This window comes from Prionailurus viverrinus, chromosome B1 (genome assembly GCF_022837055.1).
Source record: "Prionailurus viverrinus isolate Anna chromosome B1, UM_Priviv_1.0, whole genome shotgun sequence".
Lineage (NCBI taxonomy): Eukaryota > Metazoa > Chordata > Mammalia > Carnivora > Felidae > Prionailurus > Prionailurus viverrinus.
Window position 1 is genome coordinate 8,816,725 of NC_062564.1, and position 71,556 is coordinate 8,888,280.

The following is a 71,556-nucleotide window of genomic DNA, read 5'->3' on the forward strand; positions in this document are numbered from 1 at the left end:
GACTGTTTAATAACTATTGAGTTATTAATTTCCTCCAAATCAAGTTCATGCATAGAAACTACCTCTGCTTACTTATGCTTAAATTACAAAATAAATGAGAAAAAAATCCCTTCCATGGAGAATTTTGCAAAACGCCACAATCCTGGATTTCCCAACACTGTGAATAGACTAGGTAATGTCAGGGTGGTTTCGTGTATCACCTAGGAGGCCATGGTCGATTCTGCAATTTAGATTGTGACTTTGCTGGCAGAAAACAGCCGCCTGGCACCTCCAGCCCTCACAGTGGAACAAAATCCACCGCTCTGCAAAGTCTCAACATTTGGTATGTGCTTCCAACAATAAAACTGTCAAAATGGTTTCTGTTGCTGTGCCTTTTATTATTCTTCTGGTAGTCTAATGTTAAAAGTTTCTCTTAATGGCTGGAAACTGGAGACTCTTTAGTAAATACCACCAAAACACCTGCACGTAATGTTCACTAATGACTGTTTCCTCTATTCAGAGCTTAGATTAAGAGGATGTTGAGAGAGGATTGATGTTATCTTTCTATCTGTTAAATATATTCAGGTAATTTATGTAAAACACAGAAATCAAAGAAATCTCCCCCTTGCTACATTTTTATCATTCCACCTAAACATCTGCCCACAGGCTTTGTCAAGAGAGGGCTAAAAACAAATTTTCACTATCCAAAATATGTCAAAACTTAATATGCTAAAGGAAGGTTTTTTAAAATTGTCTTTAATGCCTATGTAAGGCTAACTAAAAGGTTGCTTTTCCCCTAAAACACCATTTCTCAAGTCATTGCTAAAAATATTTGGTTGAAGACCAGTGTAATATAATTGATGTTGCTGAAAATATTTGGCTAAGACCATGGCTTGCCTGGTTGAATCCCAACTCTGTGGCCTTGAACAAATTACCTAACCTCTCTGTGCCAGTTCCTTCATCAAGATAAGAATAGTGCTCATCTCAGAGGATTATTGTGAGGATCAAAAGAGTCTGCAGAACACTTTGAGCATTGCCTGGCACATAGAAGCCCTAAATAAATATCTGCGATTATTTTTAGTGAAAACAGAGGGATTCTGAACTAAGGACTCTTCAAGGCATTATGAACTCAGCAGTATGTAAGCATCTGCCCACCTACTGTGAGCAATTGTGACCCATCTATTTCTCAAGGAGGAATAAATAAGCAAATAAGGGCTCCAAACTGCAGAGCCTGGTCTTCTCCATGGTCGGAATGGAGTTCTGAATTTCAGTTTTAAGAAATAAGTATGGTGAATTTGTGGGCTTGGGGTCCCTACACCGGCTCAAAGGTGTCATGGCTGCCCATATCCCAAAAAAATGAATTCTGCTTTTCAATTGTCCTGGGTTCTCCACGTGGCTGAGGAGAGGAATCTTTCCAGTGTTATCTGCCACTACTCCCCTCCCTGACAATTTCTGCTTTAATCATTGTGTCTGAAATACATCACCTGTTTTTCTGTATTCCTGTTACTTAAAATTCTCTTAATTGACCTTTCTACTTGCCTAGGGCTCTCCTTCTTGAAGGATGGGCTCAGACCCCATCTCTTCTCTGAACATGTTCCACAGTATCTTACTTCTTTTTTTTTTTAATGTTCATTTATTTTTGAGAGAGAGAGAGAGAAAGAGAGAGAAAGAGACAGAGTATGAGCAGGGGAGGGGCAGAGAGAGAGGGAGACACAGAATCTGAAGCAGGCTCCAGGCTTCGAGCTGTCAGCACAGAGCCCCACGTGGGGCTCGAACTCACAGACCATGAGATCCTGACCTGAGCTGAAGTCGGACGCTCAACCGACTGAGCCACCCAGCCGTCCCCAGAGTATCTTACTTCTGAGTGATGTGTCCCTTCAATGAATTTCCTTAGCATCTAAGTCCTTTGTTGTACATGAGATCTCTTTTCCTTTTATGGTTTTTAAATGTCAGTATCTCTAACCACATTGTAATTTTTTGTGTGCAAAGGCTTCTCTACATCCCTTCTTACCGCACAGCCTGACTCAGTGTCTCCTACGGAGCAAGGATTCAGTACGTTTTTATTAGTGAAAGTCTTTGCAAGTAAAATTCATGTTTTTTTTTTCAGCCCCTCTCCATCTCCTTTTGGTGATTCCTTACCCTTTTCGACACATTCTCCACTCATGCCGTGGACCCATGTCGTATGTAGTAGCCACTTGAGGTCCCGGAGAAAGCTATCTTTTCCAACGTTTTAGACATTTTTACTTCATTTACGCTCACCTGCGGTGTTAGTGAAAAGAATATTGGTATCGGAGTCAGAAAACATTTCATTTCTGTATCTTTTTTGGTCCCTAATGTCACCGTGCAAAATAACCACTGGTTTAAAACTCAACTTCTTTATCTATAAACTACTAATATTATCTATCCTGACTATCATACAGGGCTATTGTGAAGCTAAATACACACAAATGAATGAACACCAGTGACTGCACATGTGGTTGGTCTGATTTCCTCAAGGATGCATCAAGATTCTTGGCTTGTTGATCTAATAAAGAAAATATGCCGGGGTGCCTGGGTGGCTTAGTCGGTTGGGCGTCCGACTTTGGCTCAGGTCACGATCTCATGGTCCGTGAGTTTGAGCCCCGCGTCGGGCTCTGTGCTGACGGCTCAGAGCCTGGAGCCTGTTTCAGATTCTCTGTCTCCCTCTTCCTCTGACCCTCCCCTGTTCATGCTCTCTCTGTCTGTCTCAAAAATAAATAAATGTTAAAAAAAAATTAAAAAAAAAGAAAATATGCCATAGGGTAATGATGTATTACCTAGTTTTGTCAACGTTGATTTCTAACAAGGACTTCTGAAAACATAAAACCTCAATTCATGAGAATGACACTAAAGATATAAGGAAAGGTATTTGGGGGCAGAGAAGTCCAGTATTTTCATTTATAAGTTAATAATGCTAATCCAATTCAACAAATATTTGTTGAATGTCTATTCTGTGCAAAAGAGCATCCTGGGTGTTATACGAAGTATCAACAGGACACCCACTCTACTGTCTTCAAGGACAAAGCTAGTAGGAGACTTGTAGGTACCCAATTAACTTTAACACAAGGGAAGTTTGGTACAATCTGTGGAAGAACCAACTTCAAAAGACAAGAGATTAGTTCTGACCATACCTGGAAGATTTTTTAGAGGAGATGCATTCAACTAGGACTTCAAAGTTGGGCGGATTTCAGTGAGCTGGGTTGAAGAGTTCAAAGGGGAATAAAAGGTATGGGGTGCCTGGGTAGCTCAGTAGGTTGAGTGTCTGTTTTTTTTTTTTTTTAAGTTTATTTATTCATTTATGAGAGAGAAAGAGTGCGCATGAATGGAGGAGGGGCAGAGAGAGAGAGAGAGAGAGAGAGAGAGAGAGATTGAGAGAGGGAATACCAAGCACAGAACCTGATGCGGGGCTCAAACTCATGAACCGTCAGATCATGACCTGAGCAGAAACCAAGAGTCAGATGCTTAACCGACTGAACCACCCAGGTGTCCCGAGTATCTGGTTTTTTATTTGGCTTAGATCATGATCCCAGGGTCGTGGCATCAATCCTTTCTGTGGGCTCTGTGCTGTGCTTGGAGCCTGCTTGAGATTCTCTCTCTGTCTCTGCCTCTCTTCCCTGCTCACTCACTCTTTCTAAAATACAAAAAAAAAAAAAAAAAATGTAAGAATAACAGCACAGGCCAAGAAACAAAAAGTACAGAAAATACTCTAAGAGTAGCAAGTCGAATTTATCTTAATTCCTTCAATTTGTAGAGTGTCTTCTATTTCTCAAAGTGCTTTCGTATGTGATGTTTGAGAATTAGAACAATCATGTGGATGCTTATAGTAAAGTTGTATCTGATTTTACCTATGAAGAAAGTGAGGTTTAAAGAAAACAAATGATTTTTATGAAGTCATCAGTGAATAGATCCTGCTTAAGAAGATTACTCTGATAAGAATGTGACAGGGTAAGTGCAGGAAGGATGGCACTTAGGAGGTTTCTGACGGTTTTGAGAGAAACACTGAGACTGTAAACCAAGGTTGGTTTGTTTGCAGTGGTGAAGCAGCTCTTTATAGCTACTGCAGATGCACTACCATGTGATTTTACTGTTCTTTTTAATTTTTTAAATGTTTATTTATTCTTGAGATAGAGAGACAGAGACAGAGTGAGCAGGGGAGGAACAGAGAGAGAGGGAGCCACAGAATCCAAAGCAGGCTCCAGGCTCCGAGCTGTCAGCACAGAGCCTGGTGTGGGGCTTGAACCCACGAACCGTGAGATCATGACCTAAGCCCAAGTCGGACGCTTTACCTACTGAGCCACCCAGGTGCCCCTTCCCCACCCCCCACCCCCGATTTGGAAGGATAAGAAAGAAGCATCAAAAGACTCAGAGGCTAGTCACGTATAAACAAAATCTGGTTTGGCTGTTTGGGGCACATCAGTGACGTCTCTTAGTATTTTCAGTGTTCCTGCCCAACTCTTACTGAGCTCTGTGGGGAATGGTAAACTTAATTCTAACTAAAGATTATATTTGATCTAAATGTGCACCCAGCACAACCTAAAGAGAAATGAGAAGTCCATGATGGAGCATTCAGATTAATGATCATTGCGATGGTTTTTAAATATGTTCACAAATTATTTAATACTCCTCCCTTCAAGAGATAAAGCTTCATTCCCCACCTCTAAACCCTTATGGGCCATACTGACTGACTGGATTCTAAGGAATAGAAATCGTGAAGGTGTGGTTGTGTCACCTCGGAGACTAGGTAATAAAGATCCTTGCAAGCTCTCTCCTTGGCTTTTCTTGTAGATCACACCTCCGGGGGAACCCGGCTGCCACGTCAGGAGGACAGCCAGGCAACCTTCAGAAGATGAGAAACCAAGGCCTCCTGTCAATAGCTTCGCAAGTGAGCCACCTCAGAAGTGGATTTTCCAGCTAAAGTCAAGCCTTTGACGATGGCAGCTTTGGCCAACGTCTTCACTGCAAATGCTTGAGAAACTCGGAGGCGGAACCAACCAGCCAGACTACTGCCCAATTCCAGACCTGCAGAAACTTTGACATAACAAATGGGATAATTTACAAGGTAGCAATAAATAGTTAATGAAAAGGGAGAAGCAGATAAGCAAATAGCACTTTCCTGCACCAAAGGGGCAGAGATGATGACTGAATTTGGCCTGTAATGAACAGGATCTAGAAGAGTAAACACAATTAAACAAGGAACTAACGTACAAAGAATCTTGAAGGTGATCACGCTACCTTGACCACTAATCTCTCCCCACAAAGAAAAAGGTTGAATTCTTCTCAAATGTTTGAATTCAAGTCTCTAATATATATTCTTCTGGTTTAAGTGCAGCACAGTGATAGGCTTATTGAATCACACACAAAGTAACATTTTGTTTTAGTGCGCTGTATTTTAATTTTCAAAAAAGATTTAAGATTTTTCATTATTTACAAAATTGTATGGAGCCATTAGCTTCATGTATTTACATGGAAGATCTTCGTATAAATTTGAAATGCTATTCATTGCCCTCATATTTGTATAGACCCCTGGCTTTTACAAAGTGATTTCATATGGCATTCATGCAGCAACCCATAACAGGGTTGATGAATTTGGGTACAACTTAGCTTAGCCATCTAAAAAATGAAAGGGTTTTTCATATGAGACACTGAAATATATTTGGTATATAAAGCCACATTTTCGAAAGCATGCTAACTCTATCCGAGAAAAAATACAAGCTGCTTGTTCTAAAAACCCTCCTCCTTACCCACATCTGAAGAGGGCATACAAAAGCTAAAGCCTGCAAGGCTGTGACGACCTTGAATTTTAGAGCAGACTAAGAGGACAAGGTCACAAAACATGTGTGTATGGAGTAGTTCAAGGACAAGAGCAAAAACCTCAAAACAAAAAGTTGGAGTTTCTGACGTCCCAGTTGCCTGGGCTCTTAGAGTTTAGCGGCGTTGGGTGGGCTTGGTGCACCCTGGACGGGGAGGGGCCTGGCAGAGCTGAGCGCCGCGGGGCCGGGGCGGAGCAAGGAGGATCTCAGGGGGCGTGACGGGGGCGGGCACGGGGCGGGGCCTGGCGGATCTCGGCGGGCGTGACAGGGGCGGGGCCAAGCGGGCTTGGGCGGGGCCGGATGCGCGGGAGATTTGAACTTCCTCTCTGCGCCAGCGAGGGCCCGCGCAGAGCTTGAGGTGCACAGTGGCTTTCTCCGCAGGGCCCTGCAGCTAGTGAGCCACAGTGCCGACCGGGAGATGGTGGAAGGACCAGGCTGTACTCTAAATGGAGAGAAAATTCGGGCGCGAGTGCGCCCGGGCCAGGCGGTGACGGACTTGCGGGGAAGCGCCCTGCAGAGCCTGGGTGTGGGCTCTTCCCAGGTGAGCCGTTAGTGTAATTTGCTATGGGGCCAGCAGGGGGAAATGGCATAAAGACCCCATTAGGTTTCCAGGGCCCAAAGTGTCATCTCTTTGCTCTGGAACAGACTCGCTGGGGCTCCGCGTTTCCCAGACTTTAACTTGATTTTGCTGGTGGAAGGCCGTGCTCGCGCGCCTGCGTAGTAGGGACTACTGGCCCGCTGCGCGAAGGCCACCAGAGAGAGATGCCCAGGCAAGAAGTGATGGAGATGTTTCATTAAGAATCACCTTGGTTAACTTTTTACAACCCTCCAAAAGATGGTCTCCGTATAGCTATAGGTGCGTTTTCTGCTGTTAGTATTATCAGATCTCTACATTTTTTTCGCGTGGTTAAAACAATAAGCTTCTAGCACGAAACTCTCGCTTCTCGCTTGCCTGCTCTTCTGCAGTTGAGAAGTGTATCACAACTAACATATAATTCTAAAATTGCGTATAGAAAATTTAGCCCTGACCCTCCCACTCAACTTAATATTGCCATCTAATGAAGGGGCTGTGAAACCCAATTCTGGTTCCCTTAAGTGAATTTCTTTCTTTTTCAAATAAATTGTAGCACAGCTTCTGGCCACTCAAGGCATTCATTGCAGATGGTGTGATATTCATTTGGTAAGAATTTATAACTTGTACTGAAAATATTCTGATTAAGCCGTCATGCTTTAAAAGCCCTTTAGATGTGTGGATGATTGTATTTCACGGATGTATGCAATATTATAGTGCACTTCAATTTCTCCTGCAAAGCTTCCTCCTAGCCTTTGGTCCAGGAAGAAAAGTTGCTTGCTATGAAATTAGCATACGCTTAGAACTTGAAAGAAATGAGGCTCTCGGTCTGGGGAAATACATTTTCAAACTTGGAAAAAGAATAAGTTTTGTATGTTCTTCCATGTGTCCTTGTATTTTATTCCTTTTAACTTTATACGTCCTTAAGTGCTCCGCATTAAGCATTAAGTGCTCTTATTGTTTTTAGTGTAGTGTTTCTCAAAATCATGTCAGGGTAACTCGGGTTCATCTTGGGTGAACTCTCAGTAATATCAAGGTTTATAAAAATCACGCATTCCACAAAATTCCGAATATGAAAGTCACCTGGGGAACAAAAACAAACGCTTCCCCTTGTGGAGCCTACACTTTAGTTGGGAAGATACACGGGCAGTCGTTAAGGAAGAACGTAAATATAAATTGGTAAATTCCCTGAGGGCTTTCTTGCATGGTTCTGTAAGAGCTCAGGAAAGTCAGGAAAGGCTTGGGTGGGGAAGTACAATTACACTCAGGTGTGGAAGTTTGGCGGCAGAACAACTTCAGGCAGAGCGTTCGCAAAGGAAGAGAGCTTCAGACATTGGAGAGATTGGAAGAAAGCCATTGTGACTGGAGAAGGGAGAAAGAGCTAGAAGGAAGGCCATTTGAAATAAAACAGTTGGAGTTGCTGGGCAGGACCAGACCATGGAGATGTTCGTAGACTTGGTTAGGGACTTTGTATTTATCTTAGGAGTAATGGGGGTCTTCAGAGTGTGGTGAGATCCACTCACACTTTGGAAAGATCACTCAGCCTTGAAAAGGAAAAACGAAAGACTGGAGGAAAGCCCAAGTAGATCCTGCAGCCTCCCTTAGGAGAGGGCCACAGGAATCCAGGGGCGCGGGGGGCGGGGGGGGGGGGCTGGTGGTAGAGGTGAAGAGGAAGGGACAGAGTCGCTATTTCACAAGTAAAGGCGGTAACATGAATTGTGTATGGGTATCATGATTTACATATTCAACAGTAATGTATTTCATGTTAGGTTTTATGCTAGCTCCTGGGGATGCAAAGACGAGTAAGATAAAGTCCCTGCTGTGAGAATCCAGCTTAATGTTTTAAATAGATATCACCTCTTTGGTATTTAGGCCAAAATAGCATGAACATTTCCTTTAAGTTTGTTGTGATTATCTCTAGTGGCAAGGCATAAAGTGCCTTTGAAGAACGTTTACGTTTCATGTAGCTGAGAGAAATAATAACCCTATGATTCTACAGTTGAGGGATGTGAGATTCAGAGTGAGTTTAATGAAATGGCACAAGATCACATGACTGGTAAGGGTTGAACCTCAGGGTTTGATCTCCCTCTTTCCCTCCACAGCTGATTCTCTTAGCTCTAGCTTTTCTCCGTTGTAAAAGATTCAGTAGGGAAAGTGGCCAATTCAGCGGCAGGAACACCGTATTTCTTAAAATGTAGTACTGACTAATTAGGAAAGTGAGACCTTGGGTTTTTGGTGGCATCTCCCCACAATTTTTAGTTTTGTTTACCTATGCTGTTTTGTTTAGCTAGTTTTGTTTACCTTCGATTTACCTACACTGATAATTCTCTTCTGAGGGCTTCCTGTCCTACATCTAGATCGAACAAGAGAGTGCAGCCCTCATACTATAACACGAATGCTCCATGAATTGTTGGGCGTTTGTTAACATCAGTTGGCAGCAATATGAAATAAGCGATACCTCTTAAAAAGCTGTGCACGTAAAGCTGTTAAACATATCTTGACATAAGGAGGTGTTAAAAATTGGAATACATCATTATGATTGGGATCAAAAATCTGGTTTGATGGGAGCTGGATTTGAAAATTAATATGGAATTAATGATAATCTCTTTGTGGTTATTGGGAGAGTTGTAAATATTTTGCCATCGTTTCACTTGCTGGGCCTTTGATCATATATTTAATAATAGCAACGATAATAATCTTTATAAACATCAAAAGTCTCTTGCATTTTAGAGGGTTGTTGGATCCATGGTAAATTTAATCAAAACGTGGTAGGTTGTCCCCAGACTTCCAGAATGCTCATTACCATTAGAGATGATCCCACGTTTCCCAGGCATTGATGACATGGAATTAAAGGTATTAAAGGTATTCAGATGCTACTAGTTTTCGCAAGGCAGAGTTTAAAAATAAATTAACAACGGCCTTGTGTATTCTTTACATTGTACTAAACATGCGAAAATACAAAGGAGAGTTAAATATTAACCGGGCATTTAAAATAATGGGCATTTAAAAGAATTCAGATAATCGTTGTACTGAAAAACCACCCCCAACCCCCCACCTATGTAGCTACTGCCTTTTTGAACCAGTTAAGCCTGTCGTATGATGTTCCCTCCTCCTTGCTTCAGTTTGGAGTTCACAGAGAACACACTTTAATGTGTGTCTCCTTGTGACAGCCCATCCTCATTTTGAAGAAGAAAGCCTAGCCATACAAGATCTCAGCATCTGTAATTCGTGTACGCATTAGATTATTTTTCCGAATTTTGATCCACTGTCTTGTCAGCATAAAATTAGGCGACTGTATAAGCACGTTGCATAAAAACTGTGCTGGAGCTCCTGGAACCGTATGGTAAGAAACCGTGTTGGAATATCAATGACCATTTCTGCTTGAGGAGCTGTGAAGAGTCAATCCTCCGATTTTAATTGTTGGGTGGGTACAATATTTTAGTGAAGTCGGTATGTAATCTGCATATGTTTTTAATCTCCTTTCCCGAAACTGGATCTGAAACCCAGTTTATTTGCAAACATTCCTTTCATTTGAAACGTGATCCTCTGGCTGTTCTGTCACTCCTTATGATTTGATACATGTATTCAGTTTGCTGGTGAATGTTGTTCATCTTTTTTTGTGTCCTTCACAGTGTTGTGAAGAGAGTAGGCATTTAGTAAACATTTACATGGATGGAGAAGAGCAAAGTTTTGAATAGTCCAAAATGCATAAGGATTTAAAACTAAATTTAGTTCGGAATCTGGGGCGCCTGGGTGGCGCAATCGGTTAAGCATCCGACTTCAGCCAGGTCACGATCTCGCGGTCCGTGAGTTCGAGCCCCGCGTCAGGCTCTGGGCTGATGGCTCAGAGCCTGGAGCCTGTTTCCGATTCTGTGTCTCCCTCTCTCTCTGCCCCTCCCCTGTTCATGCTCTGTCTCTCTCTGTCCCGAAAATAAATAAACGTTGAAAAAAAAAAATAAAACTAAATTTAGTTTGGAATCTTGTTATGAGTATGTGTATCTTGTTATGTTTGTCACTTGGAAATTCCTACCACAAGAAAATACTGGAGACGTTGACTAAAAGATTTCCTTCTTCCTTTTGTTCATAGTGGGGAGAAAAGAAATCATAGCTCGTTTTATTGTCATTGTATGAAGGGATGAGCTAATCCACAGAGATTCATTTCCTAGCTAGACGAGCTTATTCCTTTAAGTCCAAAAGGGTTTTAAAATTTTATAGAACATGCGACGTAGTACTTAGCTGGCCGGGGAGATACCATGATCGGGAACATGCATGATATGATTCCTTACCTTAAGTGCATACTAATGGTTGCTTAATGACTGAGGATCATTATTATCAGCATATTCAGCATTATGTGGAGTCATGGAATCAAAGATAATGGAGAACAGGTAACAATCTTACAGGTGAGCAGGCTAAGGAAGGTGATTGTCCGTGACCATTGTGGCTTAATCAGTGCAATCCGACACAAGTATTTGGTTTGAGGTAGAGAAAAGAACATCTGACCATCTTGATTTTGAATTCTAGCTCTTGTGTTACTTCCTCCTATAGAAATGCTTATACTGAACCTTTGCTTATTTGGTCAGGATTAGATGAGAGGATGCATGAAACTCTTAGCTTAGTGTCTAACAAAGTAATCTTAGATGCCCTGGTAAATATCCTGGTAAATGTTTGCTCCTTTTTTTTTTTTTTTTTTTTTTTTTTTAATGTTTAGTTTTGAGAGAGACAGAGTGTGAGTGGGGAGGGGGCAGAGAGAGAGACACACAGAAGCTGAAGCAGTCTCCAGGGTCTGAGCTGTCAGCACAGAGCCTGATGTGGGGCTCGAACTCAGGAATGGTGAGATCATGACCTAGGCTGAAGTTGGACACTTAACTGACTGAGGCACCAGGCGCCCCAATGTTTACTCCTTTTCCCCCCCCCCAGATCAGGGCTTTCTCACTAGACCCATATATTGGAGGAACGCCCTATTCCCTAATGCAGGGTTTGTAATCATTTGGGGCCTTCACATTGTGCACAAAGCATTTAGCCTTTAGGTAAATGCTTGAAAGCTCTGCTTTTAAAAAAACTGTAGAATGTGTTTTGATATATGAACCTAAAGACCTGTCTTTTGGAATTTAGAGACCATTTTAAAGTTAGGTTCTTAGATGGTTTAAATTGGTAGGTAAGTGACCTCTGATTAAGAAAAATGTTGTTGTATTAGGTGGAAAAAAGTCATGTGGGGAAAAAAAAGGAGAGACTATGAAAGTAAATATGGTATTTTCTTTTCTCTGTGGGGAAAATATATAGTTGCAAGGTGTTGAAACATTTATCTATGGAAAAGTCTTGCTCTGTTCTGAAAAGTTCATCTTCCTTGTTCACCCATGGATAGGCAGGATAAATGGTAATCAGCACAATAAATCATGTGCTGTCTCTGAAGATGTATGTTGTTTTGATGATTTCATATTATTAAGCCACTTGAAAATGAGAAGGTGAACCCTTCTCAATCATACTTAAAATTGTGGCAAAGGAGAATTTCGTCTCTATTTCAGGGGGAGGAAAAGGATGAAATGTTCAAATAACGCAGTAACAGGATTGTAAGGGTCAATGTGAGAAAGTCAAACATATATTGGGCAATTGTGTATGGTTATAGCAGAGATAATAGGCTTGTGGACATTAATTTTTGAATTTGTCTGGCCAGCTGGAGCTTGTACAAAGAGGTGATAACCCCACATTCTACAGTAGGATGAGTGGATATCTTGCAAATCTTAGATTTATTGCAAAAGCCTTGGCCAGTTCATACACAATAGATTTCAGAATAAGTGGCACAAACTATCACTGGTATACCAGAATTACCTCTTAAAATGGAATTAGAAAAAAAGAAAAAACAGTTAAAAACATATGCAGGTGCTTGAGATGGTCAGTCACAAGTGGAAAATTTTATTATGTCCCAAGTATATTATCCAAAGCTGATTATTTTATAAATGATAGTGTACCAGGAAACAGTTAACTTGGGTCCAACGCCCACATGATGGACAACTGAACTAAAAGATCTTTATCATTTCCCTCAAAACCCAAATGAAGTATTAGAATGGGTGTTTTTAAAGCAACCATTGAAATGCTGAGTAAACATCTCCAATAAAAGCTAGGGTGTGCTAGGACTGGTTGCTGAAAATACATCAGTCCCTTCCTAAATCCCTCCCCATAAAGAATTACTAAACAGAATTCCTAAACCTTCCCATAAAGTTTTTCTTACTTTATGGCCAGTTCTGGTAAGCATTAGTACTTTACTCCCATCTAGTTTTTGGTCCTTACAAGAATTTGGTTCTCTAATATTTAAACCTCACTCCATTGCAGAAAATTAGAAAACAAGAGACTGGAGTGTTCATCATGTTCAATGGTAGAGTGGAAGTTTTTGCCAAGAAATCTTGGGAAAGGTTAAGCAAGGATGGCGATGGTAGGTGGAGAGACAGTGAGCCTGTATTTTTTTTTTTTTTAATCATTGAAGTGTAGTTGATGCACAATGTTACATTAGTTTTAGGTGTACCACACGGTGATTGGGGCAAGCCTGTAGTTTAAAGCCACGCTTAATTTTAGGAGGAGGGATCTGATGGATCCCCCAGATGTTTACTTAACTCCAGGCAGCGTGTGATGGGCTCACGAATATTAGTTAAACGCTGTAGTCTCTGTCCCCAAGGAGCCTAGAGACAAACAATGGAGAAATGCAAATCACAGACAAATAATCCTTGTGCATCGTAAGTACCATGATAGTGGTTGCCGGGTTTGGCAGGTAGAAGCCTCAAGATTATTCTGCTTCCCAGGTGGGAAAATTCTAGCACCAGAGAGAAATACAGTCTGTGTATGTGAGCAAGGAAGAAGTTACGCTCACATTTCATTTTAACTCCCAAGCACCTCATCAAGTATTAAAAAACGGATTCTGGAATGTATTCAAGCCAAGGTCACACTGCATCTCTAGCTGGAAGAGTTTGTGCTGAACCGAAGTCATTTGACAGTTGCAGATCTGTTTCCACGGCGACTGTTTCCCTACCTGCCATCATTCCTCCGCTTGCCCTTCTGCTGACATCTGTGTTGTGATGCTCCCCGTCGTCAGCCCGTAACCGTCTTTTTTCAGTGTTTGTAGAGACCTTAGTATCATAACTGTTAGAACATTTCTTTTTTCGATGTCATGTTGTGTGTTATTTTTAATCATGGGGAATAGGACAAAACATCAGTAAAGTGAGCCCTGGGTTACACCTTGAAGGATTTGGTTTGCGGTTCTCTTTGAGGCTCTTTCAGCCAGAACGACATACTTCGCTTTTCACTGACAGCTGTGCAAAGAGATTTAATGGCCTCGTGCATTTTAAGTATATTGGCCTTTATATTTTTGGATTCATCCTCCTATGCACAACAGAATTTATTTACAAGGGCATGTACTCCCCTTTGTCTATTAAATAGGTGGTCTAGTATCTGTAAAATTTTGGAGGGCCATCCGCTGAGACTTTATTTTGCTAAATAACCAATTTTCCCATGGTTGGATCTATTAGGTGTTCTAAAATCTCTGATAGTTGACAGTAATTTGAAGAGCATATAGATGTCTGCACCAGGACATTCTCTGGTGCCTTGAGGAATTAATCCTGGCAGTAAAAACTTTTTTTTAACCTACCCTTTAACACTGGTTATAAAGGATGTTTCAGCTCTGCTCTCCCTAAGCTGTATATGGAACTCAGTTTCCCACAGTGCAGGCAGGCTCTGTGCAGTCCAGAGACAGGACCTTACAGACCCCATTAGCACATAGTTAGATGTTCCCTGGCAGGGCGGCGGGTGGGGAATTGGGATAGAAATCAGGATAAACTGGGCTTGAATTTCTTCTTAATAGACATTATTAGGAGCTCTGGGGCATTTGACTATTTGGATGAAAAAGGTAGAGGTTTTTTATTAGAAACCCTTATTTATTATTATTTTTTAATCAGATTTTTATTGTTTCTTTCAGTTGGTCTCTGCCGAAATATATGTTATGGAGTGGTTGAAGAAGAATGAGTGGCACAAATTTCGTAAGAATTGTGCTTAAGTGTTTAACCAGCTACAACAGAGCCCAGTGATGTATTACTGCTGAATTAGATGTCGATGTTTTGATAATGGGGCAGCTGTGGATGGTCCAGTCTAGTCATTGAACAGTGAGCAGCAGTCCTTGGGGAGTGGGAAGCTTCCTAGAGAATAATCTAGGTTTTCAGAATGCATAGAGTAAAATAAAAATCGGGGGAAGTTATGATCCTGGTAAGTGCAAGATTATGTAGACAAATACAAACAGGTACGTACTTTTAATAGCAACACCGTCAACTGATGAGCTTTAGGTTGGTGTCAGTAATTAAGGATACCTACTGTGGTCCTGACAGTGAGGTGTGAATGACATTTTTTCATGGCTGTCTCCAGGGGCAGTGAGCGGCACATTTGTGTGAAGCCATTGGCTTCTCCCCGCGAGTGATGACGCTGGAGACATGATGTCAGAATCGGGCAAAATTGAGTCTTACCATTAGGTGCTACGTGTGACTGTAGAGGAACAAGGGCCTTGGGGCCTGCCTGCCTCTTAGCTGGTACCTTGGTTCCCATTTTACTGAGAAAATTCATCACCACGAGAGAATGTGTGCAACCACAGGCCCCTGCCAGCCCCCGGACCTGTGTAATATGCCTTCCTTCCTGATGCTGTGGATGGGCTGTCCTTGTTCCTGTCAAGACCAACAGGTGCCATGCGTCCTGTGTGACCCTCCTTCCCGGTGGAGACATTGCTCCAGCCATCCTGTCCCCCGTGTCACTGCGTTCCGCTCCGCTGAGATGGCCCGTCTGCAAGCAAACAGACCCTCTCGCCTCTGCTTGCCCTCAGCCGTCACCGCGTTTCTCTTTGCCCTTTACGGCGTCCTGTGTTCACGCTCCCTCGCCGCCTCTGATGCCTCTGCGCGTAGCCTCTTAAACCCGCTTCAGCCAGGCGTTTGCTTCCTGTCACTTCTCCAAAACCCTTGTCACGGATCACTTCCGTATTGCTAAATCCGGTGGTCGGGTCGCAGTCTCCATCCTGCTTGATGTGTTGGCCGTCCCGGGCACGTGTCTTCTCGGCGGTGTTTCATCCGTGGCTTCTGGGACACCTCCCTGGCTTGCTTTTGTTCCTGCCTTGCTGGCCATCTTCTCTCCTGTGCCGTTCTTGGCCCGCTTTCCTCTGACGGTTTGCTGGCCCCTCCTCCTCTCCCCACCACCGTGCCATTGGCGTGCCCTAGCCCTCAGCTCTTGGGCCCCTTCTCTTCTTGAGCCGGACTCCTTCTCTTGCTGATTTCATCCAGTCTCAAAGCTTGAGAAGCCGCTGCAGTGCTGACGACTGAACATATTTACATCTGTAGCCTCGACCTCTTCCCTGACCTCCAGACTCATACCCGACTGCCTGCTCGACATCTCACCTTAACTTACCAAAAGCCTAACCCTCACCTTCCTCTGCCATCCCCTTCTGCCCAAATCTTCATCTCAGTTGATAGCTCTGCTGTCTTTCCAATAATCCAGGCCCAAACTCTCCCCTGTTCAATGTACCAGCAAATCGTCTCCCCTCCACCTTCAAAATACATCCAAAAATACATCCAAAACTCTGGCCACTTTGCAGCACCTCTGCTGCTATGACATTGCCCAGATTTCCTTCATCTCTTGTCTGGATCATTGCAACTGTTCTTCTGAGATCTTTTCCAGCTTCTACCCTGATCCCCTTAGCCAGAGATCCCGCCCAGCACCCAGAGAGAACTTTTTTTTTTTAGTATTTATTTATTTATTTTGAGATTGAGGGAGTGAGTAGGGGAGGGGTAGGGAGAGAGAATCCCAAGCAGGCTCCGTGCTGTCAGCATAGAGCCTGACACGGGGCTTGATCTCCGAACCGTGAGATCGTGACTCGAGCCAAAATCAAGAGGCAGACCCTTAACTGCCTAAGCCACCCAGGTGCCCCCAGAGGGAGCATTTTAAAAAGTAACATTAGATCATATTTTTCTTCTCTCTCATTTTTGTCAGAGAAACCGCCAGACCGTAGAATGGACCCTGTGGGCCACATGTTCTGATTCTCACAGTGTCAGGCTTTGTCTGTCTACACCTTCCCCTGTTCTCTGTGCGCCAGCCATCCTGACCTGCTCACTGTCCCTCATACATCAGAAACACCTTGCCGCAGGACCTTTGCATCACCGTTCCCTATGTCCAGATCATGACTCACTCGAAACCCCTTTCAGACCTGTTCAGATGTCATTTTCTTCATGAGATTATGACTGCCTCATCTAGAATTATAACCTGTGACACGTTCCCCTAGTCTTGATCTCTCTTTCCCATCTCAATTTCTTTTCCAAATGTTCGAATGCACTGTCATTATATTCATTGCTCACTCTTCCCTGCCCAGAAGACTATAAACTCCGTGAAGGCAGGAGGTTTTTAATTTTTGGGTTTGTTTGTTTGTTTTTTTGTTTTTGTTTTTCACCGATGCTTCCTCAGGATCTAGAACAAGGTGTAATACATAGTGGAGGGTCAGTTAGCTTTTCTACAACGAATGAATCCCATGAGCAGCCACGAGGGGCGCATTTTTGGTGGCGGGGGACGTGTTTCCAATGTCACGTGCCACCTTTGTTGTTGCCAGAGGGTGTCAAATTGAAGACACAGCCAAGTGAATAGCTGACCTGTGGTAGCAGTTATCTGTGAGCGCGTTAACCTGAATGGAGTAAGTTCTCGTCAAAGCCGTTCATTTAGCGACGTGAGCAGACTTCACACGAGACAGTTGGGACTCATTTACTGTTTTATTAGGTGTTGTGACAACCTGTCTGTTTCAAGGTTACCGTGTCTGTCCCTTTGCCAGGAGCCATCATAAAACCTGGTAAAGTTGGGATTAAGTAGAGGAAAGGAGGTCTGGGCAGGGCACGGGGAAGTGGTGGACGAGCTCAGTCATGGGGTTTCCCGTTGCGGGTGGGGCAGCAAAACGGGGCACAATTAGCTTCCGGGCAGCACAGTGTGAAACAGTGATGTGCAAGTGAGCAGGAAAATCTTGCGCTGGCCAGTGAGCTACTGTGTTTCACTGTTCACTAGGGCATCAGTCTGCGCCCCCGCAGGAGAGATTGTATTAACAGGAGCGTAAGCGAGGTTAGGTGCCGCTGGAAGCTACCGGTGCCTGATTCCAGGTTGCTGAGAAAAGACACCTTGTACACCAGGGTCAGGTGGTACGGTAGGTGCTCAGAGCCTGAGGCCAGACAGGATCGCGTCCCCTGCAATGCCTGGGTCCCCAGGGCCAGTGGGTCCGCCGTGCAGTTGACACGCACACTGTGCCTGTGCGCGCACCCCACGTTGTGCTGAGCTGGAAGGACCCCTCTCCGTCCCCCTCGGGGGTGCAATGCAGAAAGCTGGGGTCGTGCCCGAGAGCCACTGATGCACACGGGCCTGTACATCAGGCCTGGAAGAGGGAAGGATCCTGCCCCCCAAGGCAACAAGGGGAGCACAGGCTGCGCGGGCCGTCTGTCTCTAGCCAGGAGACGTTCCAGGCCCGAGGGCCGTTCCTACGCCGCCCAGGGGGGTGGGGGAAGGACAGACCATTGCCTTCCCAGCACACTGGAGAGAGGCTGAGTTAGAGACGCGCTTGTAAAACTTGCGGGGTTCAAGGAGATTAAAGCACTGTGGCGGCAGTGGCCACCAATTCCCTCTTGGCCAAGAGGCCTGGAAAACCCCGGTGGTGTCTAGGGCTGTGTGTGTGAAATGGGCTCACGTTGATCACCCAGCCTCTGCCGGAAGCTTAACGGAAGCCAGAGGACTTCAGAGGGCATGGCTGAAACCACTTGCTAGCAACGGGTATTGGGCGAGAATAAGGGATTGTTGACATGGGAGGTGGTGGGGAAAACATGAGTTTAGAAATGAAGGTTTTTTAAATGTCTCCAGGACCTTAAATCCAAGATCCAAAAATGTGCAAAACCTAATCTATGTTGAGGCAAAGGCCACCCCTAACAGATCTGTATCTGCTCTGTGTATTGTCATGTCAGAGGTGTCCTGGCTGGTTTAGAAGCGCTTTTTACCTCCTGATTGCTTGTCTTGGGAACCTGCACTGAGACAGACTGTCGCAGTCGGCACCTGGCTCCAAGCACGTAGATGTGAGGAGGGCAAGTCTTCTCTTAGGCAGACTCCCGTGCCTTCTCAGTTCGGGGCCGTAACAGGTTCACTTACCAAAACGAGGCAGACGCACAAGTGTATTTTTCTCCCACCGAGAACGCAAGCCTGCCGGGACAGGGCTTGGTCATCACCTGGGTCCCGGGGTTCAACCAAGAAAGAGAAGGGGACTGAGAGGCAGATGTTCTGAGGATGTGACATGCGCCTCCGTAGCTAGAACCTCCCACGGGTACTTTTTTTTTTAACGTTTATTTTTTGTTATTATTTTTGAGAGAGACGGAGACAGAGGGAGAGAGAGAGGGAGACACAGGCTCTGGGCTCCGCGCTGTCAGCTCAGAGCCCGACGCGGGGCTCTGAACTCTTGAACCTTGAGATCATGACCTGAGCCGCAGTCAGACGCTTAACCCACTGGGCCACCCGGATGCCCCACCTCCCACCGGTTCTTTTGTGGTTTGGGCAGAACTGGAAGGCTGCCACTTGTAATTACCCCTGTGCATCTGTTGGTTGGCTGCTCTGAGCCTGTGATGACCCCCCGTTCTTACGGCGTGAAGGAGGGATGTGAAGCCCGTTCCCCGAGCTTCGGGCAGTTGGGGGGATCTGCAGCCCGCTGTCGCCATGATCACTGAACGTGGCCTGGGTGGGAGGGCGGTGTCTGCTCCTGCCCCAGTCGGCTTGGGCCACCATGACGAATGCCATAGACCGGGAGGCTTGCAGACGTTTATTTTCTTACAGTTCTGGAGGCCAGAAGTCCAAGCTCAAGCAAGGTTCAGGCCAGTTGGGTTTCTGGTGCAAGCTGTCTTCCCGGCTTCCTTCTCACGTGGTGTCTCCTCTGAGCACAGGGGACTGAGTGCAAACTCCGCTCTCTCTCCTTGTAAGGATCCTAATCCTGCTGGATCAGGGCCCTCACCCTTATGACTTCATTAAACCTTAAGCACCTCATAAAGGCCCTCTTGTCAAACGCAGTCGAACGCTCTAACTGGAGGTTAGAGTGTCATTGGAGGGGACAAAATTCAGTCCCTAGATGTTTTCAGTCTTTTTTATTTTTATTTATTTGTAAATCCATTATCCCTCTGTTCCTTTGAACTAAATACTATGTGTCTTTTTTCACAAGGGCTAATTTCGTAAACTAAAGAATAGAGTGGACATATCATCTTAAATATTTAGAATGACAGATGTCTGTAAACCACAAGTTTGAGAATCACTGAACAGTATCCTTCAACCATAAGTGGAGGGCAAGTTGGGATTTGCTCCTCGACTCTATCTAAAGTTGTTTTGTAATTATCTCCCTGTCACCCCCACCACCACTACGTCCCCCACAACCAAGATTTTACCCTGGACCTTCTGAGAATGCTGAGGTCCTTTTGAGAAAAAGCAAAGAAAGAAGTGTGTGAAGATAGGAGATTAAGGGTTAATGTGTAAATATAATTATATGTACTTACGGTATCTTATAGTTAGACCTTAGTTTTAATTTTTTTACTATATTTTGAGGGCAAATTTAAATGATAACTTCCAAAGCATATCTCAAGAAGGAAGAGTAAGGATACGAACCATACCAGGATACCCACTGCCCACAGAGAAAAAGAGCCTTACTAATGTCTAAACAGTTGCATTCCTGTCCCTTCTGCACAGAAGGGCTGATACTTTGTTTATAACTTCCTCCATCCTATCCTTCCCGTGTTTAGTACATGGATTGTGATCCTAATAATAGATTGTTTGGTTTTTCAGGGTGATGGGAGGAAGTGGGTTTCTTTTTCCTTTATTGTTAACACTGTGGTTGGGGAGGAAGAGAAGAGCAGGTCTTGCATTCGATCCCTTTCTTGGGGGAGCCCCAGGCGTCACCACGGATGCCCTCCCCCCGACAAGACCAGGGAAACGGCCACTCTCAGTCCTTGGGGCCCAGCAGTGCCCTTCTGATAAAAACCTGCTGCCAGCAGCTTCTTGTCTTTGGGGGTCCCTCCCACTTCTTCTTGCTTTGCAACCTCTTATTGTGCCTTCCTGCCTTCTGAGTTCATCATGACAGGTAAAAATACTTTGTTTTCATATTTTATCCACTATTTTTAGCTGTTTCCATCCGAATGCTCTTCTGGGACATTGACTAGACTTCTGGTCAGTGGAAGGCTCTATCCTATTTTTAGTTTTAAAACACTCCCATCATTTTTCTGTGCTTTCTTTTCACAGAGCCATATGGTCCTGGAAGAAACTCAATTTGATTGTGAGCCAATTACTTTCTTTTCCACTTATTTATTTATTTATTCATTCATTCATTCATTCATTCATTTATTTATTTATTTTGGCATCCCTCTTTTAAATGACTACCTAGTAATTTGACAAGATGTATGTAAACAGCTGATTACATTGCTTGACTTGCTGGAGATTATTTTTTTCATTGGGATGCACCTGGGTAGGAAGTATTATAAGTACATTGAAGAATGGAATTGTAATTTTGTTTAGAGTTTGTATGTGTGTTTACATGTGTGTATGTATTCTCTACCAGGCTGCTGCACTGAATAATAATAAAGATTCCAGCCAGAACTTCTCGCGACTGTTTAACGGACACGTTTACAGTGGTGTACAAACTTTGGGGAAAGAGCTCTTTATGTACTTTGGACCAAAAGCTTTACGGTAAGATAAACCTGTACAATGCATCTTATCTCTCTCCGTTTAAAGATGTGTAGGAGGCTTTTCTTGTAGTTCGCCGGGTGTCACATTTAATCATGTAGAAAGTACTCCGTTTTTAAGAGGGCTCTCATATAAGAGGTTGAGATTCTATCATGGAAAGCCATAAGCAGCAGCAGAATAAATTGTGATGTCATTGTTACTTGGAAGGCTAGTCAATTTATTTCTTTTAAGAAAAACCGATAGGCTGGACGGGCTTCTGGGAGATGCTGGAGGAGCGCAGCGGGGCGCTGCTCTTTGCAGATTCCCCACACGGCTCTTCTCCCCTCCTGTTTTCACCAGGCATTTCTTGTATCAGTGACAGCAGTTTCTCTGCATTTCTAACAGCTCCTAGTTTGGTTTAAGCCTGTCTGTAGATTTTTATATTTTTCCATCTCCCTTCTTTTTCTGAAGTCTTGTACGCAATCAGAAACTTACTTGTAGAATTCCAAAACCGTGCACAGAAGTCACAAATTCTCCATTCTTCCACAGCGCTTTTGCAAAGTCATTGCTAATGTGTTGGCAGTGAACGACGAGCAGTCCGCTACCTTGGTTGACTTAACTCCCAAAATGTCACAATGTTTGTACCTGCCAGAGCGTGATCCCCTGTTTAACGTTTGCAGGAAAATGAGAGAGGCCTGTGGATTTGTATCTTTGTCTTCTCAGAGTTTAGCCTAAGGTATCGCAAACTGTAAAGAATGGTAGCGCCTCCTTGAATCTCTTTCAGCGTGTCTTTAAGATACTGAGCGATTTCACCTTAACAGAAGAGTCCTGCTCCTAGAGACCTCGTGGTTCTAACTGAAGGCGACCGATGGTCGCGAGGAGATCATATGACTGGATGATGGTTATTTACTGCACCTCGTCTCCCACACGTTTAGAGAACTTCGGAGTTGATGACATGGCTTTTCCTTTGAAATGGGCTCTCTTTGTTGTCAGCAGCTGCTGTCCTTGGACAAGTATCACTTCATGGTTTTGTCTTAGTCTGGAAATGATCGCATCAGCATATGCTTACCGGTCCACGCAGTAATGACCCACGGAAGGCTGCATTATCGTTTTGGTAGATGGATGTGATTGAAAACTCTTGACTCTGAACTGAGCGGGACACAACGTGACTCTTACTGAGCCCACGTAAGGTGGTTGAAACACTGATATGTTATTGATTCTCTGGTGTTAGGTGCAGATTTATTTCTGTAGGATGAGAGGGACGTTTTTATCAGGCATTCTCCAGCAGACTGAGAAAGGGGGAACCATTTCTCAGTGCTCGGCTGTCAGTAAGTGTTCCCTGAAGTTCTAAACAAGGGCAATCACCTCTTTAAACGAACTGAACTGGTACCATCCCTGGGGACTACGTGTCTCCACGTATGGGTAGAGAAAAGTGCAGTGTCTGGCTTCCTTTCAATTTCCTACAGCCCTAACGACCATTTGATGTAATAATTCAAGGTCAGTGGCAGATCAGCTATTTGAATACGAGCCGAGTAACCTAAAATCAACTGTATCCCCCTTCGCAATTTAATATAAGTTAAAAATACACACACACATATGCATATATACACTCCCAACCTGCGCTTCTTAGAATGGGTGACTGTCAAAGACGTGGGATCGCTGCGTGAGGTTGCGAGTCTGTGGGCGCGAGATAGAAATGGAGCGTTCATTTCTGACCTCGTTTTGCTACCCACCGGGCTGCTCTGCATCTTAGAGAGCAGGTAGCAGGAAACCCACTTAGTGATCGCTTCCATTTATCCCTTAATGCGCAGCTTTTTACAGTTAAAAGTGCCCTGGGCTTTAATACATCTTACAGGGCAGGCCATGAATCTTCCTGGTATTCACGCATAATGGAAGTAGAATGTGGCCCGGCGCTCTGTAAGAGGATCTGCCTTGCAAACATCCACACTTCAGAGGGATACAAATTAGAGTGAGTATTTCTGTTACTAAAAGATTATCAAAGTGCTCAAGCGTTCCTGTGAGTGCCATAGAAGACTGAACTTACTTGCTACGCGTTTATTTTTTGGAGCCCAGTTGTGGCGTCCTGTGTGACTAATACCTGCACTCCTTCTGAACACTTTAAAGAAGCTTGTCACCTATAACAAAACAAAAATCATTTTAAGTTTTTGGCTATACACGTGGCAAATACTCATTAGAGGAGGCCGAGCCGTAAAGAGCAAGCAGAATAAATGTATACGTTGGCGGTCTCGCTCCCAAGTATCACCTCCCTTAACTGTGGGTGCATGCGCCAGCACACGGTACTGTGTGGGCACACAGACACACACACCCTCCAAGCTGCCATTTTCCATCAAACTGAACCCAGCTGTTACATCCTGGACCAACATTCAAAAGATATTTTTTTAATGAATCTCTCTTTCCAAAGCACTTCGCCATTTCCAGCTTGTGACTTATAGGACTCCGGTGGCTTGTATCGTGTTCGGAAACTGTTATCTGAAACGTTTCGGAGGCTTTGCCATTTTAGAGAACCTTTATACATTATCGATTTTGTAATTTATTGGAGTTTAAGTGATACCATCCTCTAAACAGATTTGCATGAGACAACATGTTTGCTAAACAGCCTTTAAGGAATCTGTCCTACGCTACTCACAAAAGGGTTTTACAGCTTAGACGTGGTTCTTGCGATCTGTCGCTTAACATGTTAGAAAAACCGAAGCGTGGGGAGAGATTCTAAATGAAATCATGTACTTTAAGAGGAGTCACTCCTACGATGTGTCTGCCTCACTTGCTGACTTGTCTCTTAAAGATAGCACTTCTTCTCGAAACTGGTCGTCTGGCCACACTAACTGCAGAGTTCCTGTTGACTCTGACAGTGTTACTGAACCTTCTCTCTCACACAGTGGGTTGGGTCAGTGTGGGTTCTTCTGTGAGACTTTCTCATCTGAAGGCTCTGTGATGTAGGCAAGCTGGGATATGAGGCCTCAGGACCTGTCGGTGGCCATGTTCCCGGGCTTGTGAGGTGGTGCAGGATAAAACCAGCCTGCACAAAGGCTTTAGCCCCTCCTTCCATCCGTTCCTGCGATCCGGCTGCTTTCCTGCCTTTCCTGTGCTTGATTCTTCAGACTTCCCCTCTGATTCCGTGAGCTCAGTATTCCTAAACCTGTTTCAATTGGGTTTCTGTTACCTGCAAGTTAAGAAAACTGACCATTATCCAAAGGTACAGACTTCCAGTTTACCATGTATTTTCTTTCTCTAAATACATCCTGCGATATACAGCATGGGGACTACAGCGTTTAATAACACTGTATTGCATGTTTGAAAGTTGCTAAGAGAGTAGATCCTAAAAGTTCTCATCACAGGAAAAACATTTTCTTAACTACGTTTGGTGACCTATGTTAACTAGACTCACTGTGATCGTTTTGCAATGTATACAAATACTGAGTCATTCTGTTGTACAAGTGGAACTAATATAATGCTCTCTGTCAGTTGTACCTCCGACTTAAACGAAGGAAAGAAAGAAGGAAGGAAGGAGGAAAGAGCGGAAGAGAAAATAAGAGCACTCACCATTAAAAGTAATCTGTGGGCAGAAAATTAAGCATCTTTAGTTCGTGAGATGATAAATTGTTGACATTTTTATTTTCTTTTTCGGTTGTGATGGTCCTGTCAGGCGCAACTGGAGAAAATCTGGAAATCTTCACCTCTTTCCCTCCCTTTTCCTCCTGTACCTGGTGGCCTGGTGATTACCAGTCCTGCCTGCCTTTTCCTGTTTCACTTAATAATACACGCCATCTTATTGCAATTTTTTTCCTTATTTTAAAAGTAATGCATAAGTCGATTATAAAACATTAAGAGAGTTCCAAAAAGTGTAACGGCAAAAGTAAATACCACCCATAATAACAATCACCAAAAAAGGGCACTCTTAACAATGTTTGTACACATCATAGGTAAAATACAAATTGTATATATACCATATATTCATACACAGTTTATATCACATGTGCACGGATCATATGATATTTATGTATTACAATCTTTATATAAATGGGAATTTTAATTATGTGAGGCTTTTGTTTTACACAGTATGCATATTGGTGTCAAAATAGACGTGTGCCTTGTTATTTTGCATAGTATTCCACTAGATCGTGTATATCTCACTGCTGACTAGCATTTCACCCCATTTTTCACTCTAATAAATACCTCTGTAGTGAACATCCTTGAGCATGTATCTTTTACCATTGTGATGTTTCCTTAGGATAAATTCCTAGATGTGGATTTGCTGGATCTTGGTTACTGGTGCTTTTTTTTTTTTTTAATTTTTCAACATTTATTCATTTTTTAAAAAATATTTTAATGTTTATTTTTGAGAGAGAAAGAGATGGAGCACGAGCAGGGGAGGGGCAGAGAGAGAGAGGGAGACACAGAATCCAAAGCAGGCTCCAGGCTCTGAGCTGTCAGCACAGAGCCCGGCGCGGGGCTCAAACCCACAGACTGTGAGATCGTGACCTGAGCCAAAGTCGCTCAACTGACTGAGCCACCTCGATGCCCCTACTGGTGCTTTTTTATATCCCTTTTGAAAGTGTATGGAAATCTATCATGAGCAGAAAGCACAGGCGTCTGCACCTGGTCATACAGTAGAGAACGGCCCGTGCGTGGCCTGCCTTGGCTCTGATTGTGTAGTATTTATCCAAACCTCTGTGTGAGGTTATAAAAGCCCAGAAACGTGTTAATATAAAACCCATGTGCAGCACCATAATAGCTGTGGAATGGGGGGCACCTGGGTGGCTCAGTCGGTTGAGCATCCGACTTAAGCTCAGGTCATGATCTCGCTCGTGGTTCGTGAGTTCGAGCCCTGCGTTGGGCTCTGTGCTGACATCTCAGAGCTCTCTACCCCTCCCACACTCATGCTCTCTCTCTCTATCTCTCTCTCTCTCTCTCTCTCTCTCTCTTTCAAAAATAAGCATTAAAAAATTTTAAAAAAATTGTGTAAGGTTAGGGACCTTATCATAACAGATTGACCTGGCCTGCTATTCTCAACTGATAACTGTAATTTTAATTGTTAAAATGATTTAAATATACCTGCTTCATAATTCAACATCTCGCACATCTTTGGATCTGGTTCTGTTGACTGCTTTATCTCTTGACATTGAGTCCCTTTGTTTTTCTTTCTTGTTTTTTGTTCTTTATCTCCTATTTTTATGTGCCATAATTTTTTTGGATCCCAGATAACCCTGTTGAGAGCAACAGTAGAGACGAGTAAATAATATTTGAGCTCAAAAATAGTCAGGCCTCTTCCATCAGGTCATGTGGGAGATTGAGGAGTTGAGCTTGGTTTGGATCCTGTTGTGTTGTCATTGGCTCTGGGGACAGTGACATCGAAAACTTGAGCTGCTGCTCAAGCCTTATGCCTCGAGCATGGCCTGGTGTGGCTGTGGCTGGTTCTCTGTGTTTCTGGCCTGCTCTCAGCTTTTACAGACCCTGCGTATTAGTATCAGGGGATTCCTCCACACGCTTCTCCTCCCCACCCCCACCCCCACCACTGCTGTTGCCTGTCGTGCAGTGAGAGGTGCATGATGGGGAAAGTGGTTCTTCTAGGCCACTGTGCATTTGGACCTCAGGGTTGCACTTTGCCCAGAGCTGCTGACCCTCTCTTCCCCCAAGGCAGCCACATTCTTACTTCCATGTGGGGGTGGTCTCTAGTCAAAGGGCATTTCTTTCTTCTAAGTGGAACAGATGTCTCATCGTATCGTATCCGTGCAGGAATCCTTGACAAAGCTGATTCCCAGTCTCTCCCCTAAAGACTGACGGCTTTTGCTCTGCTTGTCCTCAGGCGCGGTGCGTTTGGCCTGAGCCCGCTGGCGAAGAGCTTCCTGCCCTCCCCGGTGGTAGCCTGCCTGTTTTAGCTCCAAGGAGAGGACTTCCTGTGGGTGCGGGGGGTTCCCGTTACCCCTGAGGGCCCCGGGCTTTTTGTTTGTACCTCTCCCTCGGCTACAGACAGGTGCCGTGCCACCGGGGGGCCTCCTTCAGTCCCCTCCCAGGACTCCCCTTTCTCCCGCCCAACTGCTGCACGCCATGCGACAGAGCTCACACACCAGCCCTCACACACGAGCCCGTGCTCTCTGTATCTGGGACTCCAGGAATTCTCAGCTGTTCCAGCAGCCACACTCAGGAGTGAGAGGTTCTTAGATTCAGCACTTTCCTTCTTACCCATTTCTACAGTTAAGTAATTTGTGTGTCTGTGTTTCCACATGGAGGGACTCGGGACTCTTCGGAATTTGGCCTACCTGGCTGCCTGCAGCCCCATGTCTCTGACGGGCTCAAGAGAACTTAGCATTTTGTCAATAATAGCAGTTTTCTCTCCGTATTGGGAGACGAGCTCTATGTGCTTTCAGCTTCCATAGCCTAAGCAGATTCAGAACTCCCTGCTGCTGCTTTCGCATCGTTAAGTCCAGATTGTTTTAGAACTTCTTTCTTTAAATCCGTACCATAAGCTTTACGATAATTGTATTCAACTATTTTACACTTGTTATTATCCTTAGGTCACTTCTGACTACTTGCTAATTTTCATAAGCAATTGTCTTGTTAGCAATGTACAGTTGTCACTAAGATGAACCTCTGACACTGTCGCTGATGCTGTTTATGTTTGTGTAAGGATGTTCTGATCTTTCTGATGGAATGTGGCTGCTGTTGAAAACAGGATCAGGTATTACTTACTGGTCTGTGTTAGGAGGTTATTTCTAACTAGAGGAATTTTCCCAGTATCACTTCAGTTTTTAGTTTGGACATAATTCTTTTATATCAGAACTTTGGCTGCAGGTGACAGAAGCCAAACTCCACTGAGTTCAGTGATTATTTATTGTAAGAATACGGAGTATCGTACCTGAAGATAGGACAGTCGGGTTTCAGGGAGAACTGGAAGCAAAGACTAAATGCTCTGAGGACTCTGCAGTTTTTGATTCTCTCACTGTCATCTGCTGCAATCTTCCTTTCTGCAGACAGGCCTCTCTTGGCTTCTCTGCTGCCCATGTTGGGTAATATTCCCGGAGACCGTTCCCACATTAGATCTCCTAGTACTCACAAGAAACTGATCTCTCTGCATCCCGAATCCATAAATTCGTCAGGAGAATGCTGATGAATCCAGATACTGGATACTCATGGACCCAGCTTGACTCAGCTGTGCATTTCTGAATCGGCTATGTCAAGGCATGAGATCTTGAGGAAGGGACAAGAGGTGAACTCAAAGTTGGGCCTAAGGCCCCCTGTTGGCAGGCAGCCATACTGCGCAGAGTAAATGATCTTGGGTAACCAGTCTGACTGGGGGTGGAAGGGGCTTGACAGGATCAGGAGATAGAAGCAAAGATCTAATAAAGTTTTCCTAACGGGTTGATGATAATGAGTCTTAAAAAACATATCTAACTCTTGCATGTAAATGTGATAATGAGCCTATGTCCTGGTCTATAAAGGATCAGTATGGCAATTTTAAAAAAACGTACAGATGTGTAGTGTGCCTCAGAAATTTTCACGATGCTGGTCTGCTTTTCTTAGTTTAGTGTCAAGGGTACTTAACACAAAATGTGGTGCGTTGGGACTCAGTAGTGACAACGTTCTGGTGTTCAATTAAAAGAAATAAAAATAAACTAAATACACTTTTGTACGTACATTTTCTTCAAAATTGAATAGATGTATAAGACCACACAAAAAAAAAGAAGCCTACTTAATTTGATTCAGGGCTCTTATTGGGGCTACTGCGGCAATTCGTTTGGGTCTTAACCTTTGAGATATTTTATGTGGATGCAGTTTCATTACAGAAGGTGATTTAGAACCCACTTTATGAGCCATGCAACTAAAAAGATTTTAGATGTGATGGCTTCTGGGCATGACAGCTGTATACCTTTCGCTGGGGTTGAACCTCCAGAAGCTAAATTATGGAGTACTTACAGGCACACATTTTTCCTGTCAGGAACTATGGGGCATGTAAAATGCATTTGTGATTGATAGTAGGGCACACAGAGTTTAAAACCCACATTTTTAAAGTTAGACTGGTTAACCTTGTACAATACTGTAACACGGTGCCTCGGAATTAGAAGCACCGTGCGGTAACATTTGCTGCCAAAAGAGCCATATTTATTAACTCAACAAAGCTGTAAGGAGAAGGATCAGAAAGGCGGAACACAGTATTTCATCTCGAGAATCATTTGCCATCTCCATCATCAGAGGCCTCACAAAACCACTTTTTCTCTTGCTTTCTTTCATGTGTGCGTGCATGCGTGTTTTTACTGGACATGCTAATCAATCTTATAAAAACTGAAAGGTTCCAAGTTTTTCATCACTGCATTGTGGCTTTCAAGCTAACCGTAAATATTTATAAATCCCCTCTTCCCAATACGTATAAAGGTAAAAGAAAACTAAAAGAACTGAAGACAATAGCATTTTGACTCGTCCTCTTTTGATAACGTAAGATTTTGCAAAAAAAAAAATTGCTTCATTGTGCATCTCGGAGCATGGGGGAACAAAACAGGGTCTTAAACCGTAGATACCATTTTGGAGTCGGTAAACACTTGCCATCCATTGTGGCTAGAAATACAGAATTTGAACGTTAGTGGCTTTATAGAATTTATATAAAAAACAAACAAAACAGAAACAACTAGAGGCAATTTAAATCTAGCCTCATCTCATCCAAAGCCTTTGAATCTGAGAGAAAGCGGAGACGCTAGATTGTTCTGTGAATAAAAGTACTTCATCTGACAAGAAAAGAAGAACAGGGTATGTGTTCCTGAGCTTATTGTGGGGCCCTATTATTTTCCTAGGAATTTATTTTATTTGTGGTTTGAAAAACTGATTGTCACACCTAGTTTTATAAGGATACAATGCCCTAACAGAAGAATATATAATACGAACTACATTGTTTGCCCTCTGAAAGCGCCTGTCTTGACTATCATTTGTTTTCTTATAATCCAAAACGTGAAACGAAGGAAGAAAAACTAGATATACAGTATACTTTCTGCCACTCAAAAATGGGTCTGATGTTGTTTCAGGATTCATTTTGGAATGAAAGGCTCCATCATGATTAATCCACTGGAGTGTAAAAATAAAAATGGAGTTTCTCCTGTTCTTGAAGTCCAGCTCACCGAAGATCTCATTTGTTTCTTTGACTCATCGGTAGAATTCAGGTAAAAAGGAGAAGAAAAGAAAAGTACTTCAGCTGGAAAAGTGCAGAGTTAGAGCTGCGGTTTGAAGTGTGGAGACAGGTAGATGTTTTAAAAATGGGTTATAACTGATAAACACTCATTTTGGAAGAGGCGTCGGATAATCTAGTTTGTTAGGGTCTTTATTGTTGGGCTCTAGAACTCTTCTGCCCTGATTAACGGAAGGTGTGTGTATCCGAGATCATTTTAAATGACACTGTGTGAAGGCTTATGATGAATGTCTTTTATATTTCCTTTCTACAGAAACTCTACAGAAAGCCAACAGAGAATAAGAATGATGGAAGAATTAGATGTATGTTCGCCTAAATTTAGTTTCTCAAGAGCAGAGAGTGAAGTTAAAAAGCAAAAAGGACGGATGTTGTGTGACGTGTTAATGGACCAGAAAGTATTGCCTGGGGTGGGGAACATCATCAAAAATGAAGCTCTCTTTGACAGTGGCCTCAACCCAGCTGTCAAAGTAGGTGATATAAGTTTTTTTTTTTTTTTTTAAATGATTTCTGTATTTTTAAATACTGTTAAGGGACCAATGTGTGACACTTGAGTCCGTGTTGCAGTAAAACATTCTCCCCAAACAGAGACTTTGAGGGTGTTTGTTGTCGTCAGCTGCTTCTTTTTTTTTTTTAATTTTTTTTTTTTCAACGTTTATTTATTTTTGGGACAGAGAGAGACAGAGCATGAATGGGGGAGGGACAGAGAGAGAGGGAGACACAGAATCGGAAACAGGCTCCAGGCCCTGAGCCATCAGCCCAGAGCCCAACGCGGGGCTCGAACTCCCGGACCGCGAGATCGTGACCTGGCTGAAGTCGGACGCTTAACCGACTGCGCCACCCAGGCGCCCCTGTCGTCAGCTTCTTAATGAGGCCAACACAGACCACTCTATTGTTTTTAAGTTTATTTATTTATTTTGAGAGAGAGTGGGTGAGGAAGGGACAGACAGGAAGGGAGACAGAGAATCCCAAGCATGCTAGCGGTCAGCGACGAGCCAGACGCAGGGCTTGAACCCACAGCTGTGAGATCATGTGTGACCTGAGCCGAGATGAAGAGTCGGACTCTTGCGCAACTGAGCCGCCCAGGTGTCCCCCGACCACTGTTTAAAATTGCCCTGTGCATCCCTTTGTCCCCACCTCATGTCCCCCATCGTCCCTAACTTGCCTTGGTTTTTATTATCCCCATGCCATGGATCACTTTTTGATCAACCTAACTTTCACTTGTTATACTTACTACTTAAAATCTGCCCCCGCCCCCTGCGGCCATGCAGTCTCTTAGGAGGAAGGTGTCCATTTTGCGCATTGAGGTAGCCAAGCATCTAGAATGCAGCGTCTAGCGCATGGAAGGCATCGAAGAAATACCTGTTGGGGGGTATGAACGAAGTAAGCTCACAGCTTGCTTTTTGAACCGGGCCTATTAAATTCACACTCCACACACGTATTCCTGCGTGTAGCTGTTCTGATGTTAGCAAATGCTTTGTTGGTGGGATAAGCAAGGAAGAGGTTGAGGAGTAAGAGGTTAGTGGGGGGATGGAAACAAAATTTGGAGCATTTGTTAACTAGCTTAGACTGGAATGAAGGGAAAATACAGATTTCTGGGGAGGGGCGCGTTTTCAGGACAAGGACCGGGTTTGGTTGTTTTTTTCTTGTTCTTCAACAGAAGAGACACAGACTTATTTAAATGAGAAAAAAAATGGTAAAGAAGGGCAGGTTAAATCTGTAGGAAAGAGAATGGTGATTTATAGGGCAAAGTTGTAAGAAGGTCAGAGAGCTTACAACTCACACCCAGGTAGAAGGCTATGTATATTTTAGTTTCTAGGGAAGAAATCTACCTGAGGGCTTTTACCTGTATCCAACTAGTCTCTTTAAATCATCTTCTGCATGAATCCAAAGGTACCTTTTGATTTTTGTGTAATTATTTCGTAGTTTTTATTAAATCCAGTCCAGTAAGAGGTAAGTCTTAAAAGAAACCAGTTAATGACTTTTCTAGATTAGATTCTGCTTTTTGACTCTTGGAACAGGTTACTTAAATTTCTGTAACATGGGAGTAATTAATAAAACAGATTTTTAATAAGAATGAGCTTTTTAAAATTACCCAGACATCTATGGAAAACGTTTTTGAAAAAAAGAACCCGGAGTATTGTTATTATCTCTAATAATCTAAGAATTCACTTCTTACTTGTATATCCAGCCAGCCATTCATCTAGTAAAGGAGCATCTGCCCATAATGTCTGGGAGTTTAAAAATTAACGGCAGTTCTCAAGTTTAGCTATTCGCCCCTTAAGAGCACGTGCACGGTTATTGAAAAAGTACAGTTTAACATTGCAACGTATGAGTGAATCTGTTATATAAGATATGGGAAGAGACAAGTGTGTTGTAGAAGCGTATATGTTTTAAGCTTTAAGTAAATGAAAAATATACAGAATACTTTCATACTGTTTATGTCGATTAGATGATTTTAGGTTTTATGGTCACTGATAAATGAGTTTCTGTTGTGTATAGATGTATGTATACATTCACGTACATAAACAAGGATAAGTCATCAGAATTTTTCCTGGCCTCACCATTGAAACCAAATGCACATGGTGAATAATTCTACAAGGATAACAGATTTATGCCAGGCTGTGTCACAAAAATTTCTTCAGGAAGGTCTATTTCTGAGTTCTTCCATGTGTTAATAAGTGCTCTGATATTAATGCATGTATGTAAATTCATATCTTTTTTAGGCCGAATAGTGTCCTTGATGGTCATCTATTCCTGTGCTGATTTTTCCCTCCCTTCCCCTTCCTTCCCCTTCCTTCTTTTTCCTTTTGTTTCTTTCTTTCATTGTTTTCTTTTTGCAAATCCAGCAGGACTCTTCCAGGTGGCTGATAAACAATGCCGGGACTTTGAAGATGTCTGAAACAGAAGAGAGATTCAATAAATACTTGAATTTAGATATAAAATTTATAAATAAGAGTGGCAGTTTTTAATCCGTAGTCCTATCACGTAAAAATAAAACCATCGTTACTGACGCTAAATAAATGTGCGAGAAATAGAGTTCTGGAAAGCATGCATGTATTTGAAATCTGTTGAGAGTTCCCTTAGAACTGGCAACTGGTATTATTTTTGTAGAGTAATGAGCAAATTATGAAACTGTCCTCACTTGTTTTTCTATTTGAAGGCTTGTCAGTTAACAGATGAACACACCCATCACCTTGTGAAAATGATACGTGACTTCAGTGTTCTTTTTTACAGGGTAAGAGCAAAATTTTTTCTACTTGTGAAATGTCAACCGCTTCCCTTTTCATTGCACCAAAAATGTTTTGGCTGCATGTAGCCATCTAGTGGCCAGTGTGTAGAGGTACAATAAGGGAGAGTGATGTGTGGGCATAATGAACATCTGGAAATTTTATGTCATGGCTCAGTCCAAACTTGTCTCACGGTAATTATTTTAAATGTAGACTAAGGTGGGGAAACAGCCATGTTAGCATTTTACTTACAGTCTCCTTCTGTTTTGGGGTATATAAAAGTAATGTAAGAACTCTAGAGAGATAACTCAATTCTTTGGAATAACTAGTCCTCCGTTCAGTCAGATTTTGCCACTTGCTGTCTTTGTGTTTTGCATCATGTAGGTAATTTAGGTTTAGTTTCCTCATCTGTAAAATGGGATAATAAATTTTCTCCATCTACCAGAAGGACTATTTTGAGAATGAAATAAGTACTTGCTAACCTGTAAATTTTGGAAGTTGTAAATATGCGTATACATGTGCATATAGTGTTCAAAAAACAAATTTTATCTTTTAAACAAGGTATCATGAATGTGTCATTTTTTTTTTCTCCACTGTCCATTTTCTGTATTCAAAATTTTTATTTTCACTCTGTTCAGAAAGGCAGCTATGATAGGAGTCTTCATTAATTGGCCTGGAGTGTTACTGAACCTCCTGCTTTACGTGTGTGCCTTGAGTATTATGACTATTTTACTTCTTGAGAGAGAGAGAGAGAGAGAGAGAGAGAGAGAGAAAATGAGGTGAGTGGGGGAGGGGCAAAGGGAGAGGGAAAGAGAGAATCCCAAGCAGGCTCTGCACTGTCAGTGTAGATCCTGATGTAGGGCTCGATCTCATGAACCACGAGATCGTAACCTTAGCCAAAATCAAGAGTTGGACGCTTAACCTACTGAGTCACCCAGGCGCCCCATAACTTTTTTTTTTTTTTTTTAGTTTTTTTAAATGTTTATTTTTGAGAGACATAGAGTGGGAGCAGAGGAGAGGCAGAGAGAGAAGGAGACACAGAATCTGAAGCAAGCTCCAGACTCTGAAATATCAGTACAGAGCCCAACGCGGGGCTTGAACTCAAAAACCACGAGATCATGGCCTGAGCCGAAGTGGGACGCTTAACTGACTGAGCCACCCAGGAGCCCCACCCCATAACTATTTTAATATTCTGTATGCTTACTTATTCTTCCAGGGGAAGGTGATTATAGAGAACTATCCATTTTCTGCCCCTGTTAAGTTGGGTATTTTAATACTTCGTTTAAATCGATAGAGGTTGTTTGTGTAATTTTCAGCTTACATATGGTGAGTCATATTTCTGGGTCTTGAGATTTTCGCAGTGCTGATGTAAACCCAAAACATCCTCTTTTTAGGAGCTTTAAGTATATATATGTGAGTAGAATAAAACTGTGACAGGGAATATCAAAATGTCTTTTGAGTTGGAATGTATACCAAATGGAACATGTTCTTGGCTAGGGAGGCATTTGAATTTTTATTTTCTTTTTTAGTGAATTTGTAAGATGAAAGGTGAAAAAGCATTGTCAGATCAACAAAGAAGATGATCTCAAGTTTTTTGTCCTAGAAATAATGTTTTGTTTTTGTCTGTTGAAAGAAAGTGAGCAGCTTTAGTGTTCTCAAAATAAATCAGATTTCAAGCTAATCTAGTCTTTTTCTTATAACCACATAATTATGTTTAATTTAAAAAAAAAAACCTTAAAAGCATGAGAGACATTTTACATTGTAGAACTTTTATGTCCCATTTAAATAAAAAGATAATGCTATGCAAAGGATAATTTTGAATACTAATAAGTTGTAAAATAATGACTTAATTATTTCACACAAATGTTGTTTGACAAATATTGCTGAATCTTGTCAATACCTTTTTCTCAGATGAAAAGAAGAGATTATATGGACATATGTACAAGCATGTAAATTTTAACCAAATTATTTTCAGAAATGACTTTCAAGAACGTATCTTTGGCTCCTTAGCAACACTGTCTTATAGAAATATCATAATGTTTGGTTTTTTGTTTGTTTGTTTTTAGTGCCGGAAAACTGGATCTGTTATCTCTAAACACTATAAGGTTTACAAGCGTCCTAACTGTTTTCAGTGCTGTTGCAAAATAACTGTGTGTCGCTTGGGAGAGAATAACAGGATGACATATTTCTGTCCTCGCTGTCAAAAAGAAAATCCTCAACATGTTGACATATGGTGAGTTACCTAATGTAAACGTATATACCATTTGCCCTAATTGGCTAACTCAAAAGCTATTAGTAAGAACATAATTCAAAGACATTTGAACTCTTGGAAGGAAATGGTAAATAACATTATCAAAACACCAGGATAGGGCTCCTGAGTGACTCAGTCAGTTGAGCGCCCGACTCTTGATTTCAGCTCAGGTAATGATCCCAGGGTCATGGGATCGAGCCCCGCATCGGACTCCGCCCTGAGTATGGAGCCTGCTTAAGATTCTCAGTCTTCTCTCTCCCTCCCCCTCCCTCTCCCTCCCTCTCTCTCCCTCTCCCTCCCTCTCTCTCCCTCTCCCTCTCCCTCTCCCTCCCTCTCTCTCTCCCCCATCCCCCACTCACTCTCTCTCTCTCCCCCATCCCTCCCTCCCTCTCTCTCTCTCTCTCTCTCTCTGTCAAATTAAAACAACAACAACAACAGAAAACAGGATAAGCTGAAGACGATAAATGGACCACTTCTGGATTCAGTAGAACAAATGCAGTTCGGATGTTAATATCCAGCGTTTGGTTTTTATCTTGTCTGTAAAATGATTACCAGGAGGTGTAGATAGGTCAATAATTGGACAAATGCAACTCTCTTCAAAGGTTTTTGCTTTAGTTAGAAATAATATTAAAAAACCTAAGCCACATCTCTTTGCAAAATTCTTGTCTTATTGGTTATATAATTGGCTGCTTGCTAAACAAGAACGCGGTGACTCTTCCGGCTGCTGAATATGTCTATTCCAATTACGCCTTCCAGAACTAGGGAAATAACCACAGGATAGGTTCAGGGACCCACTGAGATGGGTCTGAGCTACGACTCCATTGATCATCTGACCTCTCTAAGCCCCTACTTTGTCAGTGGAGCGCAGTGCTGTTTTGAGTCTCTTTGAATTAGCCTCTGTTTGGAGCCAGTGTCCAGTGGTCCCCAAAAGGTCTGATTACTTCCTCTTTCCCAGTGCGCAGTTACCCTGGTAAAAGGCTTTAGGTCCCTTTGGGAAAGGCTGGGACAAATATCAATAATATAAAGGAGTGTTGGGCGCCTGGGTGGCTGACCCAGGTGTCTCACTCTTGATTTCAGCTCTGGTCATGATCTCACAGTCCGTGGCATCGAGCCCCATGTTGAGCTCTGCACTGAGCATGAGTCTGCTTGGGATTTTCTTTCTCTCCCTCTGTCTCTGCTCTTCTTCTGCTCACACTTCCTCTCTCTGTCTCTCAAAATAAATAAACATTTAAAAAGTAATAATAAAGGAGTGTATGTGATCATAAGCCAAAATAACCAGTACAGACACAAAGCACATGAAATGCTGTAAGAGTTCAGGGATGTTAAGTGTTTATATGTACACACAAAGCTGGAAAGATGTCATAGAACAAGTGTGAAGTTTGCTTTTCTTTTTTTTTAAAATGTTTTATTTTTGAGCGAGAGACAGAGCATGAGCAAGGAAGGGGCAGAGAGAGAGAGAGGGAGACACAGAATCTGACGCAGGCTCCAGGCTCTGAGCCATCAGCACAGAGCCCGACGCGGGGCTCGAACTCACAAACCGCGAGATCATGACCTGAGCCGAAGTCGGACGCTTAACCGACTGAGCCCGCCAGGCGCCCCTGAAGTTTACTTTTAAAAGACAGTTAGCACTTCGGTGAACTGAGAAAACAAACACCATTGGGAAGGTGGAGCAGAGAGACCCTGACCGTTAATGAATAATCACGACATGGTCAAGGGATGGCAGTAACAAGGGCCAAGCCACAGGAGGCTCTGGGTTGGTGGATCATAAAAGCCAGTTTTACAGGTAGAATGGGATCGAAGACTAGGAATTATTAGCTGTTCTGGGAATGGTTGACGGATTGCCTAACTCAGGAGATTAAGGACTCTTCATTGGGGGGGGGGGGGGGGGGGGGGCGGGGAGGCCAAGAAGCTGGTGCAGTGACGGTTGCCGGGCCTGAGGAACGGAGAAGAGGAGCGGGACTTGGGTTAAAAATCTTAAAAAGTCAGTAAGAATTTTGACAGGTTTGATATGTAAGGTGATGTAAGAAGTTTCAGACCAAATAATAGAAATGTTCACTCAGAGGGTCTGGGAGAGTTGGGATAGAGGAGAAAAGATGAATTTTGTCCATGTAAAGCAACAGTGGACTGTCTGAAAAGATGTGTTATGGGCCCTGTCACAGTTGGCAGGTCATGGCTTGATGGTTATTACGGGCAAGTCTTCGTTTTGGTTATTTATTTATTCATGTTGGAGAGAGGGAGAGGGAGCACCAGCAGGGGAGAGGCACAGAGGGAGAGAGAGAATCTTAAGCAGGTTCCATCCTCAATGAGGAGCCTGATGCGGGGCTGGATCCCATGACCCTGGATCATGACCTGAGCCCAAACCAGGAAGGAGTCCAACGCTCAACCGGCTGAGCCACCCAGGTGCCCTTACTAAGTGAAATACTCAAAAGAAATCCGTTCACAGGGAATGTAGAGAGGCAGGAACCAAGGTCTGAGCTTCAGGGAATATCCAGAGTAGGAGCAAAAGAGTGAGCCAGGAAGACACAGTGATGTGCTGAGGAATAAGTGCCCAAGCAGGGAAGGAAGCAGCTGTGGACCCTGGGGAGGGAGGCGCCATCTTGCCCAATGGCAGGCTTAGGCCCACGGGCTGGAGGTGATGGGCCGGAGGCGATCTATGGGGGAGGCCCCCATCTGCGCCTTCCCCGTGTGTCTGCGGCAGTCTCCCCGCCCTCCCTGCCCCTGTGGTTTCCTTTTCATCCCCCCTTCTCTTGTTCTAAGCTCCCCAACCACTCACAGCTTCTTCCTCTCGGCTTCTTCACCCCAGCGTACGGCCACCAAGATCTGAGGTATATTTAGATAATATATTTATTGTGCAGATTTATGGCTTTCTTAGTTTTAATGTTATAGGTGTACTCTTATCTGACCAAATGTGTATGACGCAGTATCTGGCAGAAGGACATTGGATAAATGTTTGTCTCCTGAATAAATGATTGATGTTCTATATTTGTTTTCTGTGAATTGATAGTTTGGGGGGTTTAAAAAAAAAGTATTCTTCCACATGATCAAAGAAATATGTTGATTATCATGTAAATGTTGATTCCAAAGGTTGTTGGAAACTAGGTTTTAAAGACTGAAGGAAAAAAGGTTTTAAAGATGCCCCTGCAACAGACATAGGGGCATCTGTGAGCTAGGGGAGGCCTTGCTCTGCTGCAAATATTCTGAGCCCTGCAATCCGTCCTCTCTCCTAAGCTACTTCTGACTTACGCATTGGCATTCAGCTTAAGACATCATTTGGAAGAGCAACTGTATATTGACAAACACATGTGTGTATAATAAGACTTTTGAAAACTAGTAGCATTTGTCCTATTCTTAGAGATTTCTATACCGAAGTGTATTCTGTTCATTTTCTGGATGAGTTTTTGAACATTTTTAATGTTGATTCCATTTTCTCATCCTAAGTTAAAGTCATCTCAAATTTAGTTGAAGAAACACAAAAGCCCAACAGCATTGATCCCTTTTATTCTTTGAATCACACAAAGTTTATTTAACTCCTTCATGAAGCCCTCCCCCAATTTTAGTGTTTGTGGATTACGCCATACTGAATACTTACACCATTTATTGTTGGCTCTTTGTATACGAGCTAGCGTAATATATACAGGTGAGTGTTTTTTCCTTATGAGGAAACTGCTGTCTTTTCCTTTTCTGTGCTAGTCTTTGTTTTATAAATCTTTGAAAATGTGTTACTACTGTCTTAATTAGTGTCTGTTATAATTCAGGTACTGCAAATACATAGACAAAGTTTAGGGGTGCTTGGGTGGCTCAGTCGGTCAGCGTCCGACTCTTGGTTTCGGCTCAGTGTCATGATTTCCTGGTTTGTGGGAGCAAGCCCTGTGTCAGGGTCTGTTCTGTGTCTGCTTGGGATTCTCTCTTTCCCTCTCTCTCTGCCCCTCCCTGCTCACACGTGTGTGCATGCTCTTTCTCAAAATTAATAAATACAAAAAAACAGTTAAAATTTAGCCCGTCAGAGCCTAAGGTGGGGAGTGAATGAGTAAGTAGATCATTAACCGCACCCCCCCCCCCCCCCCCGCCCCCGGGTTTGGAATGGAAGTGCTGCAGAGGGCACTTTTGTACCAATAGCAGTGGAGTCGTTCTTCCACTTTGGGGAGGGCAAGGAAAGGTGAAGAACGTGACCTTTGAGATCTGTGGAAGGAATTCCTCCAAGACATGAGGCAGGAACATGCATGTGGAGAGCTGCTGGGGGGGTGGGGGGGGGGTGTTTGTTCCTACCAGGAGACACGTTCAGGTCTCTGAAAACCATCTAATTTGGAAAGTATTGAGAATTGGTTGCTAGTTAATGAGAAGTTACTGATGTTCACAAGCCAGTTCTTTTTTTTTTTTTCTAATGTTTATTTATTTTTGAGAGAGAGTGTGAGGGGGGAAGGGCAGAGAGAGAGGGAGACACAGAACCCGAAGCAGGCTCCAGGCTCCAGGCTCCGAGCCATCAGCACAGAGTCCGACAAGGGGCTCGAACTCAGCGACCACGAGATCATGACCTGAGCCCAAGTCAGACACTTAACCGACTGAGCCACCCAGATGCCCCTACGAGCCAATTCTTAAGGCAGGTCTGAGCTGGCAGAGATGTCTGAGGGGAAACGGAGCAATCACAAGGCACTTAGGAGACATGAATGAGGAAAATCACTAACGGGTTAGTCTTGATAGGACAGCCTTGTTTTGGGAAGCGAGTTTGATCACACAATTGTCATGTTTAAAAACATAATTTAAAAGGGATTCTTCTGAGTACAAGGAAAGAAACCCAGCTCAAATTATCTTACACTAGCATGGGAATCTGTGGGTCTTGTAGCCAAAACGAACATTGGTGTAATTCATGGGATTAGTAAAAAGGTGTAAAAGCTCCAGTCTCGGGAAAACCGGAACCCACCAAGGCGCCCTTGGCTGGGCACTCCACAGACAGAACAGGTGGAAAGAATAAAGGCAGATCTAAGGTGCTTCCTGCTTAAGCCTCTTCTCTCAAGACTCATGATAGTAAATTCCTTTCAGCAGAAGAAGCATGTTCTGGAGGGCTCCCAGGAAGGCCCCGTGCCCCATGAGGGAGGGGCCCAGTGAGACTGGAGTTGCCCCGGGAAGTACCAGTGCCCCGTGAGGAAGGGGCCTGATTAGAATGGAGTAGCATTTGGGGCGCCTGGGTGGCGCAGTCGGTTGAGCGTCCGATTTCAGCCAGGTCACGATCTCGCGGTCCGTGAGTTCGAGCCCCGCGTCGGGCTCTGAGCTGATGGCTCGGAGCCTGGAGCCTGTTTCCGATTCTGTGTCTCCCTCTCTCTCTGCCCCTCCCCCGTTCATGCTCTGTCTTTCTCTGTCCCAAAAATAAATAAACGTTGAAAAAAAAAATTTTTTAAAAAAGAATGGAGTAGCAGTTGGTTCCACTGAAATAGCAGTTGGGCAGCAGCATGGATGTTCTTTTTATTCAATGTTTATTTTTCAAGAGAGAGAGAGAGAGAGATAGAGGGTGTGTGAGCAGGGGAGGGGGAGAGAGAGAGAGACAGAGAGAGACAGAGAGAGAGACAGAATCTGAAGCAGGCTTCAAGCTCTGAGCTGTCAGCACAGAACCAGACCTGGGACTCAAACCCACAAGCTGTGAGATCACGACCTGAGCCGAAGTCAGACGTGTAACTGACTGAGCCACCCAGGCGCCCCTGGGTGTTCTTTTTATTCAAACGTTCTTTAAATGGTGCTTTATTTTGCCTCACTTTCTTTTTTAATTAATGTGTGCATTTCTACCTTTGAAAAAAATAGTCTGTTTTGTTTCGACAAAGCAAAATGAGTTGTTTCCCATACTTGTAGGTAGTTTCCATTGAGAAGTGCAAAGATTTCCTTGGCGACACCCTCATCCTCCACCTGTATCTTAAGTCTTTGGTTTCTGAGAACACAGCCCCTCCCCACTACCTGATAACCTGAGATCATAGTTGAACCCGCTAGTGTTTGCAGTCAGTGAGAGTATGTCCTAAGAGAAGCAGGGAAAGTCCCGGAGAAAGCCTTGCGGTTGCCTTCCCTTGGCTGATGAGAAGAAGAAAAGGAGCACTTTGGAAGAGCCCTGGGAAGTGATTTAGAGAGGGACATCCAGGCCGTTAGAGCAGGTGGGGCTTGATGGATGACAAGCAAGAAATGGTGATCTTCCAGAAAGCAAATTCAGTAGATAACGTAGGACAAAATTCGTTCATTAAACCTCTCTTTGTGGCATATCTGTGGAACTCTATATTGCAGTAGGAGGAGATCTTCTTAAGAAAAGGCTCTATGTCCGTGTATGTGTAAGATGTCAGATAATGACACGCAGTGCTCGGAAGAAGCATCAGCCTCAGTGAGGGGACACATGGCGACAGGGAAGCTCATTTTCAATAGGTTGGGTGGATGAAGTCCCTCAGGAGACTTTGAGAAGGTCTGATGTCTTATAAAGATCGGGGTGGAGGAGAAGGCGACTGGAGAACCATGAAGAAGTCTCTGGTGTCACGGAGAGAAGGAAGGCAGGCGTGACTGAGCGGAGCAGAGTGAATGTGGGCGCAGGGCTGCTCCACTTCGCAGGGCCCGCCCGGCCATGAGAAGAAGTTGCGTTTTTATTCTGAGTATGCTCAGGTGCCATCGGAGGTGTGGAACAGGAGAGAAGTAACCGATTCATATGTCAAATGATCACCGTGGGCAGCGTGGGGTCCACTGACTTTGAGTTAGCCGGGAAGCCACTGGAAGGTTTTGAACAGACGGATGACGTAAAGTGACTTGTGTTTTACGAGGATCGTGCGGCCACTGTGTGGAAAAGGGACTGTGGTGTGACCAGAGTGAAGGAATGACATCTGGGTGCCCTCACGAGTGCCAGTGGTAAATGATGGCAGCTTGGCTGGGGTGGGGTGGGGTGGGGTGGGGTGGTAAAAAATGGTTCAGTTTAGGCTCTTTTTATTTTATTTTTTTTAATGGTTTCATTTTTTTTTATTTATTTATTTTGAGAGAGAGAGAGAGACAGTGCGAGCGGGGGAGGGGCAGAGAGAGGGAGACACAGAATCCGAAGCAGGCTCCAGGCTCTGAGCTGTCAGCACAGAGCCTGATGTGGGGCTCGAACCCATGAACCGTGGGATTACGACCTGAGCCAAAGTCAGACGCTTAACTGACTGAGTCACCCAGGCGCCCCTTAGGCTATATTTAGAAGTTCAGGTAGGGTTAAGGACTGAAACTTAAACAGTTTAGGGGACTTCTTTATGAAAAAAATATATATTAAAAAGTATGAATGCAAAGTTTGCTCCTACTGTGAATATTTAGAATAAGAAATAGACAACAAATTTTAGTTTTTAAACACCGCGGACATCAGGCAAGTAAGAGGCTCTCAGCTACCTGCCGCGGCTGGGTGATTACCTTCTTCCATGTTTTGGCTCCTTGCCTACTTCTTGCCTTGTAGTTTCACCATCAACAGCATCGTATTTTTTTCGTCCTTTGGCTTCACAATCGGCTCTCAGAGGTGGCACATCTCTCGCTTGCCCTGTACCGTTTTGCTCAAGTGCTACTTGCTGTCTGTGGGGAGGCCCTCGGAGCGACGGTTCCTAAAACGTCCATGTGCACCACAGTTTTGTGGAGGGCTGTCCGCACAGATGGCTGGGCCTCAGCCCCGAAGTCGAAGGCCCGGGGAGGACCTGGCCTGAGAGTCTGGGTGTCGGACAAGTTTCCACACGATGCTGATGCTGGTGGCCCGAGGACCTTAGTGTGACAGCTACCACCTTGGAGGAGACAGCCAGCCCTCGGCTCTCCCTCGGCTGCCTCTGACGTCTCACCTCTTCCAGGCTGGTCCTGGGCTGGTGGTAGGGGGGTGCGTGTGGTGAATGTCCTCGCAGCCTGGGTCACCCTGGCCCTTGAGCGAAGGATGGGCGGGCTGTCTCAGGTCCTTCTCCTGAAAGTCGAGACGGTGCAGCGGCTCCCGACGCCACCAGGGCATGTGGTCCCTGGCACCGGGCAGGTGCAGGATAGTGCTGGCGGGGCACGGGCCTTGCCTACCAAGAATCCCGGGGCGGACACCGCCGAGGGTGCTGTCGGCCCCCGGCAGGCAGCTGGGGTTCCTGCTTGCGTTGTTCCCGGTCCCCACTCCGGTCCCTAGAGGAGAACACACTGAGCTGTGGAAGCTTCTTGAGCTTCAGGGTATGTCTGCCCCTGGAGCAGAGCCTACGCGATTTGCTGGTGCACTGGATGTGGGATGTGAGGGTAAGAAGTGTTAGGAATGACTTCTTGTGGGTGTTTGGCCTGACGGGTGGAATGCACAGTGATGGTGTTTACTGAGATGAGGCAGTTGCAAAGGAGTGTGTGTGTGTGTGTGTGTGTGTGTGTGTGTGTGTGTGTGTGTGCGTTGGGGCTGGGGAAGTGATCATGCGTTTTATTTGCACTAGCTTCCTGTGGTTGCCATAACAAACTACCACAAACCTGATAGTTTAAAGCAACTGAAATGTATTCTCGCACAGTTGTGGATGCCAGATTCAACAGCAGTTTCACTTGGGCCAAAGGTGTGGGCAGGGCTGTGTTCCCTCCAGAGGCACTAGAGGAGAACCCACTGCCTTTTCCAGCCTCCGGTGGTTGCCCGGCTTCCTTCGCTTGTGGTTTGCGTCACTCCAGTCTCTGCCTCTCTGGTCACATCGCCTTCTGTTGCATGGGCATCAGATTCCCTCTGCCTCTCTCTTCCAAGGACACTTGTGTTTGGAGTAAGGGACCACCCAGATAATCCAGGGTAATCTCCCCCATGTCAAGAGGACGTCTGCAAAGGTCCTCTTTGTAAATTCACCTTTACAGGTTCCTGGCATTATGATGCGATGCCTTCAGGACACCGTTCCACAGTCCGCTACTACATGAAATTGGAAATTCCTGTTGCACATCCAAGTGGGGATTGGAAAGAATTTCTCGGTAGTGATTGACAGTGGAGCAGTAAGGGGAAAAATACTTCCAAAGCTGCCGTATGTAGGTCACAGTGAATATATGCTTATGGTTAGTGAAATCTATAGGCTAGAAGATAAGAGAGGTGAAAAATTGGAGCTTGTTGAAAATCTGAGGATTAAATTGTGTTTATTTAATTATGAATAAATACATCTTGCTGCCTTTCAGAGTAAGTTGGGAGGAGGGCAGGAGTTAGGTCAAGCAAATTCTGTGGAAGGTCTGGTATTCCATAGGAATAAGAAAAAAGTCAGTAAACATCAAAGGGGCACAGTGACATGTGTCTGATTTCCAGATTTGCTTATGTTGTTTGTTATTTCACCAGACAAGGGTGAATTCAACAACTGGTGTAATTATATGTAAGGAGCAAAATGTTACAGGAGACCAGGTACCTCTGGGAGTCAAAGAACTCATGTCGTGAGATGTAAGGCACCGTGGCTTTTACCAAAAGAACTTTTTCTTTATTAATGTTGGGAATAAAGGGACCTGTGATGCTGCCATGGTGCTTACCCACGTGACATGCTCTACAGAATGGGGTGCTGTTGTTTTGTAAGTGTATTTATTCATTTATTTAGAAAGCAAGAGACTGAGAAAGAGAGTGAGCGGGAGAGGGGGAGAGACAGAGGGGGACAGAGGATCTGAAGCCGGCTCTGAGCTGACAGCAGAGAGCGCGACGTGGGGCCCGAGGTCGTGAACCATGAGATGGTGACCTGAGCCCAAGTCGGACGCTCAACCGACTGAGCCCCTCAGGCGTCCCGGCACGATGTGTTTAAGAGTAGGACTTTATCAGAGCTTTTGAAGGCATTTTGTGTAATGACAAATAACCAGTCAGGAACTCCAGTTGGAAAATGATGATTCACTTTTGTGTCCAAAAATCAGGGTTGGTTTTACTGTTTTCTTACTAATCTATTATTAGATATCTAACATGAAACAGATTTACCCGAAGGAAAGTACACCGAGGCTGGGGATCTTTTTCTTCATTACAGATCAGCTATTTGGTGTAGTGCTTAGTGGATAGTGTTGAGAAATTCTGGAGAGATCTGGACATGAAGGAAGTGTAAAATGTTTCTCGTTCTGCTTTCCATGTTCTAATTTCTGCCCAAGTCTTTGCTTCATCCCCACCCGCCAATTGGGTTGAACAGAGATATCTTAGGTTGGCTTTGGGAAGAGTGCCGCTTACTTAAAACATTATTTGAGAAATGCTTCCTAGTGGTTATGTCAAATGTTTTTAGAGGGTTTTAAAAAAACAAAACCACAGCTCTGACTGTAAACAAAAACATTTATTTGTTATTTCTGTCTTTAATAGCAGTCAGCGGGACGCAAGCGGAAACATTTTATTCTGAGATAGTTAGGGCTTGTACACATTTGGGTGTTAATGTTTCTGTAAGAGTTTCTAAAATACCCTGAATGTATAGGAACAAGGCAACCGTAAGAGTGGTAATGGTTAACGTTACAAAATTCTCTGGTAGCACTCTGCCAAGGAGAAACACTACGGTCACCTGGCCATCCAGCAGAGGGGACCATGTGGCTCGGAAATCCGAAGAGCAGTGGACGTGTGTGGTCTGCACGCTCATAAACAGGCCGTCTTCGAAGGCTTGTGATGCTTGCCTGACTTCAAGACCTATCGGTAAGACTGAATTTTGATTTTGAGTTCAAAGGCGGCTAATTATACAAAGCTATATATCTTGTTCCATCTTGATATTTCCTAAGTAAAATGCTTTCTTTCTGCAAGGTTTAAAGGAATTGCCAGCCTTTGCATGTAAACCATGCTAATATTCTGTTCAGTCCTTTTTTTTTTCTTAAACGAGGAGTGAAAACATGCTTGTGCTAAAAGAGTATGTGCCTTTGTATCTCAAAAAACTGAGATGATCACATCTGTTCTCTACTATTTCTAATGAATTATTCAATAAAGCTTTGTTTTATGCAGATTTCAGCAACTTTTGAGTTTGTTATTCAGTCCAAGCACTTCATAAACTGAAAGGGAGGATTTCTGTAAGAATATCTTTGCAGGTGGAACAGAAAAATGCTGAATTTTTTCTCTTCTTTATCCTTCCTACCCCTTGTTATTAAAATCTTTACCCGGACAATTGTACTGATTTCATTGAAATCCTTCAAAATAACTCTTTACAGCTCACAATTTCATGCGTTCAGAGAATGTAAAACCTCAGAGCGAACCCGTGATTAGGAACCAGCTCATTGATGCAGTTTCTATTGTGTTCTCAAAGTGTTCTCTCTCCCTTCAATTAGAGATGAGAAAGTTCATTCTTGACTTATGGACCCCACATTGTGGTCGCTGTCACAGGGTGTTTTGTTCTCTGGGCGAGAAGGGTGGGCCCCACCCCTTGCACATCGTTGCTGGAAGGTACCACGCCTCCTCTTTCTATCCTCTCCCCCCGTTTGGTATCTTTGAGCACAGAGCCCTCAGAAGACCACAGTCTGAGGCCTCCTCATTCATTCCAACATTCTGAAACGCCTCTCTGCATCCCATTAACTATTTTCTTGTTATTTTTCTGAGTACGAAAGACTACAATTTAGAACATAGTATGGATTCCAAAATGCTAGGATGCTTTGTTGAAGCATTTTTAATTAGTGTCAAGTCTTTGTAATTCATCTTTGTCCAATTTTAATAAGGCTTTCCCATTATGTGCCATTCACAGAAAGGGGAAAATGGGTGATGGGCACTGAGGAGGGCCCTTGTTGGGATCAGCACTGGGTGTTGTATGTAAGTGATGAACCACGGAAATCTGTCCCCAAAACTAAGAGCACGCTGTATGTTAGCCAATGTGACAATAAATTATATTTTTAAAAAAGAAACATTTTTAATTAATGTCATCTTTGTAATTCATCTTTGTTTAATTTCAGTAAGCCTTTCCCATTATGTGTCATTCACAGAGACATTCCTGATAATCCAGAGACAGGCCTCTAACTGCTGATCTATATACCATCCCTTAATTACCACTGCTTTATTGTGTTGCCTAATAGGAACAAAATTGGTAGCTGGATGACTTTTAGATGGTAAAAAATAATAACAAGCAAATATAAATCTCTGTTAAAGCCACCTCTGCGCTGCTAGGAGTTGGTGAAATATTGCCCTTTCTATGACACTTTATTTCCTAACGAGAAGACAGTTAATCCTGAATTGTCCAAACTAACTGTGTTGATAGTTCTATGCATTCACCATCATAAGTGAACTAAAAGTTTTAACGATATAAAAAGATGTTTCGGGGCACCTGGGTGGCTCAGTCGGTTGAGCGTCCGACTTCGGCTCAGGACATGATCTTGCGGTTTGTGGGTTCGAGCCCCGCATCCGGCTCTGCGCTGACAGCTCGGAGCCTGGAGCCTGCTTGGGATTCTGTGTCTCCTTCTCTCTCTGCCCCTCCCCCACTCATGCTTTCTCTCACTCTGTTTCTCAAAAATAAATAAATGTAAAAAAAAATTTTTTTTTTTAAAAGATGTTTCAAATAGTCAATATATTATCACACTTCTAGGAACTCTGAAGTATCACTTCTCTCTCCTTCCAGATTCAGTAATCAGCAATGAAGACAATTCTATTGCGTTTGACAGCTTAGTGAAGTATCCTTGTAATAGTTTTGGAAAACCAAGTACAGAGGTGAAGGTCAACAGGAGAACAGTATTTGGAACTACAACCCTTGTCTTGACTGATTTCAGCAATAAATCCAGTGCTTTGGAAGGAGAAACAAGCCAAAGTGGGATGCTAGATAGAGAATTTCAAAACTCTCCTCCGACTAACGTGTGTTTTAGGGATCCACTGCACCCCTCCAAGGAGAGAGCAAACCATAGAGCTCAACCATCTAACAGAGTAAACGGATCACCTACGGCCTGTTCTCAGTCCAAATTATTTAGTCCAGCCTATAAAAAGTTAAAAACAACCCACTCCTCATCACCAGACCTCAAAAGCCGTAGCCCTGGATTTTCTAACAGGTATGATACCTCTAACCTTGATCTTGAAGGTATTTGCATTAAGTTTTGAGAAGGCAGAAGAGTCGGCCCCTGCTAAGGAAGCTGCATTGATTTTGGTAAGGTCAATCAAACCCGGAAAGATGACTATAGCCATCTCCTTCCCATGTTTTCTCTAGCTTATGATGTTAGGGAAGGGAAGAGAATGAAAAACAGAATCTTGTGCATCTATCTGTAAAAAGTTATTTTCTTTTTTTTTTAAGTTTATTCATTTTGAGAGAGAGAGAGACAGCACGAGTTGGGGAGGGGCAGAGAGACGGAGAGAATCTCAAGTAGGCTCCTAGTTGTCAGTGCAGAGCCCGACGTGGGGCTCCAACTCACAAAACCGCAAAATGACGACCTCAGCCAAAATCAGGGGTCTGACTCTTAACCAACTCAGCCACCCAGGCACCCCCAAAGTTGCTTTATTCTGACTGTAACCATGTATGTGTTCAATACAGAATATTTGGAAAATACTGGTAAGGATAAAGAAAAATATCACCCGATAGCAATTACCACTGTTAGCATTATTTAAAAAAAATTTTTTAATGTTTGAGAGAGAGAGAGAGACAGAATGCAAAGTGGAGGGCAGAGAGAGAGGGGGACACAGAATCCGAAGCAGGCTCTGGGCTCCGAGCTGTCAACACAGAGCCCAAAGCGGGGCTAGAACTCACACGCTGTGAGATCATGACCTGAGCCAAAGTCAGAAACTTAGCCAACTGAGCCACCCAGGTGCCCCTGCATTTTTTTTATATTTCCTTCCAAAGAAAGATAGTTCTTCCGAAAGGGAGACTATTAGTCATGAGAGTTTAGTATGTGTCTTCTAAAGAGAGAGAGAGAGGAGATACTTTCAGCAGCATTGCTGCCGAAGAAGGTGGCTGTATTCCAGCCGTGTGGGATGGTGTGTGTTTCAGCCACGAAGGCCCAGAGAGCGTGTGTGCCATAGTTGTAGCTGAGCTTGAAAAGTTGTCATTGCAAATTCGTGAATACAGGCAGACCAGGTATGTTTTGAGACTCTGGCCTTCCCATCTAGAAGCAGCCTCCCGATGGCTGTCACTGGAGATAGAGAAATTTTACTAAACGATGTCCCCTTTCTGTGATTACGGCAGCACCTAGAACTACCTGTCCACACTCTCTCGTGTAGGTCTTTATCTGGGGCTTCTCTACTCTGGCCACCTGCTCTTGGGCCTCCATCAGAGAGAGACATGTCTCCACAGTTTTCTTTTTCAAGCTGTGTTTTCCTTTTTCCTTCAGAAAGCAGGTGCCGTACATCCTGCGTTTTTAAATAAAGTGAAGTTGGAGCGTTTCCTTCCCATGGGTGTTGTCTTGCCAGTGGGAGAGAGGCGGAGGGAGAGTTGGTGTGCGTGGGATTTCATTCGATTGCAGGCGGGATTTGCGTTACTGGCTTCTCCACCGATGGGCTGTGTCCTGGCTGAGGGGAAGGTTCTTCCCTTGGGCCGCACCACCAGGGGCCACTTGATGTGCAGGCCCAGACCAGGCTCTGGGAACCCTTCGTTCGAGCTTACTTGCTAACAGATTTCCGAGGCGGTGTGTGGTCAGTACATGATTTTGTCTCCATTTTCCTCTCCCGACACTAAATTTGCCATAGGTTAGTCTTGATGATTTCTCCTTGACCGTCTCTCAAAAAATCTCATTCACAGTCATTTATAATATCTGTTTTAACTTGTGTCCATAATACTAAGAAATGACAAATGTTTGAATTAAGCTATGGAGGCCAAGCATTTAAATGACTGGATCAGGACTAACTTTACATTTTAATCCCAATTAACATCTAACGAGCCCTAATCAGAGGTCACGACGGAGGTAGGGCCTGGAGCATCTGAGTTGGGAGACCATCCTGTAAGAAAGTCATTTGTTAAGTCTTTCCTGTAGCTTAAGAGCAAAGATGTAGATGTGATCATTTTAGTGTTGTGGCATTCTTTGTACTCAGATGAAATATCTTGGCATATTTTTGTTTCCTTAGTGCTTTGTAGAAAATCTTAGACAATTTAACTAATGAATTAGGGATTTAAAAAAACATTACTGTAACCTTAAATTTAAATGATTTCTTCATAAGCCATTAGTAATAGGGTCATATGATTAATCACAGTGCATAACATTACTTAGAAACGCCGCAGCCTATGTATGTGTTGAATATAAGAACCCCAGGACTGAGACTCTAAAATCAATCAAGATCAACTAGCAGAATAAATGTCAAGTGATGAAATACATTCACCCAGCAGCCCTTCTGCACCCAGCTACTTTACAAGGAATAAATTGCAAATTACTGTCATTTATTTCATTTTTCTCCTTGTCTGGCAGCTTCAGTGTTCATCTTGTGGACAAGATGCCCAGCAGAAGCTCACAACACAATACGTGAAAACAGGTGGTCCACTCAGAGAATTTATAGGCAGTTTATTTTTTTTCTTTAATAATTATATGGTAATTAATTCGCCTTTTGTTCTCTTAATTACTGATCCCATCACTACATGATACATGCTCTGTTGACGAGGCATATTTTCGGATTGGTCTTTGGATATACCGAGTTTTATCCAGTGACCGGATTATGAATTAGATGGTCGAACCAGTTTTTTAGCAGTTCAGAGTACCTGCTAGAAACAGTTTAAAGTCTTTGATCCAATTAGTGTAAATACAGAGCAAAACACAGTGGTACAAATTCAGAGAATCCATGTGTTTGTTTGGGTGAAGGTTTCTCCTGAGCTGGTGCAGAGGTTTGCTTGGGTGAGGAAATAAAACTGGCAGAATCACTACCATTTTCTCACGTCTGCTACATCAAGGTTGGCAGTGCCGCCTCTAACACCAGGGAAACACCCCTTATTCATGCTTCCTGTAACCTTCAGGGTGTTCGATCCCCAAGAGAACCACCTGGGGCCAGCTAGGATGAGTCATTTTACCTCCCTGTGTTTGTTTTCATTCTTGAAATGCCACTGAGCTACAGAATCTACATTCGGTGAGACTGAAGGGTTCAAAAAAATGTAGACAGTGGTTTTATTATAAAGAATCACCCTATCTGTAAAATTAGTTAAGCCATGATGAATTGAGCATTGAAAACCTATCCATTTTAAAATTACACAGTTGTGCGTGGTGATGTATTCTCTCTTGAGAAGAGTTTTTATCTGATCTGTGTTCAGTGTTATTTATGTATTCATTAACAAATATTTATTGAAAACCTGTTATGCATCAAGCGCTGCTCAGTTCAAATGACATTTACTTTAGGAAACTATGGTTGGCAGAGCCAAATCCAGCCTCCCACCTGTTTTTATAAATAAAGTTTTATTGGAACACATTCCATTCCCGTTGGTTTCCATAGTTTCCATGGCCGCTTTTCATGCTACAATATCAGACGGAATTGAGTAGTCGCAACGGAGACTGTTAAGACCCACAGGCCGAAAATATGTGCTATCTGAAAACATTTGTCAACCCCGATCCATTAACAGACCATTTATAGTCTATTAATGTTCAAAGTGATGGTCCTAATTATAAAATAAGTTAAACTATTCTTATGCTAAGTTTACCTGAGAAAATGTTCTGCTACAGTTTACAAAGTTCTTAAATAATGATGGAAACAAAGAGGAACCAGGAAGTCCTCTATTCGTCAGAACATTTAATTATCCTGGATAATGTTTTCTATCATAAAATTAAGATTAGCTGTGCATATTTAGAGTTGATGCGATCACAGGTGGCATCAATATCTCAGTTATGTTCACTCAGCTTCGCGACTCAATGTGCATATGAATCACCTGGGAATCTTGTTAACATGCAGATTCTAATTCAGCAGGCGATCTGGAGCAGGGTGGATAATTTTGTATTTCTTTTACTTTTTCTTTTTTAAGTTTATTTATTTATTTATTTTGAGAGAGAGAAAGAAGGGGGGAGGAGCAGAGAGAGAGAGAGAGAGAGAGAGAGAGAGAGAGAGAGAATCACAAGCAGACTCTGCCACACTGCCAGTACTGAGCCTGACAAGGGGCTCGATTCCACGAACTGTGAGATCATGACCTGAGCTGAAACCAAGAGTCGGACGCTTCACAGACTGAGCCCCCCAGGCTCCCTAATTCTGTGTTTCTCAGGCTCTCCCAGGTGATGCCGATGCTTCTAGTCAGCAGCCCATACTCTGAGTGCCAGGGATAAGAGAGCTTATGGCTGCTGTTTTTCTTTAGCTTTATATCAAGGAAGAAAATGGAATGAAAGACAGAAATGAGGAGCCAGAGGGGACCCCTGGAGTCTTTTATCCCCAACTGAATCCTACCTTCCACCCTTCCACTTTGCCCCTCCCCAGGAAAGCTTTACTAGGAAAGAGAGTTTAAACCTCTCTTGGCTATATGGAACTCTGGAGATTTCTAGGTTGAAGCAGATGGCTTGGAAGTGTTCAACTAATTGTTATCTAAGACAGCCATTTCCATAATAATGTAGAAAACTGTTTGCAAGTGTGTATTTTTTTTATAAGAGAGCATCACTTCACTCCTATCGATATTCTTTACCTTTTTTTTCTTTCTCTTGACAGTTTCTTTAAAAGCACATTTATGATCTACTTTGGTTTCAGTATTTTTTTTTTAATTTTTTTTAATGTATTTATTTTTGAGAGACAGAGACTGAGCGTGAGTGGGAGAGGGGCAGAGAGAGAGAGGGAGATAAAATTCCAAGCAGGCCCCAGGCTCTGAGCCGTCAGTGCAGAGCCCGACTCGGGGCTTGAACTCATGAGTCGTGAGATCACGACCTGAGCCAAAGTCAGACGCTTAACCGCCTGAGCCACCCAGGCGGCCCCACATTTTTGATGTTTCTTGACTTCTCTGCAACCACCTAGATATTTAGCTTCTCTTGAAGTTAAAATTTTAATATACCCTCTTTTGGAAGGGGCATCGGAAAAATGGAGGGAGTCTGGAAAAGAAGATCCTGTTGCCTTCCAGCTTTGCTCTTTCTGGATGTTAATACCTAGGATTCTAAAGTAGAAGCAACTGTCCTCCACCCCAACGGACGTACAAACAAAACAGTTGCTGGCAAAACACTTAACAGTAATGATTTCCTTAGCAATGCCTACTGCATGAACAGCTTCGGAGACTACCCTCAGAATATTTGACTCAATTTAAAGCAATTTACTTAAGCATCTATCTTATAAAAGAGTTTAAGCCAGTTTCATCACAAATAAAATATCTCTTCTATGTCAACTGTGTCTCAATGAAAATGGAAAGAAAAAATACCTCAAACTCTGAACATTTCACTTACATAGGCCTTGAAGCATCATTACTGGAACACGTATATGAAGAATGTACTTTAGGGGGTGCCTGGGTGGCTCAGTCGGTTAAGCGTCTGACTCTGTCTCAGCCCAGGTCATGATCTTGTGGTTCGTGAGTTCGAACCCTGTGTCAGGCTCTGAGCCGACAGTGCAGATCCTGCTTGAGATTCTGTCTCTCCCTCTCTGTGCCCCTCCCCTGCCTGTGCTTCCTCTCTCTTTCTCTCTCTCAAAATAAATAAATGAACTCAAAATAAATAAATAAATAAAGTATGTAGTTTAGGAAGCAAGAAATGAGAACTGTTTATAATTTTTAAGTATTTCTAAAGATTATTTAAGGATGATATTTTAACCAAAAAAATAAAAAAGGATGAATTTTTTTTATCATTAAAAAGTTTTAAAATAGTGATATTAAGAAGGACTTCTGGGGGCGCCTGGGTGGCGCAGTCGGTTTAGCGTCCGACTTCAGCCAGGTCACGATCTCACAGTCCGTGAGTTCGAGCCCCGCGTCAGGCTCTGGGCTGATGGCTCGGAGCCTGGAGCCTGTTTCCGATTCTGTGTCTCCCTCTCTCTCTGCCCCTCCCCCGTTCATGCTCTGTCTCTCTCTGTCCCAAAAATAAATAAACGTTGAAAAAAAAATTGAAAAAAAAAAGGACTTCTTCAATTAACGTGAACTCTGTTTCTCTTCAACTGGTTTATTAAAGAGACTAACTCTCATAAAGGCATTATAAAAATATGCAGAATATAAAAAGGTTAAAATACCCATGAAGCTCTTTTTCTAAGAGAAAATTTGCTTCTACGATACCAGTACAAGTCCGGCTTCTGACCTTCGTCCCCTGAATGCAGGAATAACCTCCAGATACAGTTGATCCTAATTGTGGGGGAGAATAAAGCTTCCCTACTGGCTTGACAAAATACACATTTCTTCTCTGCCAGGCAGCCCAGGCCTTGCTGAAATATGACTGCAACTATTATAGTAGCCTTGATCAAAGAAAAGCGTAGAAAATTGTCTTTAAAATGGACGATAGAAAGAGTGATCTTTTTGGCCTTGTCACAGCCATCCACGAGAGCTTGCTACCGATGAGGAAATAATTAGAGAAGACTGTCATTCTAGTTACTTTGGGGGCTGGGGAGCTACTGAACTTGAGAATATTTTAGAGGAAATGAAAGTGGCCACCCTATACCACTGAGTAAGGGAAGAACCAGCTATCACAAGTGAACACTAAGGAAAGTAGGTGTGCTGGGTACACATTTCAGCTCTTTTCGTACTTCAGAGATTTTAATTGCATGCTCGGGTGCACAGGTGGCTTTGGAGGTAGGTTAGGATTACCTGAGAAAAAACAGGAATTAAACAGATGTGGTAGCAGTGTGTGGAATGACCTGCCATTGACCCTGGTCCCCTTTTTGGCACCTCGTCTTTGTACAAGAGAATTCTTCTTTTTTTTTTTTTTTTTTTTAATGTTTATTTTTTGAGAGAGAGAGAGAGAGAGAGAGAGAGAGAGAGAGAAAGAGAGCGTGAGCCCAGGAGGCGCACAGAGAGAAGACAGATTCTGAAACAGGCTCCAAGCTCTGAGCTGTCATGACAATACAGAGCCCCATGTGGGGCTCGAACCCACAGACCATGAGATCATGACCTGAGCCGAAGTCTGACACTTAACCGACGGAGGCAGCCGGGTACCCCCTGTACAAGCAGAATTCTAATGCAGGGGAAGGCGGTGGGGATTATCCCTTTAGCGCTGTTGGGCTGTAGTAACTTTGTAACCTGTCGTTACAGTGAACTTGGAATTAACATGACAGATGGTACCTGTGCATTAAATGCTGGCAGTCCTCGCTGCGGTAAACACAAGCGCCTGTGTGTTCTACGAGTTGTGCAGAAGGATGGCGAAAACAAGGGCAGGCAGTTTTACGCTTGTCCTCTACCTAGACAAGCGCAGTGCGGATTTTTCCAAGTACGTGTAAGATTTTTTCAAGCTCGCTGTACTGTCATCACATGCTTCCATTATTAGGATGTAATGAGTAGCGATCTTGTTTTCCGCTTTCACCTTTAAGTTTTATTTATTTAATTTGTTCACCTTTAAATTTTAAAGAGCCACACTGACATTCAGTCTAAAGCCTGAATGTTGAAGAACATAAAACTCAGGGAGCTTCATCAGAAACTGAAAAACTAATCAAATAATAGCCGTTAGATGATTCTGGTGTAGCCCGTGTGTAACCACAGGTGCAGATGTGTGGTCCTTGGTTTATAAGGGTAGAAAGGGACTGAGTGATTTACACAGGTGGCAAATAATTCAGGACACAAACCTGTTTTTCCTCCCTTCCACAGAACCTTTGGTGTATGCCCTGGAGAGAAGTACACGGGGAAAAATCACAGACAAACCTTGGATTTACAGTAAACATAGTGAATCCTATCACACAAGCTTGCACAATAACAATTTAGATGTAGGGTGATTCCTCCCCCCTTGCCGTTCTGGGAGCGTGTCCCTGGAAGTGAAGACAGGACAGGACCCTAGAGTCTGGAGTCCGTCTTCCTCCGACTCACCTTCTGTGTTTCTCAGAATGTGAGTCTCTCACTATGCTGACTGTGGTTTCAATGTTTAAATACATATTTCTCCAACCAACTGCTACATCTGGTGCATAACAGCAAATACTGATCTGTCTCAGTGCTGGAGCAAAAATTTTCTGATTGGGCTTACTGAGCTTGAAAACCTCTGTCTTCAGTGTGGTACCTTCCTAAGGAATTTTCCAAGGAAAACTGGATCATGACTGGGTCTGAACCCCTGCATGAGCAGTGACTGCATCCTACTGAACTGACAACATTCCCTCAAGGAGCTTTCGTAGACATAATGGAAAAAATACTAGGTAGAAAATTAATATTACAGCCTGCTTTATAGTTCCCTTGAGGCCAACTTTTGTAAGAGTAATACAATGGAATCTGCCTAAATTCATCCATGTAATTCTGTATTGGATTCTTTTTATTCCTAAGAGATGAAGGAAGGAAGTTGAGTATTAAAATCATAACAAATCTTTGATCTTAATCGGTTTAACATAGCAGAAGCACTGGTGATGGCTTTGCAGCAAGATGCTGATCGTTCTCAATTATTTTCAGTAAAGCAAGAGAACCCCTGTAAACATGTCTGTAGACAAAGAGAAGCTGAGCGTTTTGGCAGTTTTTTGTGTCATTCAAGCAAATTTGCAGGAGAGATGCTTCGTACAGGATGCGAGCTTTTTTCAAGGGCAAGCACTAATGACTTCTGTCTATTTTCCAATGTCAGATTAACAGTGGCAGGGAACACGGGATGCGCTAACCAGATGCACCCAGGCTTAGGCTGTACGTGTTTCTAACCTGCATCCAAACTTCCCAATCCTTCTGTTTTAACCCTGTAGTGGGCGGATCTGTCCTTCCCATTCTGCAACCATGGCAGACGCGCTATCATGAGAACGGTGTTGAAGATTGGACCCAATAACGGAAAGAATTTTTTCGTGTGTCCTCTTGGGAAGGCAAAACAGTGCAATTTTTTCCAGTGGGCAGAAAATGGACCAGGAATAAAGATCATTCCAGGATGCTAATATTTTCTCCTTCTGTGGAATATCTGGCATTTAACTCCTTTAAACCATACATAAAGTTTGTTCCCTTTTGTTTAATAGAAAGGTTGTAGAACATCCTGGCACATTGTATAGTGACAGTAATATATGAGAGCTGTTCACTTTTTTTTTAATGTATGCTGCTTTCCATTCTTGGCTATGTATTTTTTTTACCCTGATAAAGGCTATATGTGTTCCATCGAATGTATAGTATATTCCAATTATCATGTTTATATAATGCATTTAATAATGACAATAAAGAATTTTTAGTGTGCTCTTGGCCTCTTGTAACTTCTTTGGGGAAGCAGTGATTGTTTGTTTTTTTTTTTGGAGAGGATTATGTAGTCCAGTGAGATAGCTAATTATTTTGTCTGCAATGAGTCATTTTCTCAGGGATTGCCACTCTTCATAGCATATGATTAAAGGTACTTGTTTTCGTAAATGAAATTTAAGATGAGATCACCTCTGGAAAAGAATATTTTTGTATTCTTTTCAATAGCATCAAGTTCCTCTTAGACATTAGAGATAAGCCAAATACTTGGATAGCTTAATACATTTTCATGGAAACTTAGGGAGATTCAGAATATAAAAGTAACATTTAAGAACAGAAGAAGTAGTCTGTATATCTTTAAAAGAGAAGTTGATTTAAATGTTTCTGATTGATTTTAATATCTGAAATTAATTTTTAAAAATAAGTCCATTTATAAAGCTTAATACTGTGCTTTTATTTTTTTATTTCTCATTTTAGTTTCTCTCCCTTATTTTATCCCCCCAAATTTAGTGCAGGTAACTATATAATTAAAGAAACGTCAATGTTAGGTTATTTCTGCATGTTTGTGCAAAATTCCATTCAGAGCTGATTCAGTCTAGTAAAAAGATTTTTTATAAAGAAAAGGACAAGGGCGCCTGGGTGGCTCAGTCAGTTAATTGACTGTTGATCTCAGCTTTGGTTTTGATCTCAGGGTTGTGAGTTCAAGCCCCACATCGGGTGTGAAGCCTACTTAAAAAAAAAAAAAAAAAAAGACGGGCTCCTGGGTGGCTCAGTTGGCTAAGCATCTGACTCTTGATTTTGGCTCAGGTCATGATCTCATGGTTAATGGGATCCAGCCCTTTGTTGGGCTCTGGGCTGACATCACAGAGCCTGCTTGGGATTCTCTGTCTCTGTCTCTGTCTCTCTCTCTCAAACATTAAAAAAAAAAAAAAAAGGACAACAGAGAAGATAGCTTGAACCTGTCTCCCATTCTGTCACTAAATTGTCCGTGCAGAATTTTGAGAATCATCAGCATATGAAATCAGCAAGGGCAGAACATAAGGTATCATCTTGCCAGCGTTTGAGCTCTATGCTGAAGACACAGATTTGGAACCAACCTAAAATCAGTGATCCTACCTGAAGAACTGAACAGGACAGTGACCACAAGGCAGACCGGGAACTGAGCTGGACCATGGGTGATCTCAGCTGATCTGAAGTGAAATACACAGTGTTGTGCGTTCAGAAAAAAACTGGATTCTTTGTGCCACAGGGAGGGAAAGGCACCTCTCAAATGAGGCTTCCATAAATTAGCAAATTAATGCCAAGGAAATCTAGGCAGATGAAACACAACCAGGGGCGCCTGGGTGCTCAGACTTCGTCCAACTTCAGCTCAGGTCATGATCTCAAGGTCTGCGAGTTTTGAGCCCCCCATCGGGCTCTGTGCTGACAGCTGGGAGCCTGGAGCCGTCTTCAGATTCTGTGTCTCCCTCTCTCTCAGCCCCTACCCCACTCACGCTCTGTCTCTCTCTCTCAAAAATAAACATTACAAAGGAAACTTTTTAATGATAATCAATTTCAGTCTGATACAATTTGATACTTCTCTAATAAGAGATATACAGGATGTATATGAAGAAAATGGTACCGGGAAGTATCAATGAACCAAATGGATAAGCAGAACAGGGTCTTCTTTGGAAAGAATGCTTGAAAAATGGCACTCATTCAAACCTCATTTTGGGTTTTGACTAAATTTCCCCTCAAAACCTCGAGGAGGTTTATGCTTCCATTGTGGAGCAAGCTGTAACTGAGCCCAGCTCTAGATTCTGGACAACCTGGTCAATAGATTCCGCCCACAATCAGACAACACTGGAGAGTGAACGAAAGCAGGCAGATTCTGTATTGATGTAAGACTTGGAAGGAGAGACCAGCTGGAGGTAACCTCCTGTTTTTCTTTTTTTAGTTTTTTTTCCTGAGGGCAGAACAAAATCAGTACCCAGTGGGCACGCCAAAGTCTGGCAGAAAGGGGGCCTGAAGAGGCCACGGTCATTCTGGCCAACCACGGCCGCTGGAAAAGGGGGGAATAGGAGAGATCTGAGATGGCGAGCCCCAAGTTTTGTGCTTCAGCTCTGCCCTTGTCCTCGCCTGACCCCTGAACCGCACTCGTGTGTGGGGGCCGACTGAACACAGAACAGCTGAGCATACAAGAACCCAACCAAGATTTAATCCATTGCCTAAGAGAATTTGCAGTTTGAGTCTGACCAAATTAGTGGCCTGCTGAGACCAACACATCACCCCTCTCCAGAGGAATATTCCAAATCCAGACCCGCCTCCATGTAATATTTAGGATTCCATCCAAATTATGCAACCTAAGAGGAACCAGAATAACATGACCCAGTTTCAGAAGACAACCAACCAAGACCGATGCCACAATGACTGAGATGTGGGAATTAGCAAACGAGGACTTTAGAGCAGCGAGAGTAACTGTGCCCTTGGTTGTTGACATGATGCCAGACGGAAATGCAAATCGTTAAGAACCTGAAAAGGCAAATACCTAGAACACAAAGTATTTCGTATTTTCTTGTGGTTTCTTTACATGGGACTGTTGAAAGCAATATAACATTGTCCTGCAAGAGTCGTACTGTATGCAGGTAGATTACAATGACCGTAGCATGAAGAGAGAGGTGTCGAAGGAACGCTAAGATGCAGGTTGCCTACATTTTATGCAAAGTGGTGCCATTTTATCTCGGTTGTCAGAGGCAATAGCTGTAATACCGACGGATTTTCAATCACTCCTCCAGTATTTTCTCAATCCCCCACGCTCCCCCCATCTCCTTTGGAGATTGCGATGATACAGATGTTAGTTAGCTCGTTAGATTGCTGTTGTCCCCGAGTCTCTTCTGTGTTCGTCACTAGGGAGACTCTCCAGCAAGCTTTTTTATTTTGGTGAATGTGCTTTTTCAGTCGTGGAACTTGTACCTGGTTCTCTTGCGAAACTTCTGTCTGCGGAGATTTTCCATTTTTTCCATTGTTTTCGAGAGAATTTATCACTGATTCCGGAAGCACTTTTGGTATCCTTGTTGGATAACCCGAACATCTGGTTCACCTCATTATTGCCACCGGTTGAGTGTCTTGTCTTCTTTCCATTGGGCCTCTCCTGGTTTGGGGCACGAGAGGTGATGTTTTTGTTGTCTCCTGGGTGTTTGGTGATTAGGTGAGGAATCCCTGGAGCCTGTCTGCCCGAGCCTGCTACTGCTCCGCTTCGACTAAATGTGCAGGTTCCACCTTACACTTCAGGCTTCAGTCCCGGGGACAGTGTAGGTTACAGAGCCCTCGCGATGCGATTCCGGTCCACTTCATGCTATTCCTGCCGTGGCCCCTGCTCCATGCTTCTGGTCGGGCAAAGAGGTGACTCCCTAGGCTGCCCGGTGCTCCTAGGCCATCTTCCGCAGGGGGATCGAGGGCAGAAGCCATTGTGTCTCTGACTTCTGATGCTTCCAGGTCGAGGGAAGCAGGTTCCGTTGTTGTCCCACGTCAGTGGCTCTGATGCCCGCAGCAGCAGGACCGGGACACGGCTGTCAGCCTTCGGAGCCAGTGTCTGCTCATCCTTGTGCCAGACTTTCAGGAGATGCTGTGTGGTCTCCCGGTTTTCGTGTCTTTGGAGTTCGTCTGTCTGTTTCTTGGTCTTTCAAACCAATATCGTATGAATATAAAGGCTTTTGGAGATGGGGGAGAACTGGGGATGAGGTAGGAAGCGAAATGAGGAAGATGGTTTTAAAAGCCGCTGTTTCTTGGGGCTCCTGGGTGGCTCAGTCGGTTAAGCGTCCAACTTCGGCTCAGGTCATGATCTTGCGGTTCGTGAGTTCGAGCCCCGCGTCAGGCTCTGTGCTGACAGCTCAAAGCCTGGAGCCTGTTTCAGATTCTGTGTCTCCCTCTCTTTCTCTGATCCTCCCCCGTTCATGTTCTGTCTCTCTCTGTCTCAAAAATAAATAAACGTTAAAAAAAAAATTTAAAAAAAAGAGCCGCTGTTTCTTGAGCCCTTACTTTGTGACAGCTGCTGTCATTTCCCTAGAGCGTTTCACTTTATCCTCTCAACCACCCATGAAATAGGCTTTATTACTCATTGTTATTTCTCATTTCCCAGTTTAGGAAACCTGGTTAACGTAGGTTAAGTAGGAGATGTGCGTGTGTCACACAGGCCGTGCTCATGTGCACACTCTGAGATAAACTCTTCTCCTTTCTATGCATTGAAGAAAAGTGCTCTTCCCAGAATTGCACATCTTAAATATGTACAAATACCTAAGATACACAAATGGAAACAACTGTGGTATGATGATAAAATTATGCTAATGTTTTCCCTAAAACCTGTCTTGTTAAATGTGCAATATTAAAATGTCTACAAATTTATGAAGCGCCTTGGGGCTCAGTTAAGCGTCTGACTCTTGATTTCAGCTCAGGCCATGGTCTCGTGTCATGAGAGTGGAGCCCCAAGTCAGAGGGGAGTGTAGAGCCTGCTTGGGATTCTCTCTCTCTCTCTCTCTCTCTCTCTCTCTCTGCCCCTCCCCTGCTCACCCACACACATGCGTTCTCTTTCCCTGTCAAAATAGATAAACTTGAAAAAGATAAAATGTCTATAAACTTACGTTAAATTGCCACTGCCTTCTGTTGTTTTCATTTATTTAATTTCCATTAATTTTTTTTTAAACCCATTGTTTTCGTGTACTTGGTCAAGGCACCTGTCGCTACATGTTCCAAGTCACCGTGGCCCGCAGGTTGGCATGTGAAATCAAAGAATAGATGTTCTAATGAGTTTCCAAAAGACGTAACCTCTTTTTCCTTCGTGGGTTGCACAGTACTTGCTGTCTCTTCTGGAGCTTATACTGTGTCTCAGGCTCAGTTACCTGTCCTGGCAGCATTCCTGATGTTCACCTCTTTAAGGGATTATATATACCTCTTTTTTCTTCCCCACAGAATCTTACCAAGTATTGTGCCTTGTGCACGGTAGAAACTTGGTCAACATCTGTTGAATTTAATGGATAAAAGTTTAATATAATGTCAGTCTGTTGAACATTTTTAACCTCGTTACTGCTACTCAAACACGAGTGCACTTAAATGTCATTGACAAGAGTGTTGCAGGTTTATCATAAAAGAGAAATTCCTCAGTGTCTAAAAGCTGTTAAATCTTTGCAGCAATTTAAATGAAAGTCTCCTCTCCCCCCCCCCCCCCCCCCCGTCTCTGTCTCTGTCTCTTTCTTTTTTAGCATTCCATAGATAGTTGCTTACAAATGGACAGGCCAAAACTAATCAGATCAAAGAGTATGCATTCATTGAGAAGGAAAAAAAAGGTACAGGTAATGCTGTCTTGCTCCAACACTGTATTTAATAACATAAAGATGAAAAAATGTAACTACGCGCCATGAGTTTGAACCTCTTCATTTTATAGGAAACTAAGTCGGCTGGTTTAAATACCTTGTTAGTTTTGAATTCATTTAATCTCTATCATGCACCTACGATGGAGAAAACTCAAGAGTAGGTGGGCTGAAAGGAGCACCTGCCCATCTGTAGGTGAGGTGGGAAATTGAAAGGAATGAGAGCCCCGCAAGTCAGGTGCAGAAAGCACAGTGAAGGAGAGCTCCCATCCGATTCAGGAGCTAGACGCGCTCCAGGAAAGAGCGGACGATTGGATTTCCTCCTTGGTGAAGATTTGCATAAGTAGAAGGGCATTTCAGGCGCGAGCACAGCACACACAGAGGTATCTAACAGCAACGGCACAGGGTGTGCGGGGAATAGCAAATCGTCCCATTTGGCTTGGAATCGTGTATGTGAAGGAACGGTATGTACAGGGGGGAAAATGGACATAGGGCACGTACAGGAAGAGAAATCTGTAAAGGGAGAATTAATTCCATTTCACCGCTACAAATGGATGTTCTGAGAAGGGCCAGTTCTTTGTCCTGAGGATGTGAAAATAGAGAAGTCGCTGTCTCCCCTGAAGGAGCCCACAGGCAGCGAGCAAGCCAGGGTACCCAGGGACCCGTGCTAGATTAGCGATGCAAACGGAGGGCGTTTTGAACACGTAAGGAATCTATTCTGTGGGTGTGATGAGAAAGGGTGGCTACAGTGTTTAATTACGCAGAGTCTGGAATTAGATGGAGTTCTTCAAGACTGCCGATTTAAAGACCTGCCCTCTCCCTTACCTAGACCTTGACCATGTGAGTCTGAACACATTTGAAGCTTTGGCTCCTGAGTGCTAATCCCCGGTTCACTCATCGGATGAGTCTCGGGACCAAAGGGCCCACCGCACAGCGCTGTTTTGAAGATAAAGTGCTGCATGCATTTAATGGGCTTGGCACAGCACCTGGCAGTTAAAGACGCAAGTTCATTCCACTGTCTTTATTATTTATGGTGATGCTCTTACTAGTATCCCTGCAACTATTGTGGGAGGTTTCAGAGGGGAAACAGCAATGGCAGTGGCCCGAAGGATTTGATTTCACCAGACAGAGACCTGTGTGGGCACCTCAGGAAATACATGTTGTGTTTGGGGAACAGAGAGCCCAGAACTTAAAAAAAAAAAAAAAAAAGTATTAGAAAGGAGATGCTGGGGTGAGTTTTATGTTTCCAGTGACACACCAAAAATTTAGACATAGAAAACACAAAAGAACTAAGAACCTTAATTCGTGAAGGAGATGCAAAGGTTTGGAAAAATCCACGTGTTCTATTTCTACATGGAAATCGTACATGCCAATAAGGAGTATAAATCACTGTACAATTACTCTAGTCTTTTCTCCCCCTGTTTCTTTGATGGCAGAAGAGACCTGGGTTTAAGTGCATTGAAGCTCTGTGTGTGTCGTGTTTCTGAGAAAGCAGGTCATAGGATCGCACCATTTCACCCAGCGCGATGGATCCGCACAGTCCGCAGGGTCCCGTTCCTTGAAGTCAACTTTAAAAGGGGTAAATCCAGTGCTGAACAAGGCCTGGGGCAGGCACAGGATGGAAGGACCCTGTTCTTGGAAGATGCAGGAGGAAAGCCGAGGGTTTGGGGTTGTTGAAACGCTTTCTACTTGTTATATGGATCCTGTTGGCTTCTCTAATGAAAGAGTAGCGAGAGACAGAAAAAGAAGTTTAAAAGAGACGAAGAAATGAAAACATGATAGGAATAAAAGCAGAGCTTGTGAACAGCAAGGCAAAGAGGAAGAGACTCCAAAAGCATCTGCATGGGCCCTTTGCATCCATTGTTGGCAATCAGAAACGCAAATATACGGATAGTCAACAAAAGAACAGCCTTCTAAATTTTTAACACTACACCCTGGCTTTTTGGACGAAACTCCATCATGAAATGGAAACTGCAAAGCAAATTAGCATTGTCCTTGCCACAATTGCTCATCTACCTTCCGTGTTAACGCCTCTGGGTCACACCCAACCACTAGCTTTGGCATCTTGGTTTCCATGTTAATAAATACTCGTCGGCTTTTAATAGGCATATTTTCCTCATTATTGTGTTATTACATTCAGCTTGTTTGGCCGCATTTAAGAAGAATTTATTTAGCTATCAATGGCAGAAAACAATTCAGGAAGCTGAACGGAGCAGGAAGAATGTGAAATCTAAGTATTTGAGTTGGTTATTGACTCATTAGTTTAATAACGCGTTTTCTCCCAACTTGAATAATTTAAATGCATTAGAAGTGATACAGCATTAAAAAGTGCATTCTTAAAATGGTAAACACTGGATCTAGGATCTGAGTTTGTAGTTATGACTTATTTAAAATAAACAAGCAAATTCCATTGAGATATGGTCTCATTTTCAGGAATGGTCTATTAGCAGGCGGCAGTGAGTGCAACAATTAACCATATCAGCACATTAAAGCCTAATGTCTAAACTCAACATAGCAACAAACACACATCCTACCACGGCCTATTAAGTAATCAGAAATGATTGCAGATAATTAGCTCGTGAACAGCTGCACAAACTCAAGTATTCCATTTTTTATCAGACATGGAGACTTCCAGGGGAAGGGAGGTTTATCAGCTCTGTCCTGAACTGGGTGGGAATGTCCCCCTGAAACGAGATTAGGAACGGGATTCTCACATTTGATGGCATATTGCCATTTTTAATTTTCTTTTGATAGTACTGCTAATGTTCACATGAATAAAGTTCCGTAAGTGAAAAACCTATACAAACAAGGATATTACCAATGACCAAAAAGCACTTATGAAATAGAATAGGGAAATCAGTTAGTAAAGTTCCTTCAATGAGTGTGTATTTTTTTTTTTACTTTTACATCACACTTGATTTGCACACTCCCACATGTCCCTTCTGAATGAGCTTATATTCAGGTATCTATCTCTGATCATACTTTTACAGTAAATATGTAGTTGCATTTGAATCAATAAATGTACTTGGTAAGTATTTCTTAACAAATGAGTTTCCTTTTTCTCGATCTTTTTTTTTTTTTTTTTAACTAAAAAAAACCCCTGCTGAACAGAACATGATAACTATCTTTAGAAATCTGAGGGACTGGGGTGCCCGGTCGCTCAGTCGGTGGGCATCCAACTCTTGATTTCGGCTCGGGTCATGATCCCAGGGTCGTGAGATCCAGCCCAAAGTTGTGGAGCTGCTTGGGCTTCTCTCTCTCTCTCTCTCTAAAGTAAAATAAAAAGTTCTGAGGGACTGATATGACAAAGAATTACGTTGTTTCACACAGGTCCAAAAAACAGAACTAAGGGATGTGGGATTATGGATTTAATAGAAAGGACAACATTTCCAAAATTAGAGGTCTTAAAACTGAACTGGGTACAGTGAGATATTTAGGTCCTGCCCGGATGTCATCAAATAAATTCAGTGACTGACCTCCTCCAAGGGCAGATTGGTTAGAAAGGACCTCAGGTTCTAACAAAGGCTCCTTCCCATTGTAAAATCCTAGGAATTAAACCTCTGAAGGAAATGATTTGGCAATAAATGAATGATCATTGATGGCGGTAAAGTTATGGGTGGCATAATAACCCATAAAGTTATGGGTGGTAAAGTTATTTGTGAATATTTGCATGGAAGATGCATGTAACATTACATTTAACATGTTTATTATTCTTTGTTGACAGAGGTTTTCATTTTATTTACAAGTCTACCAAGGAGAAGATAGATAGATAGATAGATAGATGATAATCGATAGAAAGATATGCACATAGATGAGATAGGCACATAGAATGGATATATAAATACATAGATACATAATACATGGAAGGTAATAAATACTGAATTAAAAACCACAAATTTCACTCACAGAGAATTAGTTCTATGGTATATATTCTATATTTTCTGTCTGGTTATCCTCATTTTTGTAACATCTTAACAAATATGTGTATGTTGCTGTGCTTGACTAAGTTGTTTAAAGTCTTGGGGGGAAGTGGGCATTCAAAGCAACAATCATAGTTATAGTCCAGTGTGGCAAGAGCTGTTGCAGAGAGATGGAAAGGGCAAAGAGAAACTCGGAAAAAGAGCTCCCTGGAAACCTGAGGGATGCCAGGAAGGCTTCCTGTAGGAGGAAACGCTGGAGGTGAGGAGTTTGCCAGCTGCAAACAGGTAGGGAGAGATTAAGAGGAGCCTGCAGTCCCAGGAGAGTTTGTACAAGGTGTTTGGTGTGGGCGAGGCTATTTACTGTATTATACCTATGGAAGGTGACTCCAGCCCAAGTCAGCCAACTTGGGTCGTGGTAATTATTTTCATGTTGTTCATTCATTGCAAATTGTTGGTTACTCTCACCCCGATTTCATAAACACTAGCCAGGGGCGCCTGGGTGGCTCAATTGGTTAAGTGTCCGACTTCGGCTCAGGTCATGATCTCACAGATCCTGAGTTCAAGCCCCAGGTCAGGCTCTGCGCTGAGAGCTCAGAGCCTGGAGCCTGCTTCAGAGTCTGTGTCTCCCTCTCTCTCAAATATAAATAGGCATTAAATTATAAAAGAAAATACCAGCCATTTCTTGGAGCCCTGCTAAGCAAACTACTACTAAAAATGTGTGCCAGCCGCATCAGCATCACCCGAAAGCTTGGGAGACTTTCCAGGTTCAAGGCCCAGGAATGTTCGCTGTAAGAAGCCCTCAGGTAACTCTTAAGCAAGCTCAAGTTTGTGAACCACTGTTCCAGAATGGACTATTTTCGTGTGTTTTAGAAAACTTTTTAATCTACTATATTAGAATCAATGTGTCGTGCTTTTTTTTTTTTTTAATGTGCTGTAATAATAACTTAATTTGAAATAGAATGGGAATGTGAGGCGGGGGAGAGAGCAATGAATGGTCAGGCGACCTGGTTTCTAATGCTGGGCCTGCACTACATAATAATAAAAATTGCTGCTAAATAATGTGCAACCCGGGTAAGAGACTGAACTCTCTTGGACCTCAGTGTCTTCAGACATAAAACAAGGAGCTTGTGTGGGCAGAGCTCCAAAACCCCTTTCCAAGTCGAAAACATTGTGACTCTGAATGGTTTTCAACATTACTTACTTGCCTAACTGAATAATATAATCGCAGCGGTCTCCTTGCAGCTTCCCTTCCATTGTTTTCGCCTCTAGTGCCTTTTGAAAGCCGTCCAGCCTGCTCTCCGCTGTGTTTCCATCCCTCACTTTTAGACCTCCTTTTATTCCTGCTTCCCCCTCCTTGGGGCAGCCGTGGGTTCACTTACACAGTCGTTTCAAATGAGATACCCTTACTTTCCTCCATAACTCCCACGAAGGCTCCTTGTCTAAAACTCCCTAATAGACTTTTAGATGCAAACAAAGCAAATAGCACCTCAGAGTGTGAAACATCCTGTCTTGAATGTAAATTGAGAAATTCACAAGGGATGGGAATGAAGAAGAAAACATTCACTGAAGTTAAGATTTCAGAAGCTAGAGACCCAGGGAAAAGAATTTAGCTGGGTTTTTTTGTGCACAGCGCCCTAGAATTTCCTTCCTTCCTTCCTTCCTTCCTTCCTCCCTTCCTTCCTTCCTTCCTTCCTTCCTTCCTTCCTTCCTTCCTTCTCTTTCCTTCCTTCCTTCCCTCCCTCCCTCCTTCCTTCTTCTTTCCTTCCTTCCTTCCTTCCTTCCTTCCTTCCTCCCTCCCTCCCTCCCTCCCTCCTGTCCCTCCCACCCCCCTTCCCTCCTTCTTTCCTTCTCATTTTTACAGTTCTTTTTTGCAGACTTTCTTTGGGTTGAATTGCTTCCTCGCCAAATCTTGCATGTGTTAAACCGTAAACTTCCAAAAGGCAAGATTTGGTAAGAACCCTCCATAACATTTAGCATAACACCCTAAATAAATAATTAATACAAGCTTAAGGAGCACAGACTTAAAGAATCAATGCTTACTTAAGGCTTATAATGCTTGATGCTTACTGGCCCCAGTCAATGATTTGGTTTTCTTTACAATCCCTGGAGCTTCTCTCCAAAATATTTTACTTGTATTTTTGCGAGAACGTACGGGGTTTCGATTTGCCCAATTTCTGCTTCGAAAACTTTTCCATAACCCTTCTCTGCCTCAGATAAGGAATTACAGGGTAACGCTCTCTGTCAGTCAGCGTCGCTCTGCAGTCATTCCACCGTATGCCTGATGGACTTCCATCCCCATGCGGGTCTAACTGCTGTAGGTGACTGTCCAGTTCTTTGCGATTTGGGACTCGAGCCACAACACGTTTCCCGCACTCTTGTTTCTGGAGCGCATGCAGGTAATTTTGATCCATGGTCAATGCCAGGGGTGTAAAATCTTCCCAGCTCTTCCCAGCTCTAAAAATAGCGAAACTGTTCATTTCTAAATAGTAGATCGTCTTTGGGACGTGGATTACTCTCAAGGGAACATTAGCAATAGTCTTCCTAAACGGTCTCTCTGTGAGTAATTGTTTCGCCACAGATCACTTTCGAGCTACTTCCTGTTGCCCTCTTTACTCACGCCGTTAGTCTGATTTTACTCCTCGGCCTGTATTTATTCTTGTCTTTGTCCATCTCCTTCCCTTTGTGAGATAGGCCTAACGGAGCCTCATAAAAGCTATCTCTGGATGTCCCGTCGGTTCAAAGGCCTGTAATATTTTTCTGTTCAAGTAAATTCTGTGTATTTTCTTCCTAGAAGTAGTCACAATTCTAACAAAATAATTTATTGTATAGTCACTTGTTTCAGATCTGTCTTCCTTACGACACGTGCTCCATGCGGGCAAGGATTTCCTTGTTCCCCACGAACTCCCCAGCTCCTAGGCCAGCGGCTTGAATACAGCCGGCATTCCATAAAGGGTTACTGAGCCAATATTATCCAGTTACCTTGTTAATTCTGTTCTTCAGCTGTCCCTGTAATTCTAAAACTGGATTCCTTTGGCCTCAAAACTGCTAAGGACTCCTTGCTCTGCTGACAAGTGCTCTCTCCTCCCGGACGAAAGGACAGGCGCCCCAGCCTTCGGAATCCACATTACCATGGAAACAGCCCCTGGTCCTACCCGTTTTCTGAGCTGACTGCTGAGGCTGCGTTTCCCACACTGGAGGGAGCCGGAGTCACGGACAAATCCCGGGCTTCCCACTTCCTTCTGGCCGCTCTTTCTTCAGGTGCTCTACAATACAATTGATTGTGATTAGAGTACTTCATCTAGTCACTATAACTGATTAAGTTACCGCTTGATTGTGTTACGGCTTCATCCATTTACTTTGATTAGATTGTTGCCGGAAATATATGGATACCATCAAGCTTCTGCTATTGTCGAATTCCTCAGGGTGTTTCTAAATTTCTGCACACGGTCTTTTTGGCTAGTCCTTAGGGCATGTCATTTCTACAGATAACTAATCTCATCCATCATGTTTGGGACCTTCCTGATTCTCTTCCTGGAGGGTGACTTCATCTCAAACTGCCGGGGTGACTCCTGTCCTTGCCACTACTAACCACGTGAACTCCTGGGCCTCCCGGAGCTGACAAACCCCAGCCCTGCTTTCTCTTCTTTTCCTGCTGTCTGTTTCTTGTCTCGAGAGACTGGTGGCCGAGACTTCCTCGTAGATAGCTCCTGACGAAGAGTGGGAGAGCTCTTTCGTGAACTTTTCACTGGGGGCCTAGAATGTTAGTTCATGTCCATGCCTTCCAGATCTCAGAGGAGCACAGAGCAGGCAGAAGCAGTTTGGTAATAATAAGACGTTTCTGATGGCTCAGTGTTACAGGGTCTGAAGAAACACAACTCAGTTTGTATCCAAGCACTGATACTCAGGTTCACGTTTTGCAAGGTGAAGTGGGGTCAGGTGAACGTTCCAGCCACACCGCCTTCCAGCCTTCCTCACAGTGGCCACGACAGGTCAGAGACACCGGGGCTCAGCAACACTCCAGTTAGAAGAACTTGGGCTCTTTGTTGTCCCAGGAGGTCAACAGCGGAGTAGGCTACGCTCGTGTACATATTTGGCTTTACAGAGATTTCTCCTTCGGAGGAGTCATGAGAAGACTTCTCTTGGTTTTCAGGGAAACCAAATATCAGAGACTTCCCTATGGCAGCTCCATTATAGTGTAGCTAGCTGTTGTCAAAGCACATGTTTCCCCCCAAAGATTCAATAGAGTGTGAAGGATCTCCTGGTAAACATTGACATTCTTTTAGTCTGTGAATAATGAATGCATTGGCTTTATATTCCTTGTGTACTGTGGAATTAATTTAATGCTTGGAAGTCCTGGGGCGCCTGGGTGGCTGAGTCGGTTGAGCGTCTGACTCTTGATTTTGGCTCAGGTCATGATGCCAGGATTGGGGACTTGAGACCCAAGTCAGGCTCTGCACTGAGCTTGGAGTCTGCTTAAGATTGTGTCTCCCTCTCCCTCTGTTCCTCTCTCACACTTGGGTGAG

General features: G+C 43.4%; 1 protein-coding gene across 3 annotated transcripts; it reads left to right on the forward strand.

Annotated features, from left to right (window-relative positions):
- The first annotated feature begins 6,149 nt into the window (after positions 1–6,149).
- On the forward strand, positions 6,150–57,745 carry NEIL3 (nei like DNA glycosylase 3). Of its 3 annotated transcripts, XM_047857528.1 has the most exons (11): positions 13,444–13,462; positions 14,339–14,399; positions 20,996–21,123; positions 30,129–30,263; positions 30,543–30,756; positions 33,450–33,524; positions 35,583–35,749; positions 46,183–46,340; positions 48,235–48,655; positions 55,693–55,867; positions 57,303–57,745. In XM_047857528.1, exons 2-11 carry the CDS (start codon positions 14,382–14,384, stop codon positions 57,483–57,485), a joined length of 1,674 nt encoding a protein of 557 aa, XP_047713484.1. In that variant the 5' UTR covers positions 13,444–13,462; positions 14,339–14,381; the 3' UTR covers positions 57,486–57,745. The 3 variants fall into 3 exon arrangements, with proteins under 3 accessions (XP_047713482.1, XP_047713483.1, XP_047713484.1); XM_047857526.1 differs by lacking the exons at positions 13,444–13,462; positions 14,339–14,399 and adding an exon at positions 6,150–6,348; XM_047857527.1 differs by lacking the exons at positions 13,444–13,462; positions 14,339–14,399; positions 57,303–57,745 and adding exons at positions 6,150–6,348; positions 56,242–57,289.
- The last annotated feature ends 13,811 nt before the right edge of the window (positions 57,746–71,556 follow it).

Excerpts from the sequence above, each read along its gene's own strand:
- NEIL3 (XM_047857526.1), top strand. The coding sequence starts at position 6,226 with ATGGTGGAAGGACCAGGCTGTACTCTAAATGGAGAGAAAATTCGGGCG. Across the intron at positions 21,124-30,128 it reads TTTGGACCAAAAGCTTTACG|GATTCATTTTGGAATGAAAG; the intron begins GTAAGATAAACC and ends ATGTTGTTTCAG. Across the intron at positions 48,656-55,692 it reads AGCCCTGGATTTTCTAACAG|TGAACTTGGAATTAACATGA; the intron begins GTATGATACCTC and ends CTGTCGTTACAG.